The sequence below is a fragment of the Gavia stellata genome, chromosome 5 (assembly GCF_030936135.1).
Source record: "Gavia stellata isolate bGavSte3 chromosome 5, bGavSte3.hap2, whole genome shotgun sequence".
In the NCBI taxonomy this organism is placed as follows: Eukaryota; Metazoa; Chordata; class Aves; order Gaviiformes; family Gaviidae; genus Gavia; species Gavia stellata.
In genome coordinates this window covers 8,568,302-8,640,390 of record NC_082598.1, presented here as the reverse complement: position 1 = coordinate 8,640,390, position 72,089 = coordinate 8,568,302, and the positions used below count along the sequence as shown (strand labels likewise).

At 39.1% G+C, this 72,089-nt stretch overlaps 1 protein-coding gene across 1 annotated transcript; it reads left to right on the top strand.

The window, feature by feature from the left end:
• Nucleotides 1-18,331: 18,331 nt before the first annotated feature.
• FAM53A (family with sequence similarity 53 member A) lies at nt 18,332-67,991 on the top strand. The gene is made up of 4 exons (XM_009815474.2): nt 18,332-18,573; nt 25,189-25,243; nt 27,518-28,317; nt 66,888-67,991. Exons 1-4 carry the CDS (start codon nt 18,496-18,498, stop codon nt 67,209-67,211), a joined length of 1,257 nt encoding a protein of 418 aa, XP_009813776.2. The 5' UTR covers nt 18,332-18,495; the 3' UTR covers nt 67,212-67,991.
• The last annotated feature ends 4,098 nt before the right edge of the window (nt 67,992-72,089 follow it).

The window sequence follows — 72,089 nt, the reverse complement described above, 5'->3', positions numbered from 1 at the left end:
TCTAGGTAGTTTTACAAATTTTTCTGTGATGACCCAGCTGGATATTGCAGTACTGTTGGGTATAGAAAAACCTGAAATCAAGGTAACTGTCAACTCTTTAATACTGCCATTTCTACATTTTGTGCTGTTTTGGCTTTTCTGTTCAGCTAGTTTGGGAAATAATGTCATCAACAAGCTGGCAAGAAACTCCCCAGCTAACTTCTGATGTTTTGTAGTGGGCAGAAGTAACTTTCTGAAGGCCACGTTTCTGCTAATTTTCAGGTTGAGGGGAGGAAGTAGGCAGGGTTGTTACTAAATACATTATCTGGGTTGTGGCTCTCAGTTTACTGACAGCAGTATTTTTTAAGCACGCAGTTGAGTATCATGCTTTAGAAAATATGAAATGTTCCTTCAGTTAGGAAACTTACTGAGTTATAAACCCCAAACTAATATAATTGGCTTTCCACTGCTTGAACTTGACTATATTTTAGTGAAACACAGGCCATCACTTAAGTTTTGCTTGTTGGGAGTTGACAGTAAGATCGAGGGTTCTGATTACCTGATGTTAGCATAGTTGCTCTGAATTTGGTATGACAACATTGATTTAAGCTCCTGTGAAAATTAAATTCTACTATAGTTAAGTACAGGGAAGAATACTGTCAATGATACATCAAATTGCAGGCCTAGAACTTTGGACATACAGTGCCAGTGATGTCAATTGCTCTTCAATGTGTGTAAGTCTGTCTGTATAGGTAGAGCTAAGAGTGTGAAATCAAACAATATTTTGCCTAGAGCTGTCATTAGAAGTGTCATTTGCAAAACTGACTTGGTATACTAAGACCTACATGTCATTGTGGGAAAGGCATTTGAGATGTAAGAAAGCTGTTTCTGCATTTGCTGAGCTTTAAAATTGGAACCCAGCTGGTACAGGAAATAGCTGAAGAAATAACTGCAGCATCACTGTCTATACCTTTACTTTTGTGCTTTAGGCTGAGATCTGTGATGCTGGAAGGCAGGATCTGAATCCCTCTTTTTCTAAAGAATACTTGTTTCTCCTTACCACCCACGGCTGCCATCCAGCCAGCCTCGGCAGCTGGCTTGTTGTTTATTTGTTAATGCACTGAGTTTTCTGGGGTTATGAAAGATCACATTTATAATTTGGCAATTTCTACATTGAAGTTAAGGTGGGTTAACTTTAAAAATGAACAAGGCTGTGGCTTCTTTTCTGCTGTCACCTCCCCTTGAGCCATGAATGGGAATAATAGGAACTTCTGTTGGTGTTATATTAACTTTAGGTCTCTAATTTGCATCTCAAATAACATTGTGAACAGCATTAATGCCTTTGAGGGGTTTGGGAGGTTTTTTAATTTGTAGGGTAAATGTGTGTTTTAACCTAATTGGGCAGCTCAAATTATTATTGCAGGATGTCTAATTTTTGCTCTGTGCAGTTCGCGTTGATGTCAGTGGCACTAAAGCATTCCTTCAGTACAGTGCACATGTATTATGTTTCACCTTCTTAACTGTGGCTTTAGATTTTGTAGTAGTAAAGTATTCCTCCATTTCATACAGTTACTACTGGATACTGTGTGATGTTTGCTTTCTTTATTCTACCCTCCAAAGCTTGCTTATTGGGAAAATTCTTGTTGTAAAGGTACTGCTTTCTTTAACTCCTGCTGCTTTCCCAATGAAAAATACACTTGTCTGTCTTCTTTCAAGGTTTCTGTTGGTTTGACCTCTTCTGGTTTTAGAGGGATGAAAATTTTATCATATTTAAGGAAGGATGCAAGTGACAAAAAGCTGTATGTCAAGGATCTGACAAACCCTGTTGCTTTATCAACTTCTACAGTCCAAAGTAGTGTGCAGAGTATGAAAAAGGTTGAAGTTTGGAGCCTCAGGTGTGATGTAGATTATGAATCAACACAGAGTTGTGGAAATGTGCTTCAGGCTCAATGGGTCTGGATCTGCTGGGTTCTGTCTCTTGCAGCTCAGCATTTCTTAGGCAATATGTACATGGCCACTGAGGTTGCAGCTGGTTTTTGTATCATGGTTATGAACCAGCTTTGTTTTCATAACATAGGAAACTTCTGTTCTATGGGCTGTTTGAGGGTGTGATTTTTTTTTTTTTAAGTCATGGTCTTTATTTAGATACCTAGGATCTATTTGTATGGCTGTATAGTTTTTTGATTAACTGACAGTTAGAATTACAATCTTAGTTTAAAGAAAAAAAAGGAACATTTTTGCTCCATTATCCCAGTCTAATTGTAGTGGCAAATAATTATTTATTATGTCCTATCTGGAGTGTAGTATAGTGGTGTGTAAGCATGCCTCAAGACTGCTGCTGTGCTCCAGAGTGTAATCTGATGCAGTATTTAGCAAGTGAGAAGGAGAGAGGAGTAATGAAAACAGCATTCAATAACTACTTACTTGAATTGGCTAAAATATAGTATATATTTCTTCTAGTGAGAAAGGGCAAAAGAGGGGGTACCTCATCTTATTTTTTAAAAGTGATGAAATGGAACAACGAAGTTGAAACCTGATGAATTTGAGAAGTGTAACTTGATGGCTAAACTGAAGTGCTGTTGCCTGCTCTAAGGGGCTACCAAAGGTTAAGATACAGTAGCGGAGTTGCTGATTAGAAGGAGGTACTGCTGGCACTGGAACATGTGCAAAGCTTAGCCTGCTCGCTTCTCAGTATGTGTGGTAGTCCACTTGAGCTTGGCCACATGTGTGCTTGCTTACCTCATCTTCTTCCATCAGTGCTCCATCCTGACCAGAGCTGTCTGGTTCAATATTTGGGTAAGAAATTGCTGAACTCCTGGAGGATAAAGATGGACTGTTGCTGCTTTCTTATTTTCATGTTTCACAAATCAGAAGGATGGCATACTGGATAAATACTTGTAGTACTGAAACTACTACAGAGGATGAAAAAGGGTAGTATTTTGCCTCTGTTGTATGCTTCATAGGTGTTCTATTTGTGCTTGAGCTGTTAGAGTTAATTGTTCCCCAGTTTAGGGACTTTAGATTTTGCAGTTTAAATGTGACTATGTAACTACTCGGGCACGTATTTCCTCTGACTGGCTGTAACTAATGCTGTCTGCTTCAACTCCCCATCTGTAAGACTGTGGGTATATTGGATTTTATTTCAGAGCATTTGGTTTGCATGCAGCATTTTCCATCCTCGGGAAGTCTTATCCAAGCTGAAGGCTATAGTTCTAGTAAAAGGTGCACGCATATGTTTGTGTGACGGTGCTTTGTGACACCACATCAATGAAAGCTATTACATCACTGTTCTAGGTTGTTAGCAGGCTAAACATAGACACCTTTCTGAAGTAACTGGCTTCTGGTTTCTGTCGGTCAGAGGAGAAAGGTACAACGGGATACTGCAATATTGATGAAATTTGCATACTACCATGGGAGATGATTGGAGTTGATTTATTTCTGCATGAAGAAAGTATGAGGCAGGTGTGACTTTTCTTCTGTTGTATAGTAAAATAACCTGAACATGCAAATCCTGAAGTTTTAATTTGAAAAATCAGAAGAATAACATCTAGCTCATTCAAACTAAACATACACTGTGGGAGGAGAAGCAAAGACATTACAATGGCTTGACACTGAGCTAGTCATTTAAAACAAATAAAAAAATATTAGGGCTGAAAAAGGTAGAGGCTGGTTGCGCGAGTCCCCTGCTCCATACCAGTATTGCACATCTAATGGGATTGATAAAAGAAGCTTGAGCAGCTCTACTTTCTCCTCAATCCAGTGCTTTACTGTCCTCAGCATTAAAACTTGTTCTGAATATGGAACTAGACGTCTTCCTTATTGCAGGTCAAACTTGTTGCCTAATTCCTTGGGCATGAGGGACAGCTATTCTTTCCCCTGTAGTAATCTTTTTAAAATATTTGAACTGTTCTTTGTCATGTTCCTGTTTCCTTGTGTCTTGCCCTCCACCCTGCAGCCTTGTGATACTTTTGGCCTTAAATAAAAATAGTGTATTCAGTTCTTCCTGAGAGGTCATGTTTTTTCAGCTCCAATCATTCTTGTTCTTCTCTCAAGTTAGTTTGCATTGTCTTTGAGTGTGGTGCTTAAAGCCCAGTTTCATACTTTGGCTGAGGCTTTCCTGCGCGGAGTGGAGTAAAAACACTGTTTCATGTGCCCTGGAGCCGATATTCCTGTTTATGCGTCCCCATACATTTGACTTTCTTATAACAGCTTAACACTTGTTTCAAGGTCAGCTTGTTGATCCAACCTAGCCCACAGCTTTCTTCTGAAGAACTCGCTGTCCTGTTTGCTCAGTTAATCCTGCCTGAGCGTACCTGTCAGAACTGAATTGTATCCTATTTCTTTTGGAACAGTTTTCAAATTTGACAGAGTTAAGCAGAATTTTAATGCTGTCTTGCAGTTCTTCCTGCCTTTCTCCTGCTTGTAACAAGCCTACTCTGCCAGCAACAGATGATGGGAAACAAATCGGTGAACTGAGTTGTATTCCTGTTTGGTGTGTTCTCCCATGCACCACTGATAGCTGCTCTCTGGGTATGGTTATCCACTAAGTATTGCATTCACTATACAACCTTTGCTTGCTTGCCAAGAGCAGAAGCCTTGAAACCAAGGTGTATGACCTCAGTAGATTCTTTCTTGTCCCCAAACCCTGTTACTTTGATGTCAAAGTGAACATGCTGGGTACTACTCACCTCCTTGTTGCCTTTTAGTGCTCACAAAAGGTTGCCCCCTACTCCCCAGGGATTCTTCTGGAACACAGGGAATTGGAGACCACTCACATGAATTTTGACCTTTTTCTGAAGGCAGACATGGAGTGAGGGCAGGCCTAGCTTCAGAAACTGATGTCCAAAACTTTTTAAAAAAGCATGGTCTGTTCCCTTCTGTACTCAAATATAATCACATAACAGCCTAAATCTAGAACCTTGCAAATAATCGCAGGTGGTGTAGAATGACTCTGAAGTCATCGTAGTTAAGGTTGTTTTAAGCACTCCATTCTTGAGATGAAATTTCTCTTGCATGAGAAACTAAGTGTTGAATAATAAGCCCCGCTACTTGGAGATAATTTTTCTTTAGGGAGCTTTTCTTGGATTTGTATTTGGAAGTATTTATTGACATCTCTGTGGGTGCAACTTTCTCTCTTTGAAGTCTTAGTTCTGATATCTCCCCTGCTGAACTTGATTCACATAACTAGTCTTGCTCTTCATAGAAATGGGTTTCTCTGAGACCAGTCTCTGTTGGGATTGTTTGACGCAGTTCTGTAAATACTCTTCTTCATTGTTGCTTCTCCAACATCTCTCCCTGTAAACTTTCAAACTACTTTGCATCTCCACCTTCCAGTAATTTCCTTAGTCTTGCTCTAATCATTGCCCTATTTATAGTCCCTGCATATGTAGCAGTTTATTCTCATCACCCAAATATATTTGAGTGTAGTTAAAGTTCTGATGCAGTTGGCTAAAAGCTGGAATAATTTATCTTCTAACCATTCTTTCCACTGTGTGCTCTAAGGAGACGGACATCTGTCCTTTCAAATCATGCTGCAGTCTTAAATTGAGCAGAGGTTTAGAAACTGATAATCTTTCTCTGAAGATGTCGAATGTTTATTAGCTGAGATTACTTCAGTGATCACTTTTAACGCACAATATATTGCCAAAAAAGTAAGTCAGCATCTCCTGGCATTGAAGTTAAAGGCAATGTGGATAATGAAATGTGTATTGAGTGTACCTTAAGATGTTAACACTTGTTTGTATTTTGATACACAAGATGAAGTGTAGTTGCTTATTTTGAATGTTATGAAAAAGTAAAAGGGCTTTTTAACTTACATCTGCATAACACCATATCTTAAAATCACATTTCTTTTTCAAACTGTTAAGATTATAATTAGCTTCATGTTGTTATCCCAAAACTTCAATTATTGCTGTGGAATATTAGGACTGAGAAATATCCCCCATATCCTTGAAGAGGTGATGGTTGGCATGGATTGGGGGTGTGGATGAAGTGGGGTTTAATGCTGTGCTGCTTGTGTACTGCCTCTGTGCGCTCACTTGTACAGCAAGGCATATCCCAGTTCCTGCCCTCAGGTTAGATATTCGGGGTGGGATTTACTTGCTTAGCTTCCAGCACCTTCAGCTGAATTAACTGTTCCAAGCTCCTTAGCAGTCAACAGAAACAGGGATTTTGTTAGGATGCCTTTTATTCAGGTTTGTTTAGTTAGATGCATCCTGCTGTCAGTGATGGTGCTAGGCAAGCTTGGCTGTGGGAGCTTCAGCTGAGGGTCGTACAGGGGAACTCTGTTCAGACAGGCTCTTTCAAGTTGGGATAATACTTGGCTGTGAGATGTTTTTCTGTATTAAGTGTGATGCTCGAATTTAGTAATATAATCAGTTGCAGAATACCATGTGTCCTTGAGACTAAACTTTATAGTCCTGTTAAATATACAGTCTTAAACTTTGGAACTACTTGGGGGGGAACCTTCCCTTCCTCTCCCCCTTTTCTCAATTGAGCACAAGATCTGAGAGGATCAAATAAAACCAAAGCTATTTCTAAATTCTCAACTAGTTACTGAACTAATTGTTAAACTGAGCCAAACTGAAATGAAGTAAATGCCTCTTGCACCTGCGGAAAAGGCTGCAGCTGTCAAAACCTTGTTTATCACTTCAGTACTTCTTGGGTCCAGGTGCTCAGCCAGTGACTTCCCCCTAACGCAGTGGTTTGATGTTTCAGATCTTCAGCAGGAAAGATTTTGCTGCTTTATGCTGACTGTAGCATGCTTAACCTTTGCGTGAGTGAAGATGCCAGAAACCCAGATGTAATTTCAGAGGCTTATTTTAAAGTGTGTTTAGATAAAACACCCTATTTATCAGTATTGAGAGATCATTTGAAAGATTGAGAGTTTTCAGGTGAAGAGCTGAAAGGACATGCTTGCATCCCTCTTACTGTTGACTTTATCAGATAAATCTTCACTGTTTTGTCCTTCAGCTTGGTTACCAGAAGCTGATCTTGTCAGAATGCAGTCATCTGTAAAGACAATTGCCCAAGTGGGAGGACACAGATTTCCCTTCCAAACACTCATGGTCCTGTCCTCTCTTGCACTGTTGTTGTCTGCGGGTGTTATGTGCTTGACTTACTAGTCAAGTGACTTACCTGCCACCGTTTGAAGCTGCTAAATTTCTGTCCCAAACAGTGAAGATTAAAACTAAAGGCTCTTCCCCTTCTTCAACTTCCACTTTTTACCTGCCATTTTTGTGCTCAAATAAAATTGAGTTATTCTGCCCTATATGAACTCAAGTGTGATCCATAATCCATCTGTACTGATCAGCACCTCGTACCCATGTGCTTCCCATACAGGAGCATGGTTTTCCATTAAGGCTTCATAGCCTGTACTGAGTGAATTAACTACATGACTTGGAGTCCTAGCGACTTCTATGAATCCAGCCTGGCAAATGTATCTTTCCATAGAACTTGCTTGTAGAATGAATGACTCATTCATTAAACATCTGATAGTGTTGAGGTAGTACACAATGAAAACACTGAGCTTTTTCATCAAGCAGAAGGTTGACTTCGAGTATTTAAAAACAAAACCCAACAAACAAAAATCACACTGATGTAGTTATAATAGAATTCACATTAAACTATTTCTTTTCTAACTTAACATAGTTGTCTTCTCTTGCATGGTATAATTTTATTTGTCTCATGGGGTTTCTTTTAGTTCATGTGATTGTTACAAATGCTTTTCCTAAATACCTACTGCAGTTGTGCACCCCTTGGTTTGTGTCTTGACCTCTAGCACAGTGTTTCCTGCATCCAGCTGTTCAGTGTGCTGTTGAAGGCTGAATGCATAGACAAAGAAAGCAGTTATCTTGCTTTTGGAATGGTCTGGTGAACTAGTAAGAGCTGCATAGCTAAACTGAACTAATTTTTATTGAAGTAACTTAAGTCCGGCAAGAGGGATGTCCCTGGTGACACTTGAAGTGATATTTGAATTGAATGCTGAGAGCGCACACAATATTGACATATGTACTGCTTTTGTCTTCATATTTCATTCCATTATTTTAATGGACTTCAGTCTGTGGTCTGCTCATACTTGCAGCGTTTGTGGATAGTTATTGAGGGTTCATGTGTAGTAGAGCAGTATATATGTAGTGCAGGTCTTTCAGAGACTTCACCATTCAAAAACCTCATGGGTTGTGCAAAATGGAAGTTGGAAACCAACAAATAATTAAGTTGATATGAACTGTAGTTTAGCAAAAGCAACAACGATGAATTCTCTAAGCTAGCATTCAGTTTTGGTATTTGTAGTGTAATATCTGAGACCTCTTTATGTTAAAGAAAATTCTTGCTGCTTGAAAGCTGAGTGGTGTTTTGGCTTTTTTCTGAATTCTAATGGATCATGTAACTAGATGGGTGTTGTAAAACTTGAGGTCTTTCAGTGTTCTGCCTCTTGAGGTGGTGTCTCTTGCCAGATGAATTCAAGTTTCTTGAGTAACAAATTACAGATGGTCAGCCATGATTGAGAACAAGTTTGGGCCACGAGAGGGAACTTGGTTGTCTGTTATGCACCAGATCTCGTATCTGTACAATGCACTTCCGTGCTCTTTCAAGATAGATGATATAGCAGAAAGCTTTAAATACTGTATGCGAGCCTGCATAAACTTTACTCTTGCATAGGTCTTCCTGCAATTAGCTTTCTTTTTAGATGTTTGGGTTTTATATGAAAATATGTAAATAGTGTATTTATAATAAATGGCTAAGATAAGGATATGCACATACATGTGCACATTCGGTACAGTTGCACAGTGATCTTCTGGAGATTTATAATTTTGTGACAGGCTGAAACTTTTCTTACCCTACTAAATTGGGCACAGTACTTTATGTCATGAGAGGGAATTACTACTCTTAGTATGAAAACTAGGACAGTAAGGTTCAGGGAGAAGTGTATTTCATGTTATTGTAAGCATTGAGAGGTATGGATATTTACAGAATGCACTTGAGTTCTAAATTTAGCAGTATCTGCAGTTCACCAGCTGTAGTATTTACTGAAAAATATTTGGACTACGATAGGCTCCCTGTTTTTAATTTCCATAGATGTATGCAAGCTAATGTTAGGGAGACTTCCCTGTGTGCGGATTATATAGCTCATTGGGTCCCTGAAATGCCATGAAGTAGCATCTTAACACAAGTGTTTTTCACCTGGCCTGCGGCCTCTAGCAAGAACATTTCACACTCAGGATCATAAAAACAAACCTACTAGTTGGGCTTTTTACTTTAAACAAGCCAACCAGATGCCTGAAACTCTTCAGAATGAACCTGAAGGCAAATAGGAGGAGGTTTATTAGCTGTGTGTGTTTTGGGAGCAGGATGTATGGGAGAGATTTGTGTAATCCCTCAGCTCCAAGCCCATAGGGTTTGGTAATAGAACAGTACTTCAGTACTGATTATTTCAGTCTATCATAGGGGAGCAGGATGTGCGTGGTGTAATCATCATTGTCACTGCCATACAAGTTAAAGGTCAGTGTTAAATGTTTTTCAGGCCTGAGTATTTTAAAGCATGTGTATGAGCCTGTTTGACTCTTCCTATTTTTAAGGCAAACACTGAGAGAAAGTAGGTGATACTACTGCTTACCTATCTTTTTCCCCTGGCTTTTCTTCTCTAACTGATGGAGTGAAGCAAATATCTCAGTAGTAGGGCCAGTTAATCTTCAGTTATGTGGAGGTTTTTTGTGAGCCTTAGAGTAAAATAAAATCTTGTGGGTTTTGTATAATCTGGATCACTTGCTTTAGTGGGAGTGTGATAGACTTAGGCTGGTGGTATGTATGTTTCTTCCAACACTAATATTCTCTGTATAAATTATTATTTATAATGAAGTTGAATTTTGTATCTTACTGGAGGCTTAGTGTACTAAATCAATACTTCCATTGGTTTTAAATATATAATATATATAAAAACAGTATGTGTAGGTGGAAATAATTTGTGTAGGACCTGAGCTCCAAGCTTTCAGTAATATCGTGGACTGAAGGTTACAGTAATACTCTTAAGTGGTGATTGCCCGCTATGTTTTGTTCTGAACTACTTAAACAGGCAATAATTCCTAGTTTGAGCTAGTGTGTTCTTGAAATAATCAGTTAGCACATTTAGTTATAATTATGGCAAAAGCAAAGGGCTTGGAGTTCATGTATAAAAGCCTCAGTAGACCAGACTTCCTGCTCCTCAGCGCTGTACAAGGTAGTCTTGTGCTTTCAGCAGTAGTGCTGAGAAGAGGGAAGGGAAAGAGTCCAAATGGCACATTGCAGGGAGATGACTGGTCATGGGCCAACACTGATGGTTAATTCAAATGGAACTCCAGACTTAGTGGATGTAAATATCCTTCAGCAAAATTAATGAAATCCTTGCCTGTTATTTAAATAGTGGTAGATTATTTTAGGAAGGAGAATGTAAGTAACAAAAGCATCTTGGAAGAGTGTCTTCTGTTGCGTTGAGAAATATACTTTATAACTGTAACAAAGGCTTAACACCTCCCATCTCCACCCTTCCTTTGCCTTTCTGGAAGGAGACTTTCCCAAACCACCTGATAGTAACTTGAGAAATAAAGGGTAGTATTTATTACAGACAACAGTTCATTGTGTAACAGAGTAAAATCTTCCATTTCTAATTCAAATTTTATTAAAACAATATAAGGTCTTATTTTGTATGTGTTGCTCAGCCAAGCTTGGTGAATTCTGCATCTGAAGAAAGAGAAATCTGCACACCAAAGTGTACCTTTAACCTCTTTCCAGCACATCATCTGACTGTCAGTTTTGCAAACTGGAAACCACCATCTTAAGCCAGGATATTATATTCTCTTTAGTTTACTTCTGGTGCTTCTGCTTGTAGGTTTTCTCCATTTTACACGGGGAGGCTTTGAACAAGGTCTGTGTTTTTTAATCAGAAAACTCTGAGTACTACTTTTTCCCCTTTGAGTTCAGGGGAGTTGCCGAAATGTGGTGCATTTTCAGTAAAACGGAGTCAAAAGGCTGTATGTGATGGTTGAGGCTTTGCTTCCTTCTTATAGGAGCTCTCGCATTTGAAGTGTGGGAGGTGGAGTAGAAATGAGTGTGTAGGATGCAGCCTTATTTTAGTAACGGTTTATGTTTTGTCACAGCTGTCTCGGTGACCAGTTGGTGTTAGAATGATGACGCTTTAGGGTCAAAACGCAGTGAAATTCTGAGCTCCATACTGATTTTCTGCATTTGAGGCAAGTGGACCTAATATTTATTGTCTACCTCTGGAGGCAATAACCCAAATCCTAGTTTTTCAAACTTAGAATGGTGGAATATAGTCCTGTCTTGCACATCAAGTGAGGTACAGCAGACAGTTTTGATATTGCTTGTGCTTCCTGAGCCTGTGGAATATCTGAGAAACTTGACTCCAGTGGCCACCAGTTAATATAAAGGATGCCTTCTAGCATATTTTTCTTGTCCCTTTTTTTGCAGTTTTGTGTTGGAGTTGTGGCAACCTTAATCCAGGCTTGAACACCTCATAATATTGAGGCTTCCTTCTAATAAAAACTGGCTTATGAAAACACTGCATGGAGAAAGCTAAGAGATTCTGTAGCTCAAGAAATATCTCTTTAGTCTTTAAAAGAAACTCTGAATTGCAAATGTTGGAACTAACTTCTTTGGCTTCATTTTGAGTTCTAGCATGTGTAGAGAGTGTTGTTGAGCCCTACCTTATTTTGTGTCACGTCTGAACTCTTCAGGGAGAGGAACTGCTATTTGAACAGGATTTGCTAGGTGGTTGTGAAACAATTCCTACAGAATACAAACTAGGGTTATAAACCCTACTCTTTCTTTGTCCTTTCTGGTCAGAAACTATTGTTCTAATACACTGTTTTTACACTTTGTAGAGAACCTCAGAAAACAAAGGGGTGTTACTTAATTGTGCATTAAGAGAGGATCCCTAAAGTATAGTGTGCTGGAAACTGAGGTGTCCCCTTCCAGGAACTATCTCCGAAAACATTGATGGATAATTCTATAGCTGCAGGAAGCTTTCTAACTAAAACTGTGATTTTTTTTTTAGACTTGGTGTGGAATTTTGGAATGTTGCAGAATAACCACTCTGCAGATTAGTGCTAAAAAGGATAGAGTCCAAATAATTCTCTTTAAATGCCTGTTATCAAGAACCTTTCTGGGCTAGAAGTTATTAATAATAGACTTATGTTACAAGGAATGCTTAGCCTCTCTGTGAACTTCTTAGCACTGTGGTAAATAATGTGTAGTTTTAAGAGTAGAATGTTGTTCCCTTTCCATTTGGAAGGTGGAATTTTGCATTACAAGAAACTGGCATTATGTAGCTTTTTTCAGATGGCAAACAGTATTAGTTTAACAGTTTCTAAAAAGCTGGTTTTCCAACTTAATCTTGCTTCAAGCAGAACTAGGATGGGACAGACAATGCTCTGTTAAAACTTGATCAGTTTTGCGTGATGTTTCAGTTTTGAAATGCTTCTTGGACGCTGCAGAAAGTGCCAGGAGGCAAAAAATCACACCACCTTTCATCTAGAGTCTAGTAGCGAAATAATCTAGATCTGGAGTTAGTACTGCTGGGGTGATTAGCTCCTTTAGCTTGCTGAAGCAGAGATAATATTTTAAAGGGCCTACTTATCCAAATTGGAATTTTGACTCTAGCTAATCCTTTTCTTCTGCTGGGAGCTGGCTAAGTAAGTCTTTATGGGATTGTTGGTAATAGGGGTTCCATGTAGCTCTCTGAGCAAAGAGTAGGAAATAATGTGAAGGAATAGAAAAGAGGGAAGAACCTTCTGTGTTCTCGCTGGGTAATTTTAGTCCCATAGGCAGAAAAAATGGAATTATGATCATCAAGAAACACCTACACTTGTGTTATGGAGAAATCATCTAAAATCTTGTGATCTTTTCTTCTTTATCCAAGATGGAACTTCCAGAGACAGAGGAGAAATTGTGAAAAGTATTTCAAACAAATGTAAATTTTCCCAGTGAGATGAGCTGTTGCTGGAACATTTTGTCCTGCAGGATGCAGAGGAGGAGGAGTGGGTTGGAAATGAGTCTGGCTGCCTTACTCTCTTAGAGCCAAGAAGAGGTTTTTGAATTGGCTTTGTGTTCTTCATCAGGGCTCTTCATCTCTTTGAAAGTAGGTTGTCAAATTGGATGAGCCTCTGACATCCTTTAATTGACTGGAGGTTGGGTAATCCATATTTTTAGTAGTCTTCCCAAAAAAGACCCCAGTGATGTCACTGAGAAGATACAGAATTCGTGACATGAGCTCTTCTTTTCTTCTCTCTCCACCCTTAATTTTGGCAGAGATTTTACAAGTCATTACTACCTGTGGCTAAACTTCTAAAGAAGCAAAATCTCTCTTCTCTAGTAGTACTATAGAAATAGAATAACAAATCTTCACTTTTCTCAAAGTTCAGAATGTGTCATAGAATAGAACTTTAAATCAGAGATAATGTTGATGCTGATTCCATCACAGCTCATTCTCCAACTGTGAGGAATGTTAGCTTTGGCTTGCGCTTGGAGTTTGTTTTTTATATTTCATTTATTTTATTACTTTTCATTAGTCTACCTTTCAGCAATAAAAATAGCTTCTCTTCTCCCCCACCTCTCACCTCAACCACCTAGCTTAAGCAGATCCTAGTAAGATTAAGTCTCTCCCAGGACAGAGATTGACTAACATCTTTTATTATGCATGTTTATCTTGGATGGCTCAGCTTTCTCACTCTTCTACCTAATCAAGCTCCATGAAAGGTGGTGTGCTAAGGGAAGGATGGCCATAATCTTGTAGGACTTCATCCAACTTGGAGCTCCAAGGGCTATTATTACTACCTCAAGGCTTGGAGGATCTTAGTGTTTGAACTTGCATGCCTGGCTCAGCTGCTGCCTGTAGAGACGTGGTGACAGCAGAGGTGTGTATCTTTGGGGTATGCTTACAGGTTGTATAGAAAGCAGGGCATGTACTCGCAATGGTAGGCAGAACTTGATTGTGCTAAGATCTATGCCATGAGGCAGCTGAAGAAATGCGAATTCAGCAGGATCCACGTTGCCCTAACAAAGGTGATCAAATGGTTCATATTACTGAAAATCCAATTAGTTTGAAGTGCCAAGCAGTTTCGGAGAGATTCGGCCTCATGAGCATAGAGGCATGATAAGGAGAGACTGAAAAAGAAAGTTAGCTGCCTTCAACCAGCTCTGGAAAGAGAGTGTGGTGGAACAAGTACATAAAATAAACCGCTTACCATCTCTGTGGGTACATTAAATACATATTGCAGCAGAGGATTTTTGAAACAAACAAAAACGTGAAAATGCCATTAGGAATTTTCTGTAGTGTAAAGAACTTCCTTCTTGGAGGTATTGAGAGCCAAAAGCTTGTAAGGCTTGAAAATATATATTGATGAAGTTTTAAAATGGCAACAGCATAGTGAAGCTAGAGTGACTCTTAAGAATCTCCTGTCTCCTAACAGCCAATATTAATTAGCAAAGATGAGGGAAGCAATTCCTGGTAGAGTATAAATAGCTCAACTAGAGTGATCCAGGACTTTGGTCACTTTGAGTTAAGGTGCTGAGGTTGCAGGGGTGATTTCAGATTACTTTGAGCTGGTAAGTTTGACTAATCAAAGGAGTATGAATTGGAAAAGGAAAATAGGAGCAAAACATTCAAACCTCACTTTGGGAGGGGACATCTAATTTCTAATTATAGGAGAATCTGCCTGGCACAGCATGGGGAATGCTAATGTCAACTGGCTTTCTTGTGTGCCTCTTTTTTTCTGACACTGTAGTTGGACAGGTACCTCGATAAGCAGTGTCAGCATTCTGCGGTGTGCCCACACAAGCGTTTGTGTCCAGTTCATGGCAAATCAGACTAGGGAACTGATCCAGCTGGAAAACAACTGTTCCCAGAAACAAAAAGAAGTGTTTTGGTTTTATCCAACTATAAAAATTCCTTGATCTAGTTCTGTGTAGTAGCAAAAACACTTGTGCTGGCATTCTGCCTGGGCAACAAACAGCCAGAGAAGAAAATGTGTTGGCAGTTGTGATGGCAGCTAAGGTGTATCAAACTCCAACCTAGAATGGCTTTCATTGGTGGGAGTGTGGTGATGGTAACGGTTTTGTTCCACTTAAACATTTGTTGTCATCATTAGCAAGAAGGACTGCCAAGTAGGAACAGATTTGTAGCGTAAACCAGTTAGTACTGATGTCCACAGCGTAAGCCTAGCCTTGGTGGCTTGCTTTGGACCAGCACTAGTCTAGTGCAGCGTGCCTGATGGTGGCTGCAGTGCACCTTCTGGCTGTGTTTCAGAGTGCATGACTGCTGGGCGAGACTGGTCCATGATGTGAGATAAAGTACATTAAAGGAGGATGAGGAGGGAGTTCACCTCTAAAGCATGCTTCTGATCTGAACTAAAACTCCTACTCTTAGAGTTTGTGCTTGGTATTGAGAAATGGGATTTCCTGATGGAAGGAGCAGTAGAAACTGGGAGCTGATATGTGATGGCTAATCTGGCCAACTTCACTTTGTCACCCCTGTCCCATGTAGCCCTTAAATACACACTTTAAATCTTTCTGAATGGAGCGAGCCTCACGTAAAAAGCATTCTTGGTAAGTGTGAGTTGCTAAAATGAGGAATTTTTTTAATTTCCACCTTGCTTGTGTTTCAGAATTGATTGGGTTGCACACTGTCAGACAGGCCTGAATGGTTGCAGCTCTTAAGTGTCACTTTCAGTATCTGGTAGGATTTAAGAACGTGGGTAACTGTACAATTCAGCTTGATTCTGAAGGTGCCATGCTTCTGTGACTTCATTTGCCTCCCCTTTATCCTTTCTGAAAATATTGGTTCATTAACTAAAGACTAATATCCTTCTGTCTATTCTGTCCTTATTCTAGCTTGTATTATGCTGACTTAACATTTCAGTGAAACATTTGAAGACTAGAAGAACTGAGCAAAATATAACTACATTGTAGTTAACTGATTACAGATCAAAACCTTGTTCCTGTCTTTGGTAGTTTTATTGGATTTGCTTTTTTCCTGGACGAAAAACCCACACATCTGTATATGGCCCTTCCAAACAGAAAAGCAATTAAACACCTGCTGAACTTTTCAGCTGGTTCTTAATAGTAGCCTCTTAGTTGTGGAACTCTTAATCCTTAAAATGAATCTGAAAGTCTTTGTGCCAGTTACTAAGCTCCTCAGCTTCAGTGTATTTTTCAGTCTGTGTATGGACGATTTCTGTCCCCAGTCAGCCTTTCTTTTGACTTGTATTGTGGATTTCTAGATCTAGTTTAAACTTCACCAAGTTTAAAAGGGACATTACAATGTTTGATCATGCTACTCTAAATAAGGCTCCGTTCACACGCTTGCCCTTCAACTTGCGTAGCGTTTCATGAACTGCACTTTGCTTTGGCAGATCCCTACACTGTAAAGGGTATATGCAACTTTTACCAGTGAGTGTATGAACTTGAGTGGTTTTGATATTTGACTTAATGTAGTTTCAGAACAAGATGTGGTAAATATTTCTAGTTGTTGGGTGCTTTCCTGAAGGATAGGACACATTCAGTAAAAACAGACCAGTGGAATCTCCAGATATCTGGGTAGCATTATTTATGGTTGAGGAGCAGTTGTAAGCATCCTATCTTACAGCGAATAAAAGTAGATGTGAGAATGAGGCTGAAAGATAGGCAGAAACTGTGATTGTGAGACAGCTCTCAGGCTAAGGGAGGCTGTTACATAGCAGACTTCTGTGAAGGTAAAATAGTGTATGGTTAGTATATGAAAATAATATTTGAGGATGTACTCAAAGGCAACAGGCTTAAAAGATAATCTTACATTACCATTAATACTATTAGTATCTTAGTTTCATGTGGGTTTAACTTGAGTTATGGACTCAAGTGGCTTTTTTCTTGCTACTACTAGTTATTTAAATAGCTGATAAGTAGCAGTGTGGAAAAGAGGCAATAGTTTTATGGAAACAATTTATTTAAAATTATTATTTCCAATTATTTTTTTACAGTAGACTTTGAAACCTAGCAAATGGAAGTAAACTTCTGGTCCTAGCAGCAGCAGTGTTGCTTCCCCAAGGGTCATGTTGCTTTGTTTAAATTTGGAAATGCCTGTGTGTGGGTGTCTTCCTTTTTTTTTACTTCCATAAGCAGTCACTGAATATGCTCGACCAACTTAAGTCATAAACAAGGATGGTTAATGCATGTCACTAATGGATCATGGGCATGAGTTGAGGAAAGGTGTTTCTGTTAACCCAGTAAGGCAAAGTTATGGGGAAGAGGAGTTCACTGATGGTACGGTGAAGAAATTACAATTAATACTAACGTAGACTTGGTTTTGAAAACTGGGAGCATATTTGAGAGCTGTGGTGGGCCTGAAAGACTTGATGATAGAAGAAGGAAAATGAAGAAGCTGAAGTCCTGTGGTTTTGTTCTGGTTCTTCTTGAGAACTGGACAAATGAGGTGGAGTTGAGAAAAGTACAGAGGTCCATTTGCTGTGGTAAAAATAACTGTCTAATAAGGACTTTTGGAAGATGGTGAGGAATGATGCTGTAGCAGTTAAGGGTTACTGATGCTGAGGGAAGAGAGAGAGGGGAAGAAATCATGTAAAGGATGTTTAGAATAAAAAGAGGCAGCTGGTGAACCCAGTGCTTTTGATTTAGATGACTGCTCACAGAATAAAGATAGCTAAGCTTTTGTCAGTGATGCTTTTACATGTATGGTAATCTGTCCTGCTTACAAGTTTAAGATCTGGTGTTTGCTGACAGGTAGCAATTACATAACCCTCAAAAAAGAAAAAACCGCAGGGAATATATTAAAAGTAGCTGAGGGTTTGGAAAGTGGATATAGCATTTGAGCTACCCACTGCTCCACTCTTCTTTTTAAGAAGGGTTTAGCAATGAAACAACATGGTAGAATGTCTTAAAATGGCAAATAGTATTAAACATGCAGATACCTACCATACTGTTCTGTATGTTTCACACGCTGTTCCAGTATACCTGGCTAAGACTTCAGTAGTAGGGTAAATGAGGGAAGGCTTAAGTCTTTCCTTCTGCCTTGGTTAAAAATCCTAGGTAGTATCAGTTTAATAGTAGGAAACAGCCAAATAATACCCTGATCTTTACTATGTATGGGTCTCATCTCCCTTCTGAAGTTGTAATGGATGAAATCTCAATAGGAGTATTCTTTCGTGAATAGACATGTAATCTGAAATGTCAGGCAATAGCATTGGTCAGAGCGGTATACTTGCAGTAATGAATGTTCCAAACACAAGTCCTCTTATTACAACACTAATTATGATGTACACTAGAATTTTTTCTGACTTTTTCCTTTTTCTGCCCCAATTTTACAGAAAATCAGACATGATACACTGACAGCATTTGGAAATAAACTTTGGCAATAAGATGGAAGCATAAATCTCAAGACTTTAAGCCAAAACAGAAATGGCTCATGAGTATTGAAACAAGAGACCGAAGAGCCTCCAACACTTCCGTGTGAGCAGTGGAAAAGGAACAACTACCATGGTAACACTAATAACAGAAAAGCTGCAGAACCAGAGCTTGGATGATCTGACATGTAAAACATACAATATTAATCTGGTAAGGATCTACCAAAATAACATGTAATAAATGTGACATGCAAAGTAGAATAGAAGTAACTCAAAATTACTTAACAAATTCAAGAACGTAGATCAGACAGGACTCAGCTATTCAAGTTAGGACTGGTTTGCAAGGTGGATGAGAGTTGTAAGGGGGGGAAAAAGTGAAACTTCAATGTATAGTCCTTCTTGAAGTGATGCTTTCTTATTTTAATGATCTTTTTAACATACAGCTTCATTTTAAATAATTGGTGAAAAGCCTTAACAAAACAAAGTGTTCTAATGACTGAAAAGAATTATCAAAACTTCTCAGGAGTCCTTCTTGCCTAACAAAAACCAGAAGTTACCGGTATGTGGTGAAGTTTTCTTCACTTCATATAGCCAAGTGCTTGATATCTGACAATGGTGCTTACTTCCAAAAATCAGTGACCACCATATAGGTAACTATCAGCACGGGGCAGAAGGAGGACAGGTCATCAAGTAAATACAGTTGAACTGAAAGTCAGGTTACTGACTACCAGGCTGTTGTGATGCTAGTAGATCCTTGCTTTATCAGTGTGTCAGATGCCTGGTGCTCTGAAATATTTTGTAATTTTTACTGGGTTATTTTCTGCTCGTTTAATCTGTGGGTCCATGGTGTGGTTCAAGCATGCTATTCAGACACTAAGGAATCTATTCTCTTCACGTCTCACTTGTAAAATGAGATATTATCTACTCCAGAGTGAGTAATGCAAAATAGTTTCCCATGAATTTTGGGTGCCCACTTGAGAACCCTGAGACCATGTTCTTCATGTAATGCACTTGCCTTGTTTCACTGATTTTTAATTGGAATGGCCCCCTTCTGTAGGTCAAGCTTCAGGGTACCAATGGGACACCAAAAAAAGATTAATTTGACTAAAGGTTGAAGTATTGTTCAACTCTAGTTCTGTTATTTTTTTTAAACATATAATGCAAGCATTGAACCTGAAGCATGTTCAGTTACTTTTACAGTAAGATTCTGCCTCTGTTGTAACTTGTACTTGAGTAGCTGAACTGCTTCCTTATTTCACAAGCCCAAACCAGGTGAAGCATATGCTGAATGCAGTGGAGTTTGTGCACAAGCACCTGTGATTCTCATGTGTGCAGTGCTTGACCCTTTGTACAATAAATACTTTGTCCAGTAAGGATGTCTAATAGTAGACATCAATCAAGTGGTTTTATTTTTAAAACTGTAACAGGTCCATTTAGAGTTCCTCTAATGATTTACTTGTTTTTACTATCTTTACCTTAAATATGTGCTATTCTTGAAAGGGAGATAGAAGGTCTTGGAATGATGTTAACTCTCTTAAAATAGAAGTGCTTACTCAACTTGCATGTGTTTCAGCTAGCTTGATGAAGCACTTGGGATACGCATTTTGTAGGAGAATCTGCTGTATTCTTGAACTGGTGAACTCATCACTTACAGCTAAACTCTGGGCCTAGGTTTGAGCCAATGATGACTTGTAACCAGTAGCAGTGCTTGCCTCTAAACCTGGAGTGGCATCTTGTAATTTCTGGTTTTTGAGGCACTAAAGTTTGCATATATTTGGAAACTGAGCTGCCCTTTTACTGATCGTCACTGTAGGTTTTGGACCAGAGACTTGTAAAGGCGGAGAAGGATTTATTACTGCTCTTACACTGTGTAGAGTCTATGCAGGAGTGTGTTGGCATGTTGTAATATGTTGTAGGCTGGTGGTTTTTATTCCTGTTCTGATCTGTACTTTCAATAAAGCATGAAAAAGAATGAGTGGAGTGGAAAATGGCAGATGATGTCTCATCAGTGGTTTTGCCCTCACTCTTCTCCTGCTCCTCTCCTCCTTTAATCTGTCAAGTAATTGGTTTTGTAAATGCTTTAGTTACTGCAGAAAATGGTTCTGTTTGTACACAACAGCAGCCTGAAAAAGTTTAGAAATCATGAAAATGAGGTGTGGAAATAGAGAACCAAGTGTGAATAAGTGTGCAATCCTAAAAAGGATTCACGGGAGCAAATGATGGCTTCTTGAATACAACATGAACCTAAGATGATAAAAAGTACACTTTTTCGCCTAGTAAAGACACCTGCTAAATTTTAAGGGAAAAAACAGCTAGTGGGGGTCTTGCTCTAGCACGCTTAAACTTTTTGGCAAGGAGTTCAGGTTAATGCTGTAGTTTCTTCTAATAGCAACAGCAATTTAGAGCAATTCTTAAATGGTCTTGCCTGCACCTTTCATTACTTGTGCTGTCACAAAGTTCTGTGGGACCATGTGGTGAATCATCTTGTAAGCTGATCAGGGATTAAGACTAAACTTTCTTGCCTGGGTTAATGTTAACCCTTATCAGTTTCATGGTGCCTTTCACAGTGCACCTGCACTGTGGTCATCTTGGCACAAGTAGATAAAGTAACTGGGGAAAAGCTATTCTGTAATACAGCTCATAAATGAGGGCTATAAAAGAAAGAATAGCTCTTTCAAAGCTATTTACCTTCCAGCTAGCCAAGCCGGGTGTAAAGACAACGTGTATAGGACACGGTATGCTTTTTCATTTGTGTACGCTGTATGATGACCAAGTACCTCTCTTACCTGTTGCCTGAGTATGTTGTAAAATAATACCTGTAGCTTCTTTTACTGCTTGGTTAAACAATATGCTAATTTTCCAAGCTGCTGTAGTTCATTTGGCCAGTGCATGCTCAGTTATGTTGTACAGTCTTGTGCTGTACCTGCCTTCAAAGAAACCCCAAATGATTGGGTTTCCTGCTGGAGAAACAGGAAGGTTGACCCAAGCTTTTGTCTCAAGTGGGCACTGTAGCTCACAAGGTAGAATAGTATCCCTGGTTGGTTGACTCTACCTCACAACAGTGATGTTCTGCGAGGATGTTACGGCCTTCATGAGTTGACAGCATTGTTACATCAAATAGTTGGTCTCTATTTCCTTGAACATAGATCTCTTGAATCTCAAGGGTCTTGAAAGTTTTTCTGTATGTTCTGGCTAAGCTTGTACTTCTTTGGTATTCATGTAGAAGCTAGTATTGGTTTGTGAAGTAACAGTGTGTGAGATGTAAGACTTCAAGGTGCGGTATCAAGAAGGAAATGAAGAAGTCATTCTGAAAATAGTGGGAAGGATAGCACAGACTGCGAAGTTCTTAACGTAGTAGACTGGAGTGTACATAGAAGAATAGCCAGAATTATTTTTGTTACAGTTGAGTTTTTGCTGGCAAAGAACACTTCTTAAATTAGTGATGTAAATTATAATTCATTGCCAGTCTCACTTGTGTGCCTCTTCCATTTACTCAGTTCATGACTAGGTGTCTTTAATTGAATATTTTAAGGAAAGAACAGCTGCTAAGGCTCAGTAAGCCAACTGAAACTTGCAGCACTGTCCTAAATGTCATACCATGCAATTCATTTCCTTTTGAGCATAGTCTCTCCAAATACAGAAAAGTTCTACTTTTGAACAAGTATTTCAAAATAGACCCACTTTCATAGACCCACTTTCTTGCATGAAGCAAACAATTCCAATCCTAGGTGAAGCTTGTAGTTTCATTGTTTTATGTGTCTCTGTCTTAATGTGCTTTTTTTTCCCATGTAAAGTTCTGAAGAGGCATCAGATCTTGGTGGGTTTTTAACATCTATTCAAAAAACAGCAGTTGCAAGATGGGCATGCATGACCTCTTGAGTTTCCTCTTCAGGAAAATGACCTTGTTGAATAATTTGGCCTTATTCTAAGGAAGATTTCCTTCACACAGAGGATAGCAGACTTCCCTGTCAAGGTTCTTGGCAATCGCAGTCTCTTCTTGAGTATAATCATTAAAAAAAACCCCAAAAACGCTTCATTCGGGAAGCTTCAGGTAGAACACAGCACAAAGGGAATGAATGGGGGAGGGTGGAGCGTAGCCAACCCAGGAGAGCTGATAAACTGGTTCAGCGCCCTGTTACAGTAATATCTAGTGGGACTTCTGCCATGTGCTGTATAGATAAAAAGATCCTCCCTCCTATAAACAATTTACAGCCTGATAGAGTCTACTCAAGTTTGGACTTCCAAACATCATTAAAATACACTACCAGATAGTGTTTCCAAGTATTTTTAGTTTCAGTTATAGAAAGCCAAGTATATATCATAAAGGAGATTCTTTACTTATTCCCTCCTTTGTCACCCCTTATTTCAGTGCCCTGAGCTTTTACTGGAAATGGTGTAGCTTACTGTCCCTTTTCTGCATATGATGTCACGTGTGACATTCTTAGGGTTTTTGGTCTCAATCTCCAATGAATTAAAGTTTTTTGTAACTTAACAGGATTCTGTATAAATGATCACTTAAGAGAAGAAGTTGTAGTTGTAATATGTCTACTTTCTCATAGAACTGAGCACTGACTTCACTAGAAGCTGATCAGAAATAGCTCTAAGGATGGGGTTGCTGTCTGCGTTAGAGAACACTGCAGTCATTCTCTGTAGTACAGATAGTCTGTGTGTATGTAACCCCACTTTTTCCATGCCCCTCTTCAAAAATGCTTTCAGTGCTTTGCAGCTGTCAGATGTAGTAGTTTAGTCTCTACCTGATGGACAAGGCTTTAAGGTGGTTGAAGTGCAGGTAATTAACTCAGGCATTCATGAAAAGGAACTGCTTAAAGATGTATTTGGCTGAAAACTATTTGTAAAAACTAAATATCAGTCTAATAATTGCCACATGGGATTGTCCTCGAGGATCTGTTCCTTCTAAGCATCCAAGACCTCAGCCTGTGTGAATAGTCTTTTAAACATCCCTAATTATTATGTTACGATTAAGTCATTCTTACTGCCCTTTTCCATGGGATTCAAGATACATTAGCTTTAAGACTTTTTGACATGGAATTCTGTTCCAAAAACATATCATAACTATTCCAAAAACCAAATCATAGCTATTGTCTGATAGTTGAATAGGTTGGTATTGCATTTCATTTGGGGAAAACTGGAGAGGGAGGAATTTGCTGAAAAACTGTATCTTTTAATTCTCTTTGTTTCTCCTTCAGGGACAGCTGAAATGTAACTATTATGTTATCTTAATGTGCTCTTGTGTTCTATATGATACCTTAGTAGCTGTTTACAGTAAATGGTTGATACAGCTTTTTAAATATGTATACTATATAACTGGCAACTACTTATGGAAGGCAAACTAGTAAAAGTGATTGCTGCTCCTGCTGTCAAGTTGCAGACTTCAGATGGTTTGAATAGGGCTAATTAACTGCAAATTCTATAGACATTCAAACTTGGGGTTCTGCTGTTTACTTAAAGTAGCCTGCTTTAAAAGGAAGTCATAAATGCATCTACAGATGCAAATGTAAAGTAAAAATCAAACGGCTTGTCTCATATGTAGAAGTTGATTAAAAAAAAATATTAAAAACCTGATTGCTGTCCCATCCTTTCATCTGTTCCATTATTTCGTACCTCTAAAACAATAACACCAGGGGAATATTACCATAGCTTAGTGTTTGTATCTTATGTCTGGGGCTCAAGGATATAAAGTTGTCACTAGCACTGTGTGCTGCTATACAGCAAGAAAGAAAAGCTTTGTAGCCCAAGGATGTTTGTTTAAAAATTGACTTTGTATCTGGAAAGGAAGTGTATGTACAATGCTATCTTTGGCTATACACAAAAACCAATGTTCACATAAAATGTGTTGCTCTCTTTTTAAAGCAATCTTCCTCTCCATCCTGAGGTGGTGATGGGGGAAATAAATAATGACCCTTAGGCTCTAATGGAGCCTTAACCATTTATTTATAACTTCTTTATAGGACACTGGATAGCAAGCTCTGTTCTTTGAGAAATCTAGACCCTTTAAGAATGCCTTTATAGTAATATTTTCTAGGTACAATTGGTTAAGAAAATGGAAAACACTCTGCATGCAAACTTGTCTTACTGTGCAGATACTACTGATGAAGCGTAACCATAGATTTTGAAGCCCTTTACACACAAACCTTGTTTTAAGCATGGCATTTAAATTGTTTCTGAGTAGCAGTCAGTCACCAATAAACTGATTTCAAAAACTGTCAGTCTGCAAAAGATGATTTTTGGATAGGAAAGATTTTATTAATGGCTTTTGTACTTTAAAAAATAAGAAAACATTTTGCTACATACTTAAGAAAATGTAAGATACTAATAAAGCCTGATTTGGGCAATGGTCATTCTGGGGACCCTTAAGAGATTGTATATTTAATTTAGATAAGGCTATTCCTGTCTCTTAGTTTAAGGTGAAGTGTTTTACTTTTTACCCTTAAGATTGACAATGGAAATGCAATTGTCAGACTGTAATTTCCTCTCCACTGAAATGAGAATTGGATCAAAGCTTTTTCATTAAGGGTGAATTATTGCTCTTAATTTTGCAGTTCATTCACGTGGGGTAATGTTGCAACTCTTGAAACAGTTTGATACTTAGCAATATATCAGAAAACATTACAAATGGCTAGATGCCAGAGATTTTATTTATAAAGATCATCTGTTCAGGAATTTCTTCAAGATACCCAGCAAAACCCCGTCCTTTTCACGTGCACTGTTAAATGCACACACAGGGAAATTGAAAACTGCATGCAGTTTTTTGAGGTGTATGTGGACTCTTTCACACAGCTAAAACTTTTTTTCTGATTGATTTCAGTACTCATCTGAGAAGCTGAACAAAAGTGGCAGCTTGTTTCCTTTCGAAATCAACGGTAAGTTCTTCAGAAACCTTAGCTGTGTTTTACTGAGGTAATTGGTATAGCAAGCAGCCTTTCTTTTGTAAATAAGGTGAGGGGGATGGAGCTTGCTGTTGTAGAGCCTGCTGGTTTAAGCTGGTCTTTGAACAATACTGGGAATAGCTGGTTGTTAGTTTTGTACTTGTGATCTGCTTTGCATAGTAAAAGCCCTTGCAACACACTCTTTCTGGTTCAGTATCTGCTATGGTGTACAGATGCACAGCAATGCTGTTTTTCATGCTAAACATCTCGTCAGGTTCCTCAGCTAGTAGAACGCTCTCACTTTATACACCTTCTTACATGCTTTGCCACACAGACTATCCAGCGTGATGCAAACCATAAGTTGAAGTCCAGTGCCTTCATACAAGTGTTACTTGCTCTTCTCCTCCTTGGTCCTATTCTAGTAAGAGTAAGTTGTATCTAGCAAAAATAAAAATGCCACTTACTGATACGTAAACTCTGTACCGCTTTATTAAGGGATGGACTTGAAATTTGGCATGTTCTGCCATGTCTTTAAGCATGGAGGATTTCTGTTTGCTCAGTGGGATTCCCCGAAAAATGTGAATCTTGGTTTGTGTGAGGTTGCAAAGGGAAATGGTATTTTATCGTAAATACCATTACCACGTAAACAATTAAAACACATGCACAACTCTTCACTCTTTTTTTTTACAGTAAACTTTAAACCAGCCTCCCAGCATGGGAGAAAGCTTCCTAAAGATTTTTAAAAATCAGGCCACTCCAAGCTAGCAAATTGTCCTACAGTAGATGCTAGGAGTTTCAAACATTATCTGGATCCCATTGTGTTGGCTGTTTTACTTGCATTGAATTATGGATGGTCCCTGCCTTGAAGAGCTTACATGCTTAAGGCAAAGCACAGTATGTGGTTGTACCCATCTGAAAGAATGGAAGAGGAAGGACAGAGGAATTCTAATAAAACATGTTGTTTGAATAGGCCAGCTGTCTGCACAGTTAAATGATTTTGAGACAATAGGGTGTTCTTTAAATAAGATCCAAATAAACAGGATAATCCATGACATACTTTGGGCATAGAACATGTACAACTATTTGGGTTTGCAACTTTTAAGGCTACTCAGCAAATCTTTTATCTGTTGATTACTCTAAAACTTAGTTTAGACAGCCAACTGTAAGAATATACAAATACTTAATGGTTAGGCTGTATCTAGGTTCTTGAAATAGGTATAGGGGAAAAACTTGGTATTTTAAATATTCTTTCTTTAAAGCTGGGATAAGTGAAACTTACTTGGCTAATTGGTTTAAATTAGCAAATTTTCTAACCAAGCATGAAGCACTGTTAACTGGCCAACAGTTTTGCTGCTTTTCAATTTGCAAATCCAAAGTCTGCTGTAGTTCTTCTTACACTTCATTGTATAATGTGGAGGAACAGCTGTAAAATGTGCAGAATGTTCTCAAAGAAATGCTTTACAAAAGAGTGAGAGGCTTCGCTGGCAGACTGCTTTTAACCCAGCATTGCCACTTCAGATGAGAAGTTGTGCACTATGGGTTATGTCTGCATTCACAGTAAAACTTGCAGGAGGTTCTTAAGGGATACTCCCTTTATTTTATGCATTGAATTAAGATTTTTTTTCCTACACTTTGAATATGAGTAAAAAAAAGAAACAACCTGCAGTCTGGCTTTACTTTATACTGTTTCTAATTTAAAGTAAAGCTTTTCACACCACAGAATGTGAACGCCCACCTCTGAAACTTTTCTTTAGTAAGGTATTCTTTATAGAAAAGCATAACAGCCAAATGAAGGACAGCAGTCTATGAAGAGATTATCCTGCTCTTTTATTTAAAAAAAAAATCCCTGGTGGGTTCTCACATTACTTGTTAATCCATTTTGGTTGTACCTTAAGTTGTTCACTGTTACAGGTTTTAATTGTGGTATAGAGTATGCACTAGGAAGCAGGTAAGGAAGCTGTCCCTGTTGCTTGGTAAGAAGTACAGTGCTGTAATCTTTCAGCATACAGGAAGAAGCATTAACAAGGTACATACATACTGGAATGCCTGGATTGGCTCCTGAAATACTTTGGTCTTCATGTTCTTGGAATTTTCTATCTTTTTAAAAATTAATATGTAACTATAGTGTGAAGTTTTGATTAAGAGCTGGGTATTTGTGGCTCTTCCTTCTAAGCTTGAGTTTGATTCATGGTTTTATATTAAACTAGGTGTAAAACAAATGGTCTCTTTCCTTTGCATCTTTCACCTGTATCTTTCTTTTGTTTTCAGAAGAGAGTCCTTGGAAAGCTTTAAATGGGGGTTGCCCAGTCCAGACTGACACAAGGAATTCAGCTTACCCTTTCCCAGTGTGTCCATTCAGCACTGGCACTGCCAGTAATGGTAGTCTGCAGTGGCAGCAGGAATCTTCCAATACGTCTATGGTGTCAGGATGGATAAGTGAATTAAACCTTAATGAAAATTCCGGTCAACCCTTGGCACCACCAACGAAACGCCATTGTAGGTCCCTCTCTGAGCCAGATGAGCTGGCTCGCTGTCGGTCACCGTGGAAGCCTGGCAATTCAAAGGTTTGGACTCCTGTGTCAAAGAGACGGTGTAATAGTGGTGGTAGTGCTACTTTGCAACGCTGCAACAGTCATGGAAGTGCAACCTTACAGAGAAGCACAAGTATCAGTCTGCCACAAAACATACTGTCGCTAAATAATGTCTTCACTATCACCAGCTTCAACACATCACCAGTACCCAGACCTTCCTCTGCCAGCAGCGGGTTTGTGGACAGTAGCGAGGGCAGCACAAGCTCAAGTACCCGCTGGAATTCTGGAGGCCCTTGTGACTTTAACCCAAGGCGCCGCCTCTCCCTCTCCCAGGAGCACATCACCGAGACAGGAAATCTCTTGCCTTCAGCCAACAGCACTCCCACCTCCACACCCGAGCTCAGCCGGCGTCAGGGCTTGTTGAGATGCCGCTCTCAGCCTTGCGTTCTGAATGAAAAGAAAAGCCGGCTAAAGCGCAGACGGGAGGAGGATGTACGATGGAACAGACCATCATTAGACTTTTTTAAAATGACACGGGTGAGATTTTACTTTCCTAAATGTGTGAAGGGAACTCTTGCAGAAAGGCTATTTCTAGATAAGCTGAACTAACTTGTAGTTGTTACAGATTTGCTTGTGTTCTTGTACTGGTATATATCACCTTCAGTAGCATAGCAGGCTGCTTATACTTGCCAGTGCTATACCCTATAGCAACTTCTTTAGATTTTGCTCCCAAAGCTCAGTTCTTGAAGTTCAGTCTACTTGATATTTCTTACAAAGAGCTACGAAAAGATGTTTGAAGCAGAGGCCAAGGAAAAATGGCTTGGTTTTAAAATGCAAGGAAGCCATGGAGAAGGGCCTGGGTAGACAGGGTAGCCAAAAAGTTATGCTGCTGTGTTCCCAGAGAACAGCAAGCAATGATTTCTAAGTCATCTTGGTGCAAATCTGTTTGGTTAAGCCTCCCCTTACAGTTTGAGTAAAAGCTAAATAAGAGCAAGCAAACCCTTATATAAATGAATTAAACTGCTAATAAGCAGTCAGAAATAGAAACAGTGTTCTAATATGGCAACTGCAGGTGCTCCAGCTCAATGGAGAGGTGTCTTACCCCAGTTATTCAGAATTCTACTTCCCTCCTCATGTGAGAGTAAAGGTGCTGATTTAAAAAACTAGTAAACTTCAGTTCATGTCTGTACTTTGCATGTAATACAAATGCATGTACACAGCTCATTTTTCAAAGCTTCTGTGTCCACAGAAACAACTGCTACAGTTCAAAACTGAAGATGCTCATTTAGTTTTTATAGATGTAGAATTGAGTCTTGTGTTATGGTCAGAGAACACTTTATGCTTGTGAGAATATAACTCTTCTGCCTTCAGTAGAAGGCACCAGACTCGGGAGGTTTGTGTGAGTAGATCTGTTCGGGGTAGAGGAGAGGAGGCAGTTTGAAGAAGTAGCAATAAAAATGTAAGGAAAGGAAATAGTTCTGCACCAGTGTCCCTTCATTTGATGCATTGTGCAAAAGAAAGGCTGAATAGAACGAGATGCTGGCTGCGATGTTCAATCTGTGGTACCTTGGTATTAGTAGGCTTTACATAGAAATGCGTGGGAAAAATACTGGTAAGATAATGGAACTGAACGGTCTACTGTGGGATATTCACTGAGTTAACTAGTTTATGTCTACTTTGCTTAGCTAAAAGTCTGTATGATGGCATCTGTTCTTCTCTTATACCTTTGAGATAACTTACGTAGAGCTTAAAGGATTTTCTTTAAAAATGTGGCTTTTTTGATGAAGCTGTGGGGTACGTAATTGGTTGGCAAGCCATACAGAATGATTTGCTGGCTTATTGACAAGGTGGGTGACCAGTTCTGTTCTAGATATGACTAGACACTGAGTTTTGGTTAAGAGGCAAGCTTACTAGTTAGTTAATCAGATCTTACCTGTTTCTCTGTGTTAATCACTGCTGAGATTAGTTTGCTAATCTACTCCAGAAATATTAGTGGATTTGCCTTTCAACTGCCCATGTGGTTTAATGCAGGTTTCTTTATTTAAACTGAGTGTAAAATTTAAAACCTGCTCCTTTTTTGGCTATACTTGCTGTTTGCGTTCTTCAAGCTCTAGAGATGCAGTATTTCCAACTGGCAGAATAGTTTCAGTTGCTTGGATGTCATACCTTGTAAATAATCCATATAATAGTGTGTATGCAGGAAACCTGATATAGCCCATGTCTATAGAAGTTTTTTGCCTGTTTAGATTTGCTGCTGAACTGAAGAGTATATGAGACTAATATTCAGCCAGTCTTGATCACTTTTTCCTGTAAGACCTATTTTGAAATGATGTTTTTGCGATAAGCTGAGTAGTTTATGCAACAAAGTTCATTCTACAGTGTCAAGGCCTGATGGGGTTTTTTTCCAACTGTTTCAGTAGAATTTTTCTATAAAGATACTACTGTGTGTTTAATCAAAGGCACAAAGTATAGTTTGGAAATACATCAGTTTCCAAACATGCTAAACTTTAATGAAAACATGTTTAAAAACTAGGCAACTGCTGAAAACATTTGAAGTAAAAATTTTCAAGAAATGTTGGGTTTTTTGAAATGACAGCTTCCTTATCCATTACATTGTTAGAAGTCTTATATTTCTTCATAGCCCACCTTCTCCCCATGCCCCAAATCCTGGCAGATGTATATGCTTTGAAACTCATGTTGTGGTCTTAAACATTTCTCTCTAACCTTAAACAAAATTACTGCTGTGCAAGATATTATAAACTAACACTACAGAAGACTTGTTTTAAAGTGTCATACAAGGAGATGTGGATGTGTCCTATGTCTGCATCTAGCTCAGTGAAGAGCAGGACTACAATAAGGGGAAGTTCAGTAAGACCTCTCTTTCATGTATCATGATGGCTCCTTATTGTTTCCAAAAATACTTCTTCTGTGATTTCAGATTCACTTCTAAGTAGTTTATGAAAACCCTATGTTGAAAACAAATGCTTTTAAGGATTTTTCTTCTAAGCTTTACTGCAAATATCTTGATGTTCTCAAGTCTTCCTAAAAAGCTAAACTTAACATAGTAGCTCAAAACCAGGTCAGTAATTAAATAATTAGCCTTGCTTGTGGAGAACTTAAGTAGTTGACCCATGTTATGATAGATCTGAAGGTGCTGGGAAGGGAGAGTTCTTACTTTATATTGTGGTGGTATATTGGAGCCACAGCTGTGTGAAGAGGGGAGTTTTGGGTCTGCAGCCATTTCTGCCAATGCTCTGGAGTCCTGAGAGGTCAGCATTGAGATGCCTGCCAGAGTTTCTCATCTAGGACTTCTCTCAAATCAATATTTATCAGAAATAAATTATTTATTTACTTTAACCTGAAATAAGTGCTGTTGTATCTGAATGAAGATCTTGAATAGCTGTGGTTGGGTGAAGCTTTAGAGGGAGAAGGCGATGAAAGGTGGTTTTAGTTTGGGGTTTTTTTTGCATTAGTGATCTGTTTTTTGCTAGCTGAGTTCTGGAAAGTATACTTGGTGGCTGCTGCTTCAGTCCTTGCTAATTTGCTAAATATACGTGCTAGAAAATAAAAAGTCTAATTCTGAAAGCAAATTTCCCATTGTCATTGCTTTTTAAGCACAGAGTTCACAGGTGAGTAAATTCAGATTAATAATCTAACCTTATAAATGATCCTTAGTTTCAGTACTTGTTCATGGCTTGCTCTTTCCACTGTTGCCTCTTTAATATTCTAATTTGTGCCTTTGTTTAAAATAAGAAAAGAAATTGGGCAGCTCTTAACACCATAAACTGTTTCTTTCTACATACTTCAATTTTAATTTTTCTTCCACAGACCTTCACACTTTATTTCACTGTACTCCCTCTCTGTTTTAGATTTTATGCCCTCTTGGAAAAGACTATGCCATAATCTTCAATTCTCATGGAAAACACTACATTAATATTCAGTGAAATGAGTAATTCACATACGTAGAAATAGATTGAAATGATCAGGCAGATGGCTGTACACCACTGTTTAGCTCTCACATAGTGCCAAATTCTGGAAGGATCTTTTTCTGGACTTGAAGCTGAAAATACAAACTTGTGAAACTTCAGACCTTCCAGAACATGAAGACAGCTGTAAAAATAAGTGGAAAAGACTGTAGGAAAAGATAATAAAATATGATAGCTGTTTTCAGCCTCTAAGGACTCAAAATTACTCTCTGTTCAGTTATGTATGCAAGAATAGCTCTATGAGTTGCGGAACTGCAGAACACAGTATCCATGCCTACTTAGTATTTGTTCAGTTGCCCAAATAAGAAGCTGGCTCCAGTGAGGATCGTCGGTCTTCCTTCACTGCAGCAGAAATCTGATCACGCTGGTGTTTCAAGATGACTACATGGCAAAGAGCCTCTTTGGACTTGCGCTCTTCTGCAGCTCATAAGCTCTATCACAGAGGCTGCCACAGAGTAAGTAAAGGTGGCATTTAGACTGGTAACTGCAGTAGGAGGTTAGACATGCTTTTCAGTAAAGAAGAGTTCTTCCACCCCAGAAAATTGCTGAGCTTTTCCAAATGTTCTGCTTCATGAATTAATCAGTTGATCCTGAGGTGTGACAAGTAAGGAACAGCCAAGAGGTTGCACGTGCTTTTCAGTGTGTAAGCAAGTTTTATTGTGGTAGTAAGGTTTAATTCTGTTTCAGATCAAACACCCCACTGTAGTTTGAAGTCCTTCTGGTGTTTAATGTTCTTGTGCTATTCCTCCCCCAATGCTGTGGCATGGAGTTGCCAAAAAATAAAAATATCTTGGTATCCTGCTTAAACAGAGAAGTTTGGGCATTCTAAATAGTTAATACAAAATAGGTGGCTTTATCCAAGTAAGGAGTAGTTTCAACTATTCAGTGCTGTGGCACCTCATGCATTAACTTTAGATAAGACAACACAATTAAAAGTTTTAAGGGTCTCTAAACAGTGAAGGAACTCGGGGACTGAAGTTGTGATTTCCTAGCACAGGGTGCTTCTGCCTTCTTAGAAATGCTTTGAAGTCATCTGGATTTTATACTAGTGCATTTTCTTGGTACTGAGAGAGATCTTAAGTGCCACACCAGGTCAGGCCAAACTCTGTGTAGCCTGGCACCCTGCCTGACAGGGAGCAGCTGCGTTGAGGCATGCAGGAGCAATGAATGTGCAACGGGATACTTCCTCCAGTGCAACGGCCTGGCTTCTGCCAGTGTACATCACTGGTTCAAACTCTGATAACTACCAATAGATCTATTTCCTGTTGATAATCTGGTTTTTAACCCTTTATCTTGGACTTCTGCGATATTCCACAACAGTTTAATTTTTGTAAACTCTCTTCATCATCACCTTCTCCAAACACCTGAATGCTTGATTTATTTTCTTTCTTGGAGTTTAAGGTCTTGAATCAGCAAAACACTTGGATAACTTTGATCTTTAAAGTAAATTGAGCTTAAATTGTCTCTGCTTTATGATTATTGACTTTATGCTTCAGGTCACAGTGATGTAGTGGATTTGTGGAGCTACATAGCAAGGAGGGCTTCTCACAGAAGGTAGCATCTGAGTCGTAAAGACTTGTCAACCCTGGCCAAAACAGCAAGACTAGTATCACTTAGGTATGAGGATAAGTAGAAGGCTTGTTGATAGTGATTTCCACAGCAGTTTAAAAATGCACACAAAGTAGGTATGAATGGTGGGGTGGATATGTTTCCCTGAGGGTGTGATGAGGGGGCAGTATTTTCTGAAGGGCAGAACACATCAGGAGAGCTGCGACTTTTCCGCTGCTTTCCCTGCAGAGGCTTTCTTAGTAACTCCTGATCTCTCATGTGGAATCTCTGCATCCACTTACTTGAATTTTACTTTGTGTGGGCCAGTTTGCAGAAGCCAATGTAAATAGATACAAGGGTGAGATGTGATACTAATTATTTTATTTAAGTATGTAAACCAGGGTAACAAAATTGTGGTTGCTATCCGAGAACTATTAGGCATTTATTTTGTTTTGTTGCTCATTGAGGTCACTGTAATGGTCAGTATGCAGACAGATAGATGAATTAGCCATACTATGGCCTCACGAAGTTAAAGCAAAATGAGGTCTGAAGCATTCTCCTTAATTCTTTGTATTCTTGTTGTCTGTCTAATTTCCAGGTATGCCCTGTTAGGTATAGTTACAGTAGATTTGTTTGCTTTGATTATGCTACAACAAAGTGGATTAATGTTCCTAAGCTGCACAAGCAATGTCACTGCTATAAGTAGAAATCAAGCATGGACATAGAAAAGATGGTATCATGCACATGAGTAGTGTAGTGAAGTAGCTGTTCACTTGTGTTAGGCTTTCTCCCAGGCTGCTGTTTTAGCATGTGCAAGATAAAAGAGGTGGTATCAAGAGTCCCTTAGAACACTAGCAGGGTAACCTGTGAGTCAAGCCTGGACTGGCTAAAGTAGATTGAGTACTGGCTCGTGAAGTTCAGATTGTTTTCATTAAATAGTAAGTATGTTGCTTTAAATAGTTTGAGATGCTTATGTAAAGCTTGTCTCTTAAAGCCTCCTGTCAAAATGGGAACAAACAGGTTATTTGGGTAGATGTATTTTCTGCTTGTGGATACAGCAAAGGCTGTTCTCTACCTAGCACGTCACACTTGTGTGGTGTGATTTGGGGAAGATATTTAACGCAATTGCATGTCTTAATCACTTAAGCTCTTGTGGTACTCCTGCAAGAAGATGTAGTATGGCATCTCTTGGTCAGAATATAGGTCTGATTTTTTTTTTCAACCTGTGGATGACATTTTGCAATTGAGATGCATTGATGTGCACCGCTGCTTCTCAGGTAAAATAGATGGTAGATGTCCTTGTGCTGTATGGGGGTATCTTCTGCTTCAGGGCGCCCTTGATGCCCTTGGTGTTTGGAATATGGTTTGTGGAAAATACAATATAGATGAGCGATGTTTAGTGAAGGATTGGACTGGGGTTGATTGGGATCAATAAAATGGTAGCAAATGAAAATATGCAACATAGTTAATTTACTAGTAGCTTCCCTTTGTATAACATTAAGAACCAAAAGGAACAGCTGTGAATGAAGCATTTGAGCCAGGGACAGAATTTTGGTTCTTGCTTGAAAATTTAATACCTATTCCTAGGGGAGCCTTTAACTTCACATTTGAAAAATAGAGCTAATCCTCCCCTACCTTTGCTTTGAAAAACAGTTCTGGGGCCCTTTTTTCTTCCCATGGTAGTAATTTCTGTAAGTGATCATAAACCAAGAAAGCAAAAGATAAGATGATTTGTATTTCAAAAGGCATGAAGGTAATTTAAGTTCAGTGGTCAATGGTCTTGTTCAGAGGAAGGGAGCTGGGTATCAAAATTGTCCGGCTGAGTAAATCAGTGGTTTAAATCTACTTTGTGCAATTCTAGGTATAAATTTAATTCATAGCTGAAAAGAATTAGTCAGCAATGGACCTCCAGGAAAATGTTTCTACTGTTTGCCTGTACAGTGTACCCCTACATGCAAGAGGCCAAAGACTTCAGCATTTCTAAAGTGCGTTTTTTCTTTAAGGGCAACCTTATGACTTGGAGGACAAACATCTGAATGGAAATGGATACAATAAGATACTTGTAGGTTTTCTAAGCTTCATCTGAGTGAAAATAAACCGCTGCTATGCCTGTAGGATTTTGAATAATGAAATACAAGTCAACTTCGATCTGCTAGATCTGGTCAAGCTTTTATATTTATTCATTGCAAATTAGAAGCTAGAGAATTACTAAGATTGGGAAGAACTTCTCTTTGGAGAACAGGTACGCGGAAGGTTGGAACAGTTTCTTGAGATGCCTACGTCCCTGTGGCACTTACAAAAGGGAGAGACTTTTTTGAGCAAACTTCAGCGATGGCCAGTGACAGGCCCAGCGCCACTGTCATGGGTGAAACAGCACAGATATTCTTCAACTATTTGCACCTGTCTCTGGATAACAGATGTCTGGTAAGCGTCCAAGTATTTTGACTTGGATTGGAGGTTAAATTGGCTTCTTCGAGGTTGAGCAATATGCATCTAATACGTAGTGTGATTATGCCTCCCATATCCTCAAATTAAATGAAAGATAATGTATAGCAGTTTGAGTTGAAGTTTGTGTGGGTGACTATTTACATTTGGCTTACTATCAATCTGTAAAAACCAATTGTGGAAATTATGGGTGAGGAAAGATGTTTTAAATCATCCTCTCTAATTCCCTGTTGATGCATGATTACTTCCCACAATATATATTTTTCTAGTATTTGGTCCACTGTAGCCTTTTAAATGCCTCCAGGGATGTGGTTTCCATAGCAGATAAAGAGCCTCTTGTGGGAAGCAAAGGCAGTTTCACTTAAGCTATAAAACTCGTTCAGACTCACTTAAGATAGTGGCATGTATTTTTGGATCTCTTTCCTACTGTCATGATAACAGATAATATTTTATGGAAATAAAACTTTAATTTAAGCTTCCTGGTGCTCTGGTTAATGAAAACATATGAGCTCTCTTAGTCTCTATTTGAAAGCAACTTCTGCAGGAGTGGGAGGAGGGATAGGAGATATAAGTATGGTGTCTAGAGACTAGGAGTCTGCGTCCAGTTATTTCTTTCTGTTTTGTGAAGATGTTAGGAAGGATTGTGCTTTTTGCCTGGAATGTTTTTTTCATGAGAGTTAGGAATTACCCATGAGCAGTAGTTTTTGCTGTAAGAAATAGTAGTCAAGGACTTAGGGCTTCTTGCAGAGCTTTCTGAGGACTTGAATAGAACCAGCTGAAGTGTTCAGCTAGATCTCAATTTCCAGTCAAACATTTAGATTATTCCTTTCACTAACAGTTATGTCTCTTAATAATTTAAAGCTCTTCAAAGTACTCCAGTAAAATAGGTTAATCAAAATGAGTATCTTGTAGAAAGTGATGAACCTTTTCAGTCATCCTAAGTTTTATTTACTCTTCTTTGTGAAGTGTTACACAGATGCTGCTTCCTATGTTGAAATTCTTATGTTTAAAAAAAATCAAGTGCTGTTTTCAAAACTTGAAAAAAAAAATTCCTTAACCTGTATTGCATCAGAACAAAAAGCCTGTATTCCTGTAATCTGCAGTGAAGATGTACATAACTAATAAGTGGACTTAAACTGCAAACGTATTAAAAAAAACCCAAAGCAACACAACTTTATTCTGTTACAAATCAATAGGGGGGAGCTTACACAGGGTGGTGTTTACTTCCAATGGTGTTTTCCTTCTCAAACAAGATTCCCCAGGTGGAATGAGCAGTAAATTGACACCAAAAATCCAATGCCGATTCCTGACTTGAGGAAAGCAAGCCATTCCCTTTGCTAGCTCTGTGCTTCCGCTTGGGGTGTGATATGTTGGGTCTGTTGAACTAGGAATTTGTTCCCATATTTGAATTCATGTTGCTTAAATATACCTGTACTTGTCAACATTCTTCTAAACTTTGTAATCGCATGTAGCATCTAGTGCTTGTCTCCTGCTGTGTCCATTGTTTGGGCAGGAACTTCTTAAATAGCAATAGTATTTTCAGGGAGGTATTAAACTATTTTTATAGAGTATGCATTTTGTGGCATAAGTAGTTCACTTGAGTTTAAAGACAGCTTTTTAACCTTGTTAGAAATCTGTATCTTCCACTGGGCTTTATGTTACAATCTGACAATCAGTTATGAGTTTGGATTTTGTCATTTCAGGCATAGTTGTATGGCTCTTTCATCCTTCTGAACCTAAATAGATGAACTGCACTTCTGTTGTGTGTAAGTAACATAGGAAGTCTCTAAACTTTTCTATTTCAGGAGTGACTTTGTTAACATCGGTTAAAAGGCTTATCTATAATTACATAGTTCTTAACACTGTGATGTTTGAAAACTCACGTTCGTTTTCTATAAGCAGGGTTACCCCCATCCCTTCCCAGATGGTTTTTAATATGAAGTGCTTGAAAGTCTTGAGTTACCCAGTTTTGAAAAAAAGTATTATGCTTAACTATCAAAGCAACATAACACTAAGTTTTAACTTCTTTTAATAAGCTTAGGCACTGTACCAGGTGAAATAAGAATTACTCTTGTACAAAGAGCTGAGTCTTTCACCAAAACATGCATAGTAGCATTGCTTAAAGAGACAACCTTTGTGCTATGAGTAACTAAAGGGCAGATTGGGAAGCAAATGTTGGGAGCTTATGCTGTTGATGGGGAGGTGCAGAGACTTAAGTGTGCGTTTTAGTTCTTAGTGTGCTGTGATGAATTCTTGTGGAGGTGAGAAGAGTCTACATTCCTAAAATGAAGTAAGATACTAGATTATACTATTCTTTCAAGGGGAGGTGAACATTGTGTAAGCTTTTCCAAAATTTAGCTGTAAGAAAGGCAGGTCAGGTTATAACTTAATTTGACAATGAATCTCATAAGGCTTAGGATACCAGATGGTGCTATGGTGTGTAGCTACTAAACTGACTTGTCTGAACTTTTGATGTAAAACTTGTGGGCTTTGTCCAAGTGCATATAAGTAATGTGTAACTCAGCTCAAAATGGGGAAAAAATGCTGTGGATTTAATTGTCACAGATGCTGTCCTGTGGAACTAACCTTCCTTTTGAACGGTCTATTTGAACCTTTGTGTTTGCAGTATGTGTAGTTGATTGGGTAAGCTGAAGGGTTTTCCTGGCAGAACAATGCTAACTTAAGAGTGCAGTTATTACAAAAGCAAGACGTAGGAAACTTTTAGTGGCAGACTGGGTTGATGAGTGTGGATTATCTTTGCTTGAAGATACATGTTGAGTCCAACAAATTTAACGGGGGGTGTGTGTGTGTGTGTGTGTGTGTGCCTGTTTTCCAAGGTTTTCAGCATTTCTATTTTTCCTTAAAAAGACCAACCTGACTTTCACAAAGTGAAAACATCTCTGATAGCAATTAAAGTTTGTTATATTAGTTTCTTTAACTTTACAGTTCAGGTAGTTATACAGTTCAGTACAGCTGGAAAAAAAAGCATGAATACGAAATGAGATGTTGAATCTATACTTGTTGACTTTCTCCAAATTCTCTTTGGATCTGGGGTATAATTGAGATTGAGACTCCCCTCTGCCCTGTTCAACAAAGTGCTTGCTAGGAACTTGAATTAATTTTTTCTGGAAAGTTATATTGAGAAAACCTGTTAAACTGTGGTTTCTCCTTGTTCTGAATTACAGGTCCTGCTCCATCACTTGCTTTAGTTGTCTTCTGTTTATCTGTCTTGTTATATAGATGAAGATGTGCTAACTTCATTTTTTTTCTACACCCACTCTTGCGTAATTTTAAGTTTGGGTTCTCCAAACACTTGAATTCTTACATTGGTATTTTAATGACGTTCTTAAGCAAATGCCAGTGTGCATTATCTTCTCTAAAGCTGGGCCTTCCTGTGATCATCCTGTAGCATGTTAGTGTTGTGCAGTCATTTAGTCTGGTTTGAAATTATGGGTTTTTTGGTTATAGAAACTACTTTAGTATTTGTTTTTCTCCCTTCCTCACTCCCCTCCCCTTGCCACCCCTGTGGTTTGAGTTTTGTATGAGGAGGACTCAGAGGAAGGGAAGCTGAATTCCTTTTCCTTGTTTTCCTCTTTCAAATACAATGGTGATTACAATGTCTGTATGAAACAGGCATTATATTTTGGTAGTAATGTTTTGTCTCAAAGCAAATGAGTCATCTTCTAACTGCCAAGCTTCAGAATATGACAATCCTTAACTTTCCATGTGAGGAAGCAATAACAGATTTGTGGGATGGCTAATGAGTAATAGATAATTAGTGTCCTGCTCCTGCTAAGCTCTAGTATCTGGCAGGTATTTTGCCTTTTTGTGGGACGGTTTAGAGAAACACTTTCTACCCATTTTACAACTTGATCTACTATATGAAGCCTTAAATGCCAACTTTTTGTACTGTGGTACAAAAGCAGTGTGACTCGCTCTCACAGGGTTACCTGTTGGGGTTTTTTGTTCATGTAGTTCTTGTGGGTTTATTCTAGGGCACCAGAAATTGAAGTTTAATCTATTAAAAAATAACCATTGTTATAGGTTGGGAGACAAGTGATACATTTTGCCTGTATTGGTGCACATGTAACACTAGCTTCATATTTGATTTAGATGAGCAGGAGAAGTATCCTTGATATATTAAAGATTATTTTAAATTTGGAGTTAGGGTCACCTAATTATTTTTGAGATAATTAACTTCATGTAGCTTTAGCTTAGTTCAAAAGTATTACATGCAATTACGTTGGCAAGCTAGAAGTTTTCAGTTGGCAGTGTTGGGCTTCTTTTGAGTAGCCTGGGGTGTTTAATCATCAGAGCTCACACTTTCTGGGAGAGTCGTGCCTATAGCATTTAATGGCTCTACTGAACATGAGAATCCATGCTACATCAGTGCGTCTGCTGTTCATGTATAAGCTCTGCAGTTGGTATAAAACTAGTAAAATTCCTTGGTAGTCTTCTGTTACTGATGAAGATCTTTTGACACCAAAGCTGTTAATTTTGGTATCTTTTTACAAGGAACAGCCATTTTGAGAAGGAAAGCCTTTAAAAAGCAGGTGTCTAGGTGTCTTAGAGCAGGAGGACTCTTCCTAAGAGAGCTCTAGGGCACATCTGAGGATTGTTGCGTAGTCTCAGACTTACGGGAGCAAGTGTTGGTATCAATAACAGATCCTTCATGTAGGATGAGTAGATGCTGTCCCAATACCTTCAGCTTCTAACAAGCTTGAATTTGAACTTGCTCTTAATTTTTCTAATCCTGTTTTAATAAACAGGCCAAGTTAACTGAGACTTGTTTTACTGTGGTGTCAGTACGAGCACCTGAGGATGAATCTGCAGTTTGCCAAGTTGTTCGAGGTAATGCAAGTCTTAAATTTGATGCTTTTACCTCTTCCTGCCATGAACAAGATGAATTACCTAATAGCTTTAAAAAAAAGGGGGGGGAATGCTGTCCATCTAGGACTCCATTTCTAACGCATCGGAGTTTGGATAGTACGGATCTTGTGTGATTCCCTCCTTCGTTATGAGAAAAAGCTTTTACCTATAGCTCTAATTGCTAATTAATAAAGTCCTTAATTTGTTAGAAATAGCTTTTTAGGTTGAGCAATATTAGAGGGAAACATTTTTTCCAATCTTGTACCTTAAATGATCTTGCTGTCAAGAACAGATTTAAGTTTTCTGTACTGAAACAGAACTGATAACTACGTTCCAGAGTTGTACAGGTCATAAAGCTTGTTAAGAAGTGGCCTTGTGGTTTTTTCTAACCACAGCAGAGCATTTTCTTGACCTAGTTATTTTTCAAAGACAGATTACTGTTTTTCTTACCTTGAACATTGTTGCCTGAAGGGGTTAGTCTGATGGTTTGACACATGGTTTGGAGAGCCTCTAGTCTCTGCCTCTGTTACTGTTGAATCTGGATGCTATTCTACCCAGCTGTGTACTAAAAAAATAAAATAAAATTTAGGGACTTGAACTTGGAAAGGTCCTTCAGTAACAGGCCTTGAGAAAGCAAACCTTTGTAGGCATGTAAGGCTTTTTCTTCTAGGATGAATCTTACATGGTACAAACCTAAAGTAGGGAACTGTTCTACTGGGAATCAACATTTTTTGTTAAATGGCAGTTAAGTATCCTTACAAAATACATGTCTGTGTGTACTGAAATTGGCAAGCCAGCATGATGTCTCCTGACTAATTCCACATGGTCTAAAAACTTTTTTCCTCCAAAGTGTTGCCAGCTTCTTTCCCCATTACTGGATCTGTGTGTGTGCCTGCATGTGCTTGTGTTTTATAAGGAAGTTACGGACTATTTGCTGCTGTAAGTTCTTTCCTTTGGAGGGAGGACCAGAGAAGTGAATGTTGGAAGCAGGAGTGATTCTTCTTATTACTGTGTGAGGCCAGGGCATGTTCTGAAATAAGTCATTTACACAGCTTGCCATTCTCCAGGTTCTGCTTCTTGTACATTGCTGTTCTGCAAGTCCCTTTTGGCTTTGCTCTGAGTTATGTACATCTTGCTGCTCTCCCTTGCTTTGCTGCTTTCGGTTTAGGGATTTTTTGAATTCTTTCGTCTGTGTCAAAATCCTGTTTAGACTCCCTTGTAGAGAATAACTGTCCAGAAAACCAGCTGTACCTCCTGGTGTTGAGCATCGTTAAATCCTGCTCCATTTTCATTATGGCGATAAGAAGTATTCTATACCTTCTACCAGAAAGATCCAGAGAATTGAGTTCTCTTTGATTCTTTTGTGTGGTGGCATGACCAACTGATGGTAGTATCTGCGGTTTCTATATAAATACACTGAGCTCATCTTGGGCTGCTGTAGAAGCTGCCTTATGCAAGTTAGTGAAATGTTGCCTGGCACAGTCAGCAATCAATGGTGGCAAAAGGGTACAAAACTTCCCAAAAGTTCTGTTCCCAAACAGCATTTGGGTATTTTTTGTTTCCCTTTACCACTGTCAGCAGTTTGACAATCTAGAAGTTTGTGCCCTAAAGCTATGGGTTAAAAAAAGCATACTTTTGTACTTCAGAAGGGGGTGCTGGCATTTGAAGGAGAAAGGAAAGAATCTGTCCTCTGCAGCCTTTTTAGTATATGCTCTAGGTCTATGAACAGCTCTCAATGCCTGTCTCTTCCAATTATTATTTCTCCAAGCAGCACTATTTGTAAAACGGATGTTCTTGAGATGGCCTTTGGTTTCATATGTCTTTTTAAGCATAAATAGTATTTCTTTTCTGGGTAAGAGTCTGATACATGCTGGATCTTCTACCTTGAGAGTTCTTTGTGTACCTGTGAAATAACTTCAGTTCAGACTCTTGTTCTCCTGTGAGACAAAAGCAGTTGCCACTCATACAAAGCAAAAATCAATGAACTGCCACATTCACGCCAACTAACAGCGGCAGTTTGAGGTGTTTCTCTGTCTACGTCAGACCACCACAGTAACTTGTGGGAGTAGCAGGAACTGTGACCTAAGTAGGAGAGATATTCAAACTAGTGCTGCGGTATATTGTCTGCAGAGCATAACGAGTGACAGGTTTGGGACACTTTGCATTTCTCCTCTATTTGTTTTAAAAAAAAAAGGACCTTTTGTGCTTTGATATCTTATGGGAAATATTGCAAACAGTACTGCTTGGCTGCTTCGGCTGCTGTCATACTCAGTATATTTTTTTCCTCCGTTGTGGTAAAGTCCTTCCCTTATTACAAAACAGGCTTCATACTGTGCCTTCCATGGGGGATCATTTGATCTATATCCATTCAGAGAGGGGGTCAAGTCTGGTTTTGTGATGATATAATTTGTAATGCGTATTAGTAGTTTCATCTTCAAGTTACTGCAGAAATAGCTTCATCTTTGAAGTTCATGCTTGGAAACTGTAAAACTGAGGATTACAGAGAAGGAAATTAAGAGGAATGGCAGGATGTTGAAACGCATTTTTAGTGACAGTCATATTTGTAATAACATCTAATCTGTAAGAACAAACCTCAATGGAACTGTTGGCAAACTATGAATGCTGTTGTTAACGCCCTCTGCATTAAAGCTCCTTCCCCTTCTACACATCAATTCCAGATCACTCATGTTTAAATTCTTTAATGTGATTCATACCTGCTTTGATTTTTTTTCCTCCATCTGAAAAAGCTTTGTGTACATAAAGTAAGGCATAGGATGATACTCCTTTCCCTAACAAGTAAGGTAAAGGGCTTGAGTGTCACTAATTTCTTTAAAAGCATTGTTTTTTTTTTAAAAAAAAGAGACTGTAAAGTCTGGCTTTCTTACTTCTCCAATTTAAATTTTAGGTGTTAGAAGCCTGAAAACCAGTAAGCAAGATATTCTGGACTGTTTGTCAGAGTTGAGTATGCATGAATGACTATTAGTAATGCATTTTCTCCACTGGTATTTTCTGGTTTTAATATGCATTTTCTGTTTCTTTTAGGAAGCTCATTGATCAACTAAACACACTAGTTCCTAGTTTTTTCATTTAAGTTATTGTTGCACTCCATGCAGTTGAAGAGAACTTGGACAAGTTCATTTTATAAATGTTTCCATTCCTTTTTTCTCTCAAAAGAAATCTTGCCTAGGAGTGCTAGTCTGTCACAAAGGCTGTTTAAATGTTGGTTCCTTGTTGTTTTGCTGTATCTTAAATACAGTTCTCAGAATACTAGTACTAGTCTGCTTTTACCCTTCGCTGACCAACTTGTATTCAAAATATTTTTTGTGATCTCTTTAAATATATTCTGAGATTTATGATAAGCTTGTTCTTGTGTAACACTCCCCACCCCACTAGTTTCTCTTCCGCAACCTTCTTGGTTAGACTTAAATACTGTAAGAACATCAAAATCTCCAAAAAGTAATAGCTGACAGATGTATAGCTAAACTTAATAAATCTGTTGTTGAAAGAGATTACACAGGTTTCTAGGCTTTAACTTACTGGAAAAGGCAAGTGAATAAAGCAGAAGTTGATGTGTTTTGTTTTGTTTTTCTTTAAGATTAGCGTGTGAGCACCAGGTATCATGGGGTCTAACTGAAACTGGATTTTATTGTTCATTTCCAACATGGCTGGCTTATTCTTCATGGTAGTTTTCTAATATAAGGTTGTGGGAGCAACCCCTTAAACTTATTCATGGCTGATTATATCACTTGTCCTTATGTGAGTGTTCTCTGGAGCTGGTTCTTCAGCTCACCCTTTCCAATTGATCCCTCTAAACTATGCACATTTAGGGAACAGTTCTTGTTGATTGTCCTTTTCCCTGTGCTACGTAAACCAGGCTCTTCTCAAGTAGCCTTTCTGTGAACCTTTCCTACCTCCAACTCCTTTCCTAAAACACTGCAATTTTTTTCTGCTTTGGGTCTGCTTTTGCTTTGTTCTCTCTCCTTTTACGGCTGTATTGTGTTGGTGACTGCAGTCACTTGTTTTTCTTGTCCTGCTCTGACCCTTCCAACTGATGAATTCCTCATGATGCAGTTTGATAGTGTGACCCTGTGCTTTTCTATAAATGTGCCCATGATATCATTTCAATCAAGTTCTCGACTACTCCAGCCTTCCCTTATGTGGCTGATGCCACTCAACCTTAACTAGTGAAGTGCATTAGTATGATGTACTCTTCGGGCATTTTTTTGTTTTTCCTTTCAACCAGTCTTCAGATGCATCGTCTATAGATGGTCACCTCCATCTTTGTGCAGTTGTTTTGTATGTTGATTAGGTTTCACTTCTATATGAGGTTCTTGGTATTACTGCACTATGGCAAAACTAATGTACAATGTTTTAGCTGGTCAATGAGGTAGATGGCATCAGAGTTGAGAGCAGGTTTGTGTGCCACGCTTGAGGTATACATGCCAGTGCTGTTAAGTACATTAAAGAGCTATAGTTCTTACAAAACTATCTGATCATGATGACCACTGGTTGGATGTTGAGGAGAATATTTAAGAAACAATTCTTCTCCTTTGGACTTGTTTTTTAATGTGCTTTTGTAGAGTAAGCAATTCACGTTCAATGCTTAGGGTTTTTTTGTAGGCAGCTCAAGTTTGTTGCTATTGGGGTTTTTAATACAGACTATCTCTTAACTTTTCATGCCAAGCGCTATGTCATAGCATGGTTTTGAAGAACTAACCCTTTTCCTTATGGGATAAGGTGTAACTTCCAAGACTAGTTGTGTCATGCTGTTGTTACGGGCCCCCTTAGACTGAAATCTGGTTGTTTAGCTGCCTTGCCTATTTTGCGTATGGAAAAGTGTTTTAATCTGCTTTGATTATGTCAACAAGGCTAAGTAGAATATGTTAAGAGTTGCAATTAATTGCTGTGCTGAGTCGGGTGTGTGATCTCTTCAGCTCTAAGGGGCTGAAGATGTGCCAGGGTTGAGGTTTTTCTCTGGAACCATATTCTGGTTTATATTCTGCTGTGCATATTCTTTGCACAGCAGAAATGGGCACATGCAAGAACATTGAACTAGTGCTAGTAATTCAGATACAGTTCAGAGGCTTTTTAAAACTTCAAGTCTCCACCCAAGAAGCTTCCTGTGAGATCAGTACACACAGAAAGAAGATAAGGAGGTCCTAGGTTTTAGGTGGATTAGTGCAGAAAACTCATCTTTTGTGGGGTTTTTGATGTTCAGAAAGACTTTTTGAATTCAGTGTGGTGTATATAGACATATTCGGGAAAATTACTTGCTTCAGACTTTCATCTGTAAGACTAATTTAATATAAATGATTGCTGTCGATTTTTGGTGAAAGAATAAAATTGGCTTACAACAAATGGAGCTGCAATCCTGATAAGAAATGAGTTTTTGTTGCTAAAATTACAAAGGTGTAGACTTGGGGGGGGGAGGAGGGAATTTCCATTTTAAAGTGAGAATGGTTTAAGTTTGCAAAAAGTAAGGGAAATCTTTTCAGTATTTTTTTAGTGTGGTGGAAGGGAGACAGCGGCAGGAAGGACACCCAATGCTGGTGTGCAGTCCATGGGTTAGGATTTCCAGTGTTTCTGGAAACCATGTGGGGAATTCCCAGTAATCAAGTGGTCAATGAATGAGGTTCTTACTCTGCACGTTAAAATGAAGAATTAAATAATTTTTGTTAAATTAAAAAAGTTCTTTATGGCAGAAGTCAATATGGTCATTTCCAGGCAAGTCTATATTAAAAGAAAATGAAGAGGAGTAAATGAGACTAAAGCACTTTCAAATCTTCCTAGGTTCTTCCTATCTAGATGTTGGGAATTGTTCACTTTTCTGTGCAAGCAGAGGCCAAAAAATGAGTTATTTTAACATGCTTTTCTTTAGGTCCTGGAGTCTTTGGTTTTCTTAGTTCTTCAATAATTCTCTAATCTGATTCCTTTTTATGTATGTGTAGCAGAAAGAGCTGGTTTCAAATTTGCTCTTCAGAGATCAAGATTAAAGGTCTCAGTTTGGGGTGAAAAATACTGCTTGTATTTGGGGAACACAGGATGAAGTTAGGACTCCTGTGTTTTAGTACCAGGAGGTGTTGCAGCTTTTTTTGTAGGTGACTAGCTGTTGTCATGGTTATAGTTTCTCTGGACTGTTCCCAGCGTTGGGAGATGACACCATAGATTTTGAGGTTGCTTTGCCATGTGAACACATCTGCTATGTTGTGTATCTGACTTCCAGGAAAATACTTTGATCAGGCATCACCTGTCTAGTTTAAATATGCAATTAAATAGTTCAAATAAATATTTGCATTAACTAGCAAATAAGATGGTACCTTGGAGATTAGGTCTGTTGTAATAATGAAGTGATGGAGAACAAAATGCAGTTCCTGAACAGGAGTTATTAACTCTGAAGTGCAGTAGAAGGTAGTCTGAGATGAAATTAAGTTCTAGTGCAAGTCATCAACAGGATAAGTAGGTACGTCTTCCTGTATTAAGCCTAATTTTGCTAGGTCAAAAGATGTATCTTGCTGACAGTGTATTGTTGCTGACAAATGTAATGACTAAACTAGTACTCTGACTTTTAACAGTAAAACTGCAAAAATAAGAAGAACTTTTTGGAGTCTCAATTGCGGCACCCTTTATGAAACATAAACTAATGGAAAGCTACCTGGACTTAAGTTGCAATACTGGTATGGCACGCTTCATCTACCTAATAGTCTTTTTTTAATAATATTGAACTTACAGTGAGGTTTTTTAACATAACTCATTCAGTGCCCTTTGAAATGACTTTTCCATCAATCGATGTTTGCTCAATAGTACTTCCAGTTTAAATGCCTTCACATAGCTTTGAGAAAACAGCAAAGACATTCTCAGTTCTTAAGATGGAACTGTTTCCGCTTGCTCCAGCTGCATGCTAAGCGGCCCACGCTGGGGTTCTGTGTGCTGATAACTTCATTATTAATGTGGCAAGCTGAAGTACTGAAGTGCTCAAATTCTATGTAGAAACTGATCTAAACTAAAACCTAATTTCAATTAAGATTTTGTTAAATGTAACTAAAACATCTTAGAGCTAATCTTCTTGCTGTTCATTTAACTTTTTTGAACCAAAATCCTTTCTTCTGGGTATTATAAAGAAGGATGAAGGGGGAAGCAAAAACACAGAGTACTTCAGAAAGTGGGAATGGAGAGAGGATCAATTTATTTCACTTTTTGCAACTCGTACAAATTTGTCTTCCTCTGACCTAGACACTGCTTCCAGCTGCATGAAAGCCTTTGAACTCATCTGAACTGAACTTCTGTTTGATTGCATTGTGCTTAATTAATGCAAGGTATAAAAGGCAATTTGACAAAGGATCTCTTCAGACTGTCAAATATCTTCCTCCTGTAGTAGGGAAACACCCTCTGGTTTTAATTCGAAGACAGCACTATCATAATTTCACGTGAATGATTTTTGCAGTATCACCAGAGTAACACCAGAGGAAAAATGTGTTTTCCCCTAATCACACTGTCAGTTTGACTTGACAACTCATTATTTTAAGTGGACAAGTTGTAGCAGGGCCCCACATATATACAAATGAGTTGAGGCTTGCCTATGTAGCACGGTTATCAGGTGAGGAAGAATGTGAGTTTTGAAGGACAATGACTGTTGTAGAATAGCTGAATGCAGACACTTAGTGCCTTTTTCCAGTTTGACTGGTTTGATCAATTCCTCTGTAGGTGCAAACCCTTAGTGATGTCCTCTAAAAATGGAGGAGTGTGTCTTCCTATTTCAGCAGGGTGCGAAAAAAGGGCTTTTTGCTCACAGTAGTAGAATGTTTGAAAGTGAAGTATCTCTAGCACAAAGGTGGGTCTGTTTGTTTTCATGATGCAATGGGATAAAATGTTAAGTTACATACTGGAGGCTTCTTGAAAATAGTTAATTTTTTTCAGTATTTGTAGTACCCCAGTGCTCCAGATACCGTTACATAGTTTGCCTTGATCAGAAATATCAATGTTCAAATTTTACATGCAGAATTTTTCGTGTGTAACTGTCTTTATCAGTAAAAAGGATTAGCTTTTATTTTATTTCCAAAAGGACATGATGCTTCTTGCGCAGGATTCAGTGCAGTAGGAAAAACATGACATACATGTCAGTGTAATGGGAAGGAGGAATGATCAATCTCACACTTTGGTAGGTACTCAGGTCTGCATCAGTACTGGGGTTCAGAGTGTCCCCTCATCTGCACACTCTAGCACTTCACTGATGTCACTGGTATCTGCTGTGGGTCGATGGTGTGAGTCTCTTCTCTCCAGTCACCTTCCACCTTGTCCTTACACAGGAAGGGTGTACGTAGCAGGAGGCTCCAATGCCACACTCATTTGTTTCTAGTTTCCGACCAGCTGAAGAAACTGCCTTGCCTCAGCCTAGCCTGGATAGTATAACTAGAAGCCACATAGCTTATGCGGTCCCTTTTCTCATGCAAGAGGCAGACCAGTTTGTTACAACTCAAACTCCATATATGATTGCTTGGGCCACCAAATACACTTACATGTTTCATGAACACAGAGTTTAATAAGGAGCCTTTAAGACCAAGGGTCAAGCAACTTAAGCCCTGCAAAGGTACTGTCCTTCTGGGAAAGGGTTTTGCAGATTCCAGGTATTCTTCAGGCTAGGTTGTTGATAGTGTATGAAACTGCTTTTCTTTCTTTGTCTAGTTTTAACTATTTCAGCTTTCAGTTCTGTTGTAAGTTGATCAGTATGGACTTTGGCTGTCGTCTAAACTAATGCACGTTAACAGTAAGAAGCAGGAGAACTTTGTGATCTTCGCAGTATTTCAACAAGAATACTGTGGCTTAAATTGTTTAGCAGGACTAAAATTTCTCTGAACTTCAGCTAATGGTGGGCAACTCCACTTCAGCTAGTGCGTTAAAACTTGTCCTTTTTAAAAGATGCATGTTTTAAGGGTATTTGGATTGAAATAGTAGGTTAAAAATAATTAAGTGATATGAAGTAGCGTTATGATGTACAAATAATATGGAAGACCTTAAATAAGATCTTATGACACATGACAGGTGCCTTGTGGCTTAACTCTCAAGTCCTACTTTGTAGATTTTCAGGGTTACATGTATCACAGTGTGTGCTTAGAGTGGCAGAAATCAGATGTGCTTGAAGCATAGTCAACATAGACCCTCACTAGAAATTATTCATTAGTGCACAATAATAAAATTGATCCAGAGGCTGAGACTCCTGATGTGCTCTAAATCTTTAAAATGTAAACTTAGTGTGTGGTTTTTTCCCTTCCCTCCTTTCAGCTTTTAATTAGAGTTTACTTTTGCATCATAGCTTGCCTAAGCAGGCTTTTTTTGAGAATGTTATTCACCATACTTGTTTTAAGGATACTTAACTGACTCAAAATATGGACTTCAAGATTTCAAAGTGATTGTACACCGCTGTAAGTGCTCAATGCATAGTGTTCATTGTGTTAAGCATTTAAATATCATTTGGATATGGTAGCCCTTGTAACTTGCCTGTGTGTTACTATAGAACCAGAAATAATTTTAAGTTGAATTTCCAATGCTTGTTAAAATTGCATGTCCCAGAGCAAAACCATTGCTTTTTTAATCTTGTAAAGCTCACGTAGTTGGCAGAGGAGGGTGTGTTTTCAGGGCAGGCAAGTGTGCAGTTGGGTTGGTAAATGGCTCTTAAGCTTGTTAAATTTGAGTACTTTGTACTTGCGTTGTGTACTGAGTCACGTGAGTAGGAATGGATTAATGGGATTTAATGATACAGAAATACTTAACTTCAGGGTGGAGTGTGTTGTAACTTCTAGACTCACCTCAAATTTTTAACTAAAGAATATATACACTCTATGCTGAAAAATACTACCTTCTGCTATTCATATTCTAAAATAACTGAATTCCCTCTGCTGGGGAGAGGACATACCTCCTGGAGAGTTCAAATAACCATGTGAAGAAATAAGAATTTTTTGTCCTCTCTGTTACTGAGCCCAAGCTACTTTAACTGCAGAAAGCTTACATCCTAGGTAGTTAAGTATTGATTAATGATCTTATGTGGCTTGAGTATACTGGAAGGAACTTAATTGATTGCCATCTTTTGAGGAGCTGTGAAATTCTTCATTGAGATCCAAACTACTTGGTTGCTACCTTATCCCTGGAAAAAAACTTGCTCTAAATTCAGGTTAATTTACCTCTTCACTGTGATGTTTGAGCTCTGCAGGAGGTGTCTCCTCCCTGGAAGAGTGGACAGCAGAAAAGTCAGTTGTTTAAAGGTAAATGAACTCCTTAAGCCAAGAGGGTACCTGGACGTCAAGTGTAATGCTGTTGTTGCATCTTGTAATGATGCACTCCGATTCAAAAACAATTTGGTTAAACTTTAGGGTACATTTAGATCTAGTTTGAATGTCATGCTCCTGACTGTTTAAGCAGGGGGGTAGGAAGAATCCTTATGTAAATGCATACTTGCAATATGTGAAGTGTGCATCTACTTAACAACTGGAGACTTTGAATCCCACCTTTAGCTTGAGTAAAGTATAACACAAACTTGTTCAAAAATGGCCTCCAAACATTTGTAGTGGACATAAGCCAGCATGTTCTTGTGAAAATACAGCAATTGTAGGAAGTGGTGAACTACTGGAAACAGTCAAGGAAGTTTGCATATGTGTCATGTTCCTAGTTGAAGCGTTTTATCAAGGGTGATACCACTCCAAATTAGGAGGAGTTAGCACTGAATAACTTAATGTAAGTGACCTTGTAGGCTAGTAGTGATATGTTTATTCTAACTAGCTTCAGGAGACAGTGATTGGTGGCTATTTTTAATATATATAAAAATAAATATAAAGTCTTTTCTGTACCTTTTCCCCTGTGCTCTGCTTTTGGAGGCCTTGACATAGAAGCGTGTTGCTGAATGGCGATCACCGTGAGGACTGAAGTAATACTGTTCAAAATGCTTAGTAATGGTAACAAGCTTATTGAGGTTAAAAAATACTTCTATTGTATGACCCTTTTTTTAAGTCACATTCTTAGTTAAAACTACCTTGATGCTTTTGGAGCACTATTTTTAAAAAGCAAGGTTTGAAGATAAACTCAGATTTCACTTACAGGTTATTAGCTACTTAACTAGGATAAATTGCAAATCTCCTAATGGTTTCTGATTTTTTTGCCAATATATGATTTGATACAGCTATAACCAGATGTAGATCACTTCAACATAGGCTTGCTATGTAAGAATATTGGCTGAGAAAGGGGTTCAGTGTCGGAGTTGTGGATCACAATTGCTTAGACGCCTTCCAGGCACTGGGGTGGAGGGGAGAGATAGATCACTGTGTGGATTAGGGTATAAATGGAGTTTGTACAGCCTCTTCTGACTTGCCACAGTTCCCTTTGCTGGCATCCAGCCATCTCTCAAATGGGTATGGACTTGAGAGTTAATCACAAAGTCCTTTCTTTGTGATCACTGATTTTTAGGGACAGATAACTGTTGTCTTTCCATTGCCATCTGGTGTGCAAGGGAAGGGTGGATGGGCAGATCCTAACAAGCTTTATCCTGGCTCTTTTTGCATCATCTTCTTCAATTGCTTTCTGAGACTAATTCATGTGTCCCTATAGTCCTGTCTTAATGCATAATCATACTAAATAAGCATATGTGCTGGCTAATAAGGTGTAAACTTTGTAACCTACCTTATTCCTTTTACACCTTCCAAATCTGTAAAAGTGCATGGTTATATATGACGATACTGAGCACACACAAGTGAGTATCCTTGCCCACATGAAAGTTAGATGTTTTGGTACAATGCTTGCAACAAGCTGCATTTTTGAAGACTTCCAGATCCTCCGATTACATTCCTGGTTAATCACCAGTATTAATTTGTTCTCATGTTGTAATGTATTTGCAGGTTATGCAACAGCCTTAGGGACTTGAACTACAAGTTGCAAGCTTAGTTTTTACTCTTAAACATACTTGGCAATAGCTCTTGAATTTACTGCGACAGTTACTGTATATGTTGGCTTTTGTCCATGTGCTTTATATGGCCACTGAAAGTACTGCAGACTTTGATTCTCTCCTTTGAACGGTTTTTATTGAACTCCTCTCAGTTGAGGCAGACTGTCCTTTGAAACGTGTCCTGTCAAAGCAGCACAGATCTGGAGCTTTTTCCCCTTGAGAGGGACAGACCGCTCGGCACATCAGTTGGTAGCAGCCCTGAGCTTTGTCTGGCAGATGGGGCGCAGGGCTTGCTGCTAGGGCGTATGGGGATGCTTCTCACCAGGAGCAGGCTTCAGCATCCTGGCTCTGATCCTGGGAAAGGCTCGACTTTGTGTCACACTGCCAAGTAGCCCTTCCGTCTACCTGGCAGTTTGTTGTACTTGCTGTGAGAAGTGCTGTGCCTGGTTTTCTCCACTGAAAGAAGCGGTAGAGTGGAAGGAAGCATTCCCAGGGCTGCTAGCTCCTTCATACTCTAAAATTATTGTCACTTAATGCCAGTGCCAAATGAATGTTACATTAATCGATAATATTGATTGCTTGAAAGTTTCAACGTCCTCAGGACTCTTTGTTGGAACCCATTATAATGGCTGTATGCTTCTGTTACACATTTGTAGAATTTAATTGACCTATGTGCTATGTGCTGGGATTTGCTTTTGTTGTTGGCTGCATGTCTTCTACTTCCCGGGAATGCTTGACTTGTGCTGCAAGCCCTAGTAAACCAGCTTGCAACCCTTACTGCTACTGCCCTTTGCAAAGAGTAAGCACTCCATGAGCTTTTATTTTAGATGAGTTTTCTGCCTTGCTCTAAAGTAAAATTTCTTAATCTGACACAGTTAACAGTAAGGTTTTCAAATATTTGTGTTACTATTTTGGGTAAAGAGGAAACTTTTTTGAGAGTCAGGAGGATAAGATGAATATATTGTTGCTCTCAAGTGTGTTTCTGAGAACTTAATCAATATGCAAGTACCCAAAGCCTTTGCTTCACTCGGAGTTCAAGGAACCAGCAACCCCTTCACTCTGTTCTTGTCATGCTGTGGAGGCCACCAGCGTCATGTCCCATACTAAAAGCAGAGTACAAATGTAAGCTTCAGGAGGTAATTTGAGGTTTGGGGGTGCTTTTGCCTGGGTGGCAGCTGCAGCTTGAAACACCTCATCTCGCAGAGGCAAGGTGTCTGCAGCAGCTGCTTATGATTCCTGTCTCCCCCTCTAACAGCAGCCTGGCCTGGCAGAAGGTACTTGTGACAAAATATCTGTGGGTTTAATGAGGGTGAAACTTGGCAACTATTGCCCAGAAAAGCCCTGCTAGGAGTGTGAACACTTTTCAGATGGCTTAATGCAGTTAATGATCAGTTGTTTCTTTCCAGATAGTAACCACCTTTGTGTGAAACATGTTGCCCCTTGCATTAAAAAAGTCTCCTCAGTTTTGTATGTGTTGCCTTCAGTTACTGTTGCGTCAGCCCAAGACTGTCCTTAGTCAGCAATTTTGATTTCCAAAACATGATTAGGAGGATTGCCGCACAATAAATATTCAGCGTGATCCTTACTTGTGCTTTGGTTTAGGCTCTGTGGATTCTTTTAAATGGATAAGGAAGAGGGAACTGGGTAAAAGTATGTTCTTGCCTAAGCAAGGGAACAAACTAGAAAAACAGATGGTGCTAAAAATAGTTTATTACCAGGATCTAAATATGGCTCTGTGCTTTTTTTCCTTAAATAATGCAGCTATAAATCCTGCTGGATATCAATAAGTATTGAATTAACTCCAGACTGCTGATTGTTACAGAACCTTTGGCAGCTTTCCAAGCTTGGTGTTGCCCTTCATTCATAGGATCAACATTTAATTCCTTAACGGGGAAACCTGAAGAATTCATCCTCTTTGAATGGAAAATGTAGATGCAGGGAGCTTGAATGAGTAGCTCCAGGCTCAGGCATCCCATTGCAATGGAAGGGGAGCCGGGCTTGATGAGTTCCTGCTAGGTCGCAGCCAGGATGAATCTCCTCCTTTCTTTTCCGCAACGCATGAACAATCAAAGGCTCCTTTTCTATCTATTGTTGCCATGGAGGGCGTCCATTTAAAGTTCCAGCAGGCTTGGGAAGAAGGAAAGGAGATAGGAGTAGGCTGGGCTGGGAGATGATAGGCAAGCATCAAAAGTGGGCTAAAGACAAGCCAGCACTTTGTCCTGTGACGGGACAGACCAGGCTGGGGGTACTTGGTTTTGAATGGATGCCTGCAAGTTTTTTGGAGTAGTGAATGAAACGCTACTGAGGGCGCAGGCACAGAGAGCATCTGGCCTTTTGCTTTCTTTGCATCAGCAGAGTGGGTCACAATGTGAAATCAGGCCCAAAATGGCATTTAATGAAGTGAGCCCTTGTGCTGGGGGTTCCCTGTGCTCTGACAGTGAGGGGGTTAAAGCCTTGAGCATAGTGAAGGAAAGGAAATCTCATTAAGGATAGAGGTTTCCCCCCTCTTCTGTAAATAGTGTTCTGTAACAAATGTCTTGCAAATAGCTGGAGCTTCTCAGAGCACTGTGTTGCTTTGTCATACCTGAAACTAGCTCTGTATGTTTATGGTACTTTTCTGTAAGTAGTTTGCTATAAGAGGAGGAGGCAGCTTAATATCTGCTGCAGATTTGCTTTTCCTTTCTGGCAAGTTCCTGTATGTACAAGTAAGTATTCGTTGTTGAAAGAGCTAATGAGGACCAGACCAGCTGCATTTGACATTATGAGGAAAGGGGCCATCTATTAACTCACAAGCCAGGTTTCAGCCAGCTGTGGATATTTTCTTTTTTAATTATTACTTAGCCTGTCATAAAATTGGATTATGCTAAAATTATTGGTGATGTTGTTTGGAATACAATACAATATTGAGTTAAGAGCTATGATTCAGTGTTATATATAGGGTACTTACAGTTAATGTGCCCAAGCTGCACCAGAGGGTTTAAAGAGAGGTGAGAGCACTTTTCTCAGGTTTTACCATCTGGGTTTTGGCAGGTGGCAGGAGATTAGGTTTTTCTCTTGCTCTAAAATTGCAAGAGATGGTGGCTAGCAGAAGAGTAGTGTAGCGTTTTATCATTGATATGGGAACTTTTTCCAGATCTCTTGACAAAAAAATGAAATCCCAGTGTAATTTTTAAATTTTATTAGAAAATGAGTTATACCTTTTTGAGTTTAAGTAGGGGTACTTTTGGGAGAGGGGATTCTTTTAATATTCAATATTCTTGTAATAACATGGTAATCAAGTTAATAGATCAGTGCATCTTTTTGGTACCAGAATGGAAGGAGCCTTTTAAACTAGGCTTTGGTCTTCCATACTTGAAATATTATCTGTTCTGAAACTTCCCCTTGCTTTCTGACAGTCGCTTTCTGACTTGATGCATCATCTTCTGAAAGAGAGCTAAACCAAACTGATTGACCTGAGGTTTTTCTCTGCAGCGATGTTTATTAAAATCACTTTGGAAAGTCTTAAGTTTAACTGTCACTTTGTCTTTTGTTAGTCTTGCACTGCATAGATCAGTTCCTGCTGCATGTATATATGGGTACATAGGTGTGATAAAAGCAAAACAGATGTCTCAAGCATGTGAAAATGAACTGATTTGAATTTATCTACATCAATTAGCGATGCCAATTTGTTCTTCCATTAGGATGGGAAATATTGACTTGTTTACATGCCCTTTTTCAAGTGTATACAAACTGAAGTGTGTATGGGTTTTTTAAGTTGCTGTTAGATGTGACTTTTAATGGAGTACAGTTATAAGCAGACATCTTCTTCATAAGTGATCTGGGAGGTGATGGTTTAGTGTTAAGGTTAGCTGCAGGTAATCAAATAGCTGATCTGTTCATATGCTTGAACGTACTCAGTTGCTTACATGCTGATGATGATATGTGCTTCAGCAATAAAACTTAAGTATTACCAGAAATTGAATTTTAAATAAATGAGACTTCTGATGAGTTTCCTGACTTCAGTTTTCATTACAGTAGTAACTGTGTGACTAAAACTTAAAAGGCTTTTATGGTATGCTAGGAAGCTTGCAAGTTGTGGTAAGTATAAACAAATTTGAGTCTTTAAAACAAAGTGTGTGTAATACTTGAATATATAGCTTTTGGAATATTACAGCTTTTTCATGCGAACTCTGATTTTAAGTAGAGGAAAACTGAAGTTGGCCATACAGTGAGAAGTTGAGCTCAGTTTTAGTGTTACTGCAGTGCTTTAGGATTTTGAATGTTGACTCTGTTTTACACAGAAGCTGCTTATACTTTGTTTCTGACTTGGTATGATGCATTTTAAAACATGTATTGTTGTCTTTCAGTGCAGCTGAAGGGTAAAGGACCACATATGTGGTTTCCTGACTTAACTTTTTAAAAAAACATGTTGAGCATCAACTGGTGAAGTGTTGTCAGCTTTGGTATTTGAACCGATAAAGAAACTTGTCCAAATCGTATCTACCAAACAGAAGTTTTAGTGCAAGTTGACTCAGTATTGAAAAATCTATAGCAGGCTTGCCACTTGATGTCGAGAGCGCGCTTCCTGAGCCCCATAGTTTCAGAAATGTTCAAAATGGTCCACAATCCAAACTAAGCTAGAAAAATGCAGTCCAGGTATCAGAGATTGAAGGTGAACAGTGCTAATTCTGTCGTTTCTAAACAAATGTGTTGTGTTGAAGTTAACTTGTCTCTGGAAATAATTAGTGGCGAGAGTCCACCTACAGTTTGAATTAATGCTCCTGCAAGAATTTATTGTTAAATTGTGGTTTTTTGCATTGAGTCGAGCAAAAGATTCATAATGGCACTCATACTTTGTCTGCACGTGTATATACCCATGCGTGCCTGTGTGCACTTGTATAACAAGATCTTAAGGCTTTGTTTTGGACAAGTATTTCTGTAGTGGAAAATTAGTCCGAAGAAGGGGGAACTGTTCCCAAGCTGAGGTCGTGTTTCCTTCTCTCCCATCCCCCTTCCCTGGCAGAAGTGAACTTTATGGCCCAATTATAGAATCCCTTAAAATGCTAGTTATGATGGAGTGCCAGCATAACCCAATAATATAGGTGAGGCTGACATCTGTCAGTAACTAATGAGGGCAGCCTTAAAATCAGGATTTGGAGTTTACTTCTCTAATTTCTTATAAATTTGACCCATCGTATCAGCTTATTTGACCTGAGGATAAAAAATAAAATGAGCATGCTAGAATTTTAAGAGAAGTTGGTACGTGGGTGTACTCTGCAAAAATTAGTGCATATGTGATTCACTTGTGAAAGTAATTGTTTGCAGCTCATAGCAAAGTAGTGAAGGAATAAGACCTTGGCTAAACTGCTCAGGAATAGAAGTTCTCTATAAAAAAAGATGACACATAAACGGCAGGAAATGAAGCCAATATGGTCATGTTTTGAAGCCACAAGGGTCAAATCCTGTCCTGTGTTACTCTGGTGCATAATCAGTCAACTTAAACCCTGTTACTTGAGAACAGGGTTTGGCATGGTAAAGTGAACTTCAAAATGTGACTGATTATTAGGAGTTTTGTGGAAGCACGGTTACAGCTTTTTTCTCTTGTTTGAATATATCTAGTTAGAAATCTGGAAACCTAGTAAAACTCCTGGGCTTGGAGGTAACCTTTTTTTGTTTATGTTGTTACAGAGCTGATGGTGCTATGCAAATCTGTTAATTCCTCTGTCAGAGGAATAATGCATTAGAAGGTGTTGGCTCCCCGGGGTGGTCTTTGGTTTTGGATCCTGAATACTGAACTGAGAGATGATACTGCAAGCAATCGTATTCTTGTTAAGCAGTTTTCTTGTATTGCTCATTTTGAGCAACTGTGAAGTATGTTAGTAAATGTTTATGTGAAGGGATGTGTGTGTAGCTCATGTTAATGATGTGAGCATGCTTCCTTATTTCCCAGTTTAAAATGCAGAAAACTAGGTGCGTCTTTCCAAAATCTCTATGAATTAGACATTACTTAAACTAAGTCTCTAAAATAATTTCTTTGTATTATTAATGAAGATGGTAATATGCACTTTAAGTTGTTTCTTGTTTCCAGACCCTGTGTTTCTTTTCTGAAACGAAAGGCAAAAGTCCTTTAGTCGGAAAAGGTGGAACAACTCTGGCAAAACATGAATCACTTCTGTTGGGAGAGAGCACGTGCTTACATTGTTTCCTTCTGTGCCCTTCTACTGCAAAACCAGATGTGTTCCTCATCCCCGTATGAACAGAAATGGTGCAGCTGTTTGTTCCTCACACCATCACTCATTAATGCAGCTGGCTGATGTGAATTTGCCAGGTTGAAGCCTCTCGAGCTTGTGCAGCTCAAGCACAGTAGAGGCCCAATTCCACATTGTCCAGCTTTTTGGTTTATCCAGCTGGATAAATCCACTATATATATATATATTAGAGACATGTTCAGGGTCAAGCAGGGAGTAGGAAAATAACTAGATGAAGGTGTGCGAAGACAGTTGTTTCCCTTAAGGCAGAGCAATTGCTTTGGTCCTGCAAGAGACCCCAGGCTGCAGCTGGTGCCTAAGCAAGAACAGAGCTAGAACCCATCTTCTAGGCCACTGTTCTTGCTATTTCAGTGCCCTTTCAAGTCTTTTTCTGTGGTGCTTCTTTCCCTTTGAGGAAACCTCTGTTCTAATGCATCAGTGCATTGCAGACGAACACTGCTGCTTTATCTAGTAGTTGTCTTGTTTGGCTTAATCTTCTTTCTCCCTAGCCAAAGTCTTGTACTGTATTATTCAGCTGAACAAAGCAAATGTCATTAAGTTCCACTTTGTTTGACACTATATTGTTTATCAGCCAGTTCAGAACAGTTAAATCTACTGTGTGAGCCTCTTCTGGTTTAGTTAATGGAATAATTCATAGCATCTGTAGGTATTTATGCTTGCTGGACTGGTACTAAGAATAGTTGAAACATTTTCTACTTAATTACATGCAGGTGAAATAGGCCTGATGTTTGTAGAGTGTAGTTCCACATTCTTAGGGTAAAAGCTTGCATCATTTATACTTAAAGAGGAGAGGTAAAAGGTTGCAGTTCACAAATCCACTGAATTAGAAAATGTAAGATGCCAACATCTCAATTAAAATTCCATACTGTAAACTTTTAAAAATGCAGTTTAATGTTGGCCTGGGTTTTATCTAAGGGGAAAATTGCTTTATGTTCACCCTCTTCATGTAAGTATTGGTGTTGAATCGTATTCTTGACTGTATTACATGAAGTACTGCATTAACTCCCCTTTAGCTTCCAATTTGTCTTTAAAAGCAAACCAACCAAAAAAGTCAACCCTGTGATGAATGGTCCTGGACTTGCAGAAACTGCTAAACCCCAGCACCTGAGTTTCCTGCACCAAACTGCCCCATCCATCTAAAATTTAATTTAGAAAGGAATGAATAAAAAACAGTTGTAGTGTTTTGTCTGCTTAAATCCAGTTTAGAGAAACACCTTTAGGCTGACAAACTTTTCAATCTGCTGAAATTCCTTAGTTTCTTATGTTACTTAATGTTGGAACTTAATTGAGCACATGTGCACACTAAGCACATGAGGGGTGAGCTTATAGCTCTGAGGGGGCCTGTGGGTTTTCTCCTCAGTTGTTTAGATGGTCTTTCCAAACCACTACAAGGAAAAGATGTGGAGAGGATATTTAGTTTGAGTGTGAAATTTAATTTCATATGTGGAGTGCCTATCATGAATAATCTTTATGTCTGACTTTAGGGCAAGGAGGAAGCAGGTGTTGAGGCTGAACTTAATCTGTGGTGGTTGTAATCCCTGCTGTGTTTGCGATCTGCCATGCCTTGGACTTCACACGTTGGCTACTTATCATTGCTATCACATCAAATTCCTTTAATTGGGTCTTACAAAGTTTCCTAGCTAAATGAGTAGGCTGCTCTACAGGTCTGAAGGCTGCAGTGCATGAGTGTTCCCCAGTCTCCCCACCAGTATGGTTAACCGATGTGTGTGGACTGCAGTGGTGCTCAGGCAGAGAACTTGACCCCCAATCCCCCTCCAGTCTTTGCATTTTGTTTTTTTCATTGTGGACTTTAACTATTCCAGTGGTTTCTGTCAGTTATCTCATGTGATGAACAGCCTTGTGTTCTTGCGTATATGAGTATAATTAGACAGATTCAGCATTTCATGTAAATATTTCTATTTCATTAAGTCATAGTATTTTTTCAACTAATAGCACTAAATAAAAAGCCAAATTAAATCACAAGTTCTTACAGCTCATAAACAAGACTTACAAGGATACTGTGGCACAATTTAGAATATAAGCATAAAAATCTAGGCCAATAAATAGATCAACTTTCATGGTAGACTACACCAGAATACTGCATGCTTAAATCTAGAACAGTCTGGCTAGTGGAAGATGAAAGCCTGTTACCTCATGATGCTGTTTAGCATCTGATGTGAAATGAGTTGATGTCAGTTTACTTCTCTTCCTGGGCACCTACATCTAAAAAATTAAAATAACCTTTGAAGATAGAGCAGAGACAAAGTACTGAACAACTTTCATTTCAAGTCATAGCCATACTACTGTGTGTCAGCTTGTATTGATTTTTAACTAGGTCTTTGGCTTTGCAAGTAGGATTTACCTTATTTGACTACAAGAATTGCAGCAGTAATTTTCTCTGATGTAAGGAATGGTTATTACAGTTAAGGGTCTAATTACATGGCATCATTTCTGTTTGTTTTCGCATTCATAACCAGTATTCCATGTTTTTTCTGCTTCCTAGTTATAGATGATGAAATAAGAATTGCATTTTTGAATATAAAAATACATGTAAAATTTCCAGAAAAATGAGGGATAACTGCAGAGCTGCAAAAAGTGAACAGTATGTTTGGTTCCCAAAGTTAATTTGATCAAAGATTAGATTTTGCTCATGAAGGTGTCAGGAATTTTCTAGGGATGTGATTCTGTTTCCACAAAAATACATAAATAGAAATGTTTTTTTGTTAACTACTTGGTTTGTAGCTTAATACAAGAAAAAAATGACTTCTCTTGGTTATTTCAAATGCATAGTTTAAAAATTGGCAATGGTTTTTGACCTGAAGTATTTTTTTAGATGCTTGAATTTAGAAACTTAATGTATTTCTACACCTTTTGATTTCTTATTTGAGCAGGGAGAAACTCTTTCCCAGTTAACTGTTTTTAACTTTTAGAGTGTATTAGCAAGCCTCAAGCATATAACATTATGAAGAATACTATATTGTTTTTCTGCTGTCAGCATTCATACCAATGAAGCAGTATTTCTTCTCAACTGCAAGCTTCTTTAAGGTTATTTGTTAACACTGGAGTGTTCACAAAATGCTCCGTGCTATTCAAGACAGAAAAGGCAGAGTCAAACATCAAGAGCTTTACTCCATAAGAGTATTAGTTTCTTGCATAAACACAGCATTTTTCTTACTATCTTTCACTTTATGCATATAGTAGAAGATGCAGAGATTAGGACTGTGATGGGATATTTTTAATCTATACAACCAGCTGAGATTTCTTATGATTTACAATAAATGCTGTACATGTGTCCAACTTTAATATCATTACGTGTGACAATTCATGCAAGTAATTTAGATGCATGAAGTGAAAATTCAGTCTACAGGGAGGGACGCTGTTCACATGTAGTTGTGGTAGGATGTGATGTCAGTCAGTATGTTCAGAAGGCAGTTTTCAACATGATTCAATGAGCTGCTTAGGACCAGTCTTCTGTGACAGTTTGGTCTTCTAATTTAAAGTCCTTCCTTAAGTCTCCCTCTTAGCTTCATTAAATGAAGTCTCTTCAATGTAATGAATTTGTACCATGGTTGGACTTCATTATTGCTGACGCTAAACTGTAACCTCTTTGGGGGGGAGGGAAATAGGTTAGTGTCTGAGATACGAACACATCATGATGTATGGGATGCTTCTGATCTTAAACTTAACTGTGGTATGAGTTACCATCAATAAAGGCATTTGATTTTGAGCCAGTCTGACTAATCTATAGAAAACATAAGTCCGGGCAGTGAAATAAGGACCTGTGAAGCCCTTAAAGGGAAATGCAGCCCATCTAACTTGCTCCTTCACTGTCTTCATTGACTGGCTAGGTACAGGGAAGCAACAGAAAAAGCCATGTGTTGCTCCATGCTCAGGCTGCCTCTTCAGTGTTTTACGCTTGGATTAGTTGCTGATATTCCAGGAAATTCCAGGATGTCTTCATTATGAGGACCACTGCATCATCCACATCTTTCATATCCCTGGTAGAGACCTTGTCTGCACATAGGGTTTCTTGACTGTTATCTCTTAAAGCAGCATATCTTGTGTTGTGCAGTCATAGGCAAAAGTCTCAGGATGGGACAGAAAGCAAGCCAGGTAATTAGTCTAATTTATCCGATTGAATTCCCTCTCTTCCTAAGCCTGTGGCTTCAGGGAGCAGCCCATCCTGTCATGATGACTAGTGCTGAGAAGCAGTAGGATGGGCTTAGGGGCTTCTGGTGGTTTCAGGCTTCCTCTGCTCCTCATGTTGTGCCAGCTGCTGCAGCTGCACCTCTTCAGAGCAGCTGTGTCTTCCACCCCCATTCAAAACTGAGGGGGGAAAACGGGTGGACTTGGTGTATGATGGGGGCATGGGGAAGAAGCATGAGAACTGCTGCTCCCATTATACACTAGGTTTTCATGCACATAAATGACTTATTTTTTCCCTTGACTACTGTAGCAAATGCTCTAGTTTTGTTAGTAAAACAAAAACAACCTTTTTATTGCTTTTTATATTTGGAAAGTGATGTATTATGGGTTTCTGAACTGCAGGTTTAGTAAAGAGTACAGACATTAGCTTCCTTTCAAGCTACTCTGGGCCTGCCTTGTTTGCTTTGTATGGCAAGGGTCTAGAGAGATTTCTTTTATTTCCTTCCCTGCCATTGTTTTCAGTACAAAGTTTTTTTTCTTAATATTCAGACATTTTATCGCCTCACTTCTTTTTAAAACTCTGAGTTTCTTTTTTCTTTTTTTTTCCATCGCACAAAAGAATACTTTTAGCTGATTGAGTTCTATCCGTTGCCAACTGTGGACTCTTTTGTCTTGTTAGTCCAGCATCCTTTATAAAATGAGGACCATTGAGCAAGTACTTGCAGGCTCCCCACTGAGCACAATTGTGCCTGAAAGGTGTGGTACTGTACCAGTGTAACATGTAAAGCTGCAGTTTAGAGGGCTTGAATGCATTGCAATTTCTACCTTTTGCTTTGTGAAAGAAGTGGGATTGTGCTGTGAGATAATAAATCCACCTATTTTTAGTTTGGTGCGGTTGTGACAAGTGGGTGAACAAAGAACCAGTTGAATGCACTTGCTGTTGTGTTGAAACCAGCTAAAAGTTCCCATTCAAGTGGTTTCAGCACAGTACAGCTAACAGGCAATTTTCCATTTATGTACACAAACCTTCTAGAAGGACAGCTGTGTGGTTGGATTAATTTCTAGCGGTAAATTGAATAAAAGATATTTTGAAGGGGGACTCGGGAATTCCTTTCTAAAACATTGAAAGCAGAACTTTCAAAGCTTTACTTGATCCCTTTCCTTCCTATTGCCTACTATAAGATTTAACGAACTGAAAATATGGTCCTCTATATGGAGATACACAACAGGAAATGTGGGTTTTTTTAGAGCAATGAGATAAAATTAGGATTAAAATATCCCTTAACACTTTCTACTTCAAAAATATACTGTTTTGCTTTTAAGTAAATATGAGAGACATTCACACCTCTTAGTCATAAAAAGGAGCTCAAATGTTTGTCCTTGAAAAAGCTGTAAGTGAGCTATATAGAAATGTTTTCAAAACAGGAATGTATGTTATACCAAAACTGTTTTCATAGGGGAGTGAAATTTGGAAATAGAAAACTTTTTGATCATGCAAGGCTATCAATTTTGTTGATGCTAGTCACATGCAAAATTGAATGTGGGTTTTAACCATGGTTAATGAAGACTTTGAATTCCTTCTGACAGAGCTATGGTCAACAGTAATTTTTTTTTTTCTGAAAGTTGATCTTTCGATGCAGGTGTTTGAGTTGCATAAACAAGACTTCATTTAAGAGTTGATTTATGTCTGTCCAAGCAAACTAGATTATGCCTTAGATCTTCCTGGTGTGAAATATGACTTGTTAACTAATCATCTAATATATTATAAGATAGAAAAGTTGTTTGAGCAAGAGAAGAGCTGTGTGCAATACAGGCATAACAAACCTCTGATCAGCAGTGAAGAGTGTTGTACCAAAGTGTGTTCATGTGGCACAGGCATGGGGAATACTGCTGCAGTGTTCTACCTATGGAGAGATACCAAGGATGGTGAACAACCGTCCCATACCAGTACTGCTGTTTGCTCCTCAGCCTAGTTGTGTGATTGAACTCCAAAACTCAAGTGCTTTTTACCTTTACCTGAGCTTTCCCTCAAATTTTCTGTGTAGATTTGATGTAGGGATGTCCAAGGAACTGTATGAATCACAGAGTCATTAAGGTTGGAAAAGACCTGTAAGATCATCAAGTCCAACCATCAACCCAACACCACCATGCCCACTAAACCATGTCCCTCAGTGCCACATCCACGTGTTCCTTGAACACTTCCAGTGATGGTGACTCCACCACCTCCCTGGGCAGCCTGTTCCGATGTTTGACCACTCTCTCAGTAAAGAAATTTTTCCTAATATCCAGTCTGAACCTCCCCTGGCGCAACTTGAGGCCATTTCCTCTTGTCCTGTCGCTAGTCACTTGGGAGAAGAGACCAACCCCCAACTCTCTGCAACCCCCTTTCAGGTAATTGTAGAGAGCGATGAGGTCTCCCCTCAGCCTCCTCTTCTCCAGAATACACAACCCCAGCTCCCTCAGCCGCTCCTCATAAGACTTGTGTTCGAGACCCCTCACCAGCTTCGTCGCCCTTCTCTGAACGCGCTCCAGCACCTCAATGTCCTTCTTGTAGTGAGGGGCCCAAAACTTGCAGAGTAGCAGTGGGCTTGTCTGGAAGATGTTCCATATGTAACACTGGCCCTAAGGGGTCATCCAGTTGTATACAGGCAACAGTGACTAATTCAGATGTCTTCTGAATTTGTGAAAAAAATTTGTTTAAAAACCACCCAGAGGTATTGGTAAGCTGCTCAGCGGCTGCTGATGTGCAGTGGTGAAGTAGAAAGATTATCCAGTGCTCACGAAGAGCATCTGGAATATAGCATACTGGGAATGTTGCAATATTCCTATTTCATCTGAATACATCAACAAATAGAAAATGCTTAAGAAGTGACAAATTGGGGGAGGAAGCTGAAAATGGGTGTGAAAGTTGGTCTTGTTCCCTGTGGGTCTACTTGTAATAGAACGATGGCTGTGTGTGCGTGAGACTGGAGTTACTTAACTATAGGATATTGAAAGCTAGCACAACTTTATTCTCCGGGCTCTTACCACCTCTGAGAGGAGCCCTAACTATTTCACTCTCCTCTTGCTGCATGCTTGTATGAGGCAGAATTTAGAAGTTTCTCTTATTAAAATCCAAGTCCTGCTGTCCCTACAGTTCTGTTTTTTCTTAAATGCTGCTTCTGGATTCTAGTCAAGGATCCCTTACAGGTACATGAGGAGCTTAGGCATTTTATTCCTTTATCTGAGGGACAGAAGTAGCACATTTATTGAGGTTTTCTTTTCTTCTTCCTTTGTCTAAATAAAGGTGAGCACCCCTCTGTTTTTAATATACTTTTCATTTAAACAGAATTGCTCAAATTCCTGAGCTCTTGTTCAAAGGGTACCCAAATGCAAGACAAACTAAGCCAACTCTGGAGCAAGACGCTTCCAGTAGAAGCTTGATTTTTCTCCTGTTTTAAGGTTACCCAAATGTGTCAGTTGCCTTGCAGACTTTTGCTGAGGTGAGGCCCAAGGGCTCATTGTCTGCATGCTTGGGCACTTTGAGGAATTAATTGTTGACTAGGCTGCACTGCAGCTGTTCGACCTAAATGCTGTTGTTACCAAACGCTATGCTCTGGATTTGTGAGAAAGCTAATACACCAAACTGGGTGTCTGTAGCTCCTCATTTAGTTGACTAAAGCTAGGTTTCTGGATCTTCCTGCATAAAAAAGGGGACTGGTAGTTTTTCTCGCTAATGGGACTCTGCATAGGCAAAATATCTGTGCAAAACCAGATTGCATAGTAAGTAAATACTGTTCTTCCTTTTTCTTCATGCCCTTCATTGTTTCCAGGATTACTTTAAATGTATGTGGTACTTCGATTTCGAGTACATACTCTCAATCCATTCAAGAATTTAAGGAATTTATTCTGCTTCTCCTGTACAGTCATGGTTAATATATTAATGTATTTTTTTAATTGCAGACTTTAAAAAATTCCAAAAGTCTTTGCTCCCTTGACTATGAAGATGATGATGATGACACACAAATGAAGACAATTGTGTCATCCCCATGTGACTCAAATGATCTTATGAACATCATCACCCCCGGTTCCAGTCCGATGAAAGAACAGCTGGATGAAGTAAGGCATCATGGATCATGCCAGGGTAGCTTCAAAACAAGGGATTATAAGAAAGCAGCTGCAGTGTGTGAAAGCGATGAGGATACAAGTGATTGTGAGAGCACCGAAGAAGGCATCTTTCCTCTAGACTGTGGGGACTTGGACCTAGAGCAGATTGAAAACAACTGAGACTCAAAGTTGTGGGCTAGAGCCAGAGTTGTTCTAAATTAAAATGATAGAGGATTACCTTTTGCCATGCATAATCCATGTCCCTGAATCTCTGTATTGCCTATCTTGGGCCTGTGTTAGAAGAAATGTTTCAGGTGGGGGAAAAACGTGAACCATTGTTACCTGTTTAGTCTGTTGATCAATATGTGGATGACAACAAAAAAGTAGGAGGTTAAATGTTATTTTGAACATTAAGGAATAATTTTGATTAAAAATTTCCTAACAGATATTTTGCATTTTTATGGCTTTTACAGTTCTGGAGAAAAAGCATCTCTATTTTGAAATGAATTTTCAGAAGGGCATTCTATAAAACTAAATCTGTCTACAGTGATTCTGGTGCGGGTATATGTTGCTTTTGTTAAAGAGCTTAATGTGAAAAGTGAATTGCATAATGAAATTGGTAATAAACCTTCAGATAGAACTCTTAAATACCTGGTTGACAACTGGTCCAAAATACTTAACTGCCATCTTTGACAGTGTCTGGTTAAAAAAAAACTTCATAACATGTACAAATGTTCTTTTCATACATTCAGGACTTTTTGATCAAAATATGGTAGTGACCTTAAAGGTTAACATTTTCCATGATTTTACTACTTGAATTGTTTTCTAGCCTGAAGCAATGCTAACTTAGGTGGGATAAAACTGCAAGGAGCTGCCCACCTACTTGGTCATTATGTTTTCTGTGGTTCAAAAGAATGTACAAGAAGAGCACTTGAACTTTTAGACAGGGACTTTGTAATGATCAATTCCCCAGGAGGTGATCCCTTCAGCAATACTAGAAGGAAAATAGTCCTTGAATTAAATAAAATGACATTTTGCTTTGCACTTGTGTCTGCTTATGAATTTTACTAGTGGAAAACATGTAGTCTGTGGCAGATTCTGTAATATGGTATGTATGTGCAGAACTGGGTGGAGGGGGAGGGCAGATTTCTGGTCGTTTGAAAAGAAAGTGAAGTCAAGTTAGCCTGGAGACCTGGGGAATAACTCGTGCTGGATCCCAAAAGTGTGTCTTGGTGATTACATACAGTGTAATCATCTCAAATGTAATACTGTATTCATTGCAGACTATTGCAACACATACTTACTCTGTTAGTTCAGCTACAATAAGAATTTTCCTGAACAAGGGGGAAATGAATCTCAAAATGGTTTTAAATTAGATAGAAGTGGGGAAGCTTAGATTACGGCATTTCAGTGCTTCATGTTAGTCTGCTTAAGTGAGCAACTCCTATTGTAACTTGTGCCGTAAAACCAAAATACAGCACCATATTTTAAGTCACTAATGGAATGTGATTAAAATAAGAAATAAATATCTTAAGGCATATGACAAAGGCTGCAGCAAGGTATGACACAGGCTCCAGCCTTGTGATTAGGGTCAGCCTTTGATCATAAAAAAAAATTGGCCTTTATGTAAGCTGGTTCAGTAATTAACTCAGTATTTATTTATACACCATTTTAAAAGTTTGGGTAGCCAGTAAGAAGCTCTAAACTTCTTTCTTGCTTTTATGACTCCTGCTGCATGTGCAACTAATGCGGCAGTGATCTGTGATATTGATACTGGTGTATGTGCGTAGTAAGGTGCAAGAACACTCGTAAGACTTGTTGGGGTCTTGATATGTTAATATATATTGTGTGGGAGAAAGTGAAGCTCCTCACTGTTGACAAAAGTCATTCTCCTTTTTCTAGATGAGTAAATGAAGGGAGTTGCTGTTGGAGCAGAGACTTCAGTTCCTTCAGAAGCTCCTGTTAACCATGTGTGTCTCACCCCACCAATATTTGCTCTCGTGTAGCACAGAGCATACAGATGGTGGCATACACATGCACAAAGCTATTTGAAATAATCTTATGCAACTGAGGATCACTGTTCTAGCTACTTCCTCAAGAAATAGCTGCTTCAAGAAGTAGCAATTGAGGTACAGCCAGTTCCCCTCAGGGGTAGATGGAAATGTGCTACGGGGTGGTGATCAGTCATCATGGGTAATGGAGCTGGGTTGTTCCCTCCTGGACTGCAATTACTAGTTGCAGAACTACACTTCTCTCTGTGTATTCTTCTTAATTGAGCAATAGATGTAGGTAAAGTTGAATCAGCTTTGATGCAGGATTGTGGCAAAGGCCAATACTACAACTGGGATCACTTAAAAGCTAATTTACCTATTTGAAAGCACTCTAGTTGTAAGTGTAATGGCACGGAATGAGAAAGCTGATGTGGCAATCCATTTGATTTTTTCCTCCCCCAAGAAAAACAAGCTCATGGAAGAACTAAAAGAAGAAAATACCTCAGAGAGCATGAATTAGAAGGAGGTAAGATGTGCTTTGCCAAGAAAAAAAAATAAGAACTGAAGCTTAGTAAGACAATGGTGATAGAGCAAAGGTGAGAGTAGAACACAGATAATATTTATTCTAGCTCTGAAGTACGGTCTGGCAGTGACATTAATGAATTGACTTCTCTAGCCTCAAAGGCAAGGTTCTCCAGTCCCCTTCCGTAGGTGTGCTGTTTTCAGTCAAGACAAAGCCATGTTCCTGCCCACACGCTTAGGGTTTCCCAAGTGAAGGTGCAGACACATTTGCTTCAGTGACACAGGACTCAGTCTCCTGATAAGCTGGCTGTTAAAGCTCTAAATAGCCCTTTTGTGGAAACAAACAGAAAGGAGTGGTTTTAGATACTGAAAAACAAGTTTCATAAAAGCAGGAAGTAGTAATTATCTAGTTTAGGCTCTTATTAGTGGGTGACAGGAAAATAAGTAGTTGAACAGCTGTGCAATAACTGGCAAATGAAGAAATCTGCTGAAAGGAATCTGCACTACAGATGCTAGTGTAATCCCCCTGAGAACCAAGAGTAAAGGGAATTACTGGTTCAAACTTACTTCAGATGGGGCAGACTTTGGCTTTGCATCACGCACAAGATCTGAAGTCCTACTCCAAAGGAAATTCCCAGATGATGAATTTGGCACCTTTGTTGCACTCGATTATAGGATAAAACCTGTAGGGGCTGTTGGGCAAATACAGAAGGCGGTTTGCGAAAAGGGAAACCACAGTTTCAGAGATTGAATTGTATTTGGAAGTGGGCTGAGCTAGGCTGCAAGCAGCTCAGCGCTGGGAGTGGTTTCCTTCCGTCTTGCACCCAGTGTCAGAACGGAAGACTGTATTGCATGGGGTTGTGGGAGTTGCTCTAGGTCACTTATCTCTCATTTTTATTAGCAACCTGGATAACAAAGTAGTATGCACGTTAAATTTGCAGTCAACAGGAAGCTGGACAGATGTGAAAGATAAGATAGCATTAGAATTCAAAATAGTCTTGGCAACTTGTAGAAATAGTTGCGACAGAGAAGAGATGGTGGGAAAAGACAAGATCCTTTTCGGCAAAGCCCTAAATTTAGGTAGGGTTAAACAACTGCACAAATTCAGAGTCGGGCCAACTAGTTAGCAGTATTTCAGATAAGGGACCTGGCAGTTTGTCCTGCTGGTGGTAGAAAAGTAAACTTCAGGCTAAGGTTCACAAATGGCAATATATTTGGTGAGACTCAAGATAATCCTGCGCTTCACAGAGCACCTGTAATATGCAACTTGAGACGCTGCACTTAGGACTAGAGAGTGCAGTGGAGAGTGGCTTGACTGGTATCTTGAAAATGTGGGAAAATGCACTTGTAAGGATGCACTGGAAGAATTGAGCTTGAAATCATACGGTAGACTGGGCTTAAATTGCAGCTAGGATGAGTGATAGTTTATTCCAAGGCCAAATATATAAAAAAAAAAGGATAGGGAATCTCTGAACAGATGTGTGGGGAGATGGTAGTAGCTCCTCCACAAATGGAGATCTATTAAGAGCAAGCATCTGTCAGGAGCAATAGCCACATTTCAGCTTGCTTTGGAGCAGGGCAGAAGGCTGACTCACTTCCCACAGTCCTTTCCCATCCCATTTTCCTTTGGATCTGTGCGACTTGCATCTCCAAGCAAGCCAAAAATTTACAAGGTAAATAACTGCTGGAGGAAGAGGAGTTGAGAATAACATGGCAAGGAAAGCACTCTGGAGCAGAGGTAGGAGCAACCAGTGCATGGTTCAACTGTAATCTATAGATCGATCCTATTCAGAGTTGATGCTTGCTAGGATATAGGCCCCTATGGTGTAAGCTTGGGCTAAATCATCTTTCTGAAAAACATAAATATGTCTGTGTCCAAGTCCATTCTGGTGGGAAGGCACGTAGCGAATTTACATTTATTTTCAAATTGCAGGTAAGGATGCTGATTACCTGCTGGTGTGAAGCTGGCCTCTGCCGAACCTCTGAAAACACACGGGTTTGTGGGAGAGTCCTCGTTGGCAGTTGCCAGAATAAGTTTTCTCAATCTGTTCACTGTGTTTATTTTGCAAACTATACAGTGTTCATTTTTAAAAGTACCGGCGTATGGATCTGTCTGCTTGCAGAGTGGGCTTTCGCAACAGGGCTCATCCTCTTGTCAGAGATCATCCAGTGCTGCTCAGCAGATGACCTGGGATGTTTCCTTCAAGGCCTTGGCCTTACAAGAGGTGAGCTGGCTGCATTGGCGACACGTGTTGCATGTGCTCACCCTGCAAAGGGCCTGGTCCGGGAGCTGTGGGCTGCCACTTCCACCACAACTCCGTGTGCCTTTTCCTCAGCATTATAAAGGGACCGGCATCAAATAGTCGGGATCTGGGGCCCTGCTGCTGTGGCTGCTTAACCTTGGACTCCTTGGTGGAGCTTGTTGGTTGTTTAACGTAGACAAAATACAGTTTTAGAGGAGTGTTGCTACCATATGCTTAGCAGCCCACTCTGGTGTGTTTTCAAAGTGAGTTTTGACATCAGTTGTTTTGGAGTTGGTGTGTAA

Bases quoted from the DNA above. Each gene is read 5' to 3' on its own strand.
- FAM53A (XM_009815474.2), top strand. From the start codon at position 18,496: ATGGTAACACTAATAACAGAAAAGCTGCAGAACCAGAGCTTGGATGAT. The intron at 18,574-25,188 runs GTAAGGATCTAC...GATTGATTTCAG, and splicing joins AAACATACAATATTAATCTG to TACTCATCTGAGAAGCTGAA. The intron at 28,318-66,887 runs GTGAGATTTTAC...TTTTAATTGCAG, and splicing joins ACTTTTTTAAAATGACACGG to ACTTTAAAAAATTCCAAAAG.